The sequence below is a fragment of the Oryza brachyantha genome, chromosome 2 (genome assembly GCF_000231095.2).
Source record: "Oryza brachyantha chromosome 2, ObraRS2, whole genome shotgun sequence".
In the NCBI taxonomy this organism is placed as follows: domain Eukaryota; kingdom Viridiplantae; phylum Streptophyta; class Magnoliopsida; order Poales; family Poaceae; genus Oryza; species Oryza brachyantha.
The window spans coordinates 5,196,925-5,268,597 of NC_023164.2; the positions used below are offsets into that span (position 1 = coordinate 5,196,925).

Here is a 71,673-nt window from a genome sequence, read left to right on the forward strand (position 1 = left end):
TTTGATGGCTACTTTATGGAAACAACTGATATTGTTGAATGAAACTACCCGAATATAATAAAATGATGATTTTCAAAAAATAAATCTTATGACATTGTACAAGATGAAGATCCTTATGGATGATTGGGCAGACAGAAGGGTACACATCAGCCAAACGTACATGTCAACTTTGGAAATAAATGGTCATGTTGTGTTCCTCAGGAACACTAGGCTAAAAGAATGACATGTGGATGAAATTATAAGAAGACAAAATGAGAACAAGACCGTACATTTTTCTGCATCATTTTCAAATAGGATGGCCCTTGATAGGCAACAGTCAAATTTGTCTAATTCATTGTACCCTACCTATGTAATAGTGTACGATTCGCCCTCACGCACAAACACCGTCACGCACACGTGTTTTTAGATGTACGTGTAAAAGTATTTGTCGAGCATTTATAAAAAATTGTTGAACACTCGTTGTGTAGTACAGCAATATAGTCTAGAAGGCTTTGTGTCAGGGTAGGTCGATCAGTGGCTCTTGACAGCAGCAGCACGAGCTTAATTATTTTCACAAGACATATTCAGGGCTGAATTGAAGAGAACAAATGTTGGTCCTGTCAATAGGGACACAAACTTGCTGATCTTCCTTTGCAATCCAGAGCAGCCGCTCCTGTTTGGTGGCGAGAAACTTTTGTGTTATTATTTATTCCCTCCGTTCTATATTATACGACTTTTTAGTATTATCTAGATTCATATGTATATTCATAAATCTAGAAACATATAAAACATATATATTGGTACAAGGATAAATGTAGACAAACTTAAAAAAACCTTATAATACGTAACGGGAGGAATAGTATTATTTATTAAAGGGGAACTTTTATGAGAGAGTATACGGTTAATAACCCTCGAAACAACTGAAAGCAAACGCCATCTCTCCGATCGGTCACACAAGTAATTAATTTGTCACGGCACCATTTCATACATGCATTAGAACACTCCTAATACTAGAAACTACCATGGTTTCTATGCTATAAAACATTACGTCAAGAAACTATCTTTTACGATGTAACTTTTGTATCTTATTATCACATGATCCACTTATGATCATCTCTCTCACATTTAGTCTTGTTTTACGTGAAGACGCTAGTTAACTAGTTTATTCACATGTTTTCTCTCTCTTCAATAAATAACATGCCACATCATCAAATTACTTATGTGGCATAGCAACAAATACGGATAGAAACGACTCCTTGAGTCTGTATGGTGGGTGCCTTTATTATGGTCTATGTATACATACATAGTACGTGCGATGGAAACACCGCCAGCATTATATTGCTGTACACATGTATATATATATATAGTCACATATTAAAGAGTCAAGCAGCCTAGCTAATCTCATCGATCGAGAGACAAAAATAATAAATCAATCGATCAAAAGTCATGGCACATTATTAATATGCATATTGCCGTGGCTTTTTGGTCGACGACTTCTGATCTGGACCGTCCATTCTCTCTCGGCAGCCGACTGGCCGTCCGATCGATCGGCCAGGTGTATATATGCAGCCAGCCGAGATTTTTCGATGAGTCGCCGTCAAGTCCATGCATGCGTAGATGTTTGAATGTAAAAAAGAAAACATTGAAAATCTTTGTAATCTTTTATTTTTCTTTTTCTTTTTTGTGAACACATGACCGTAGGTCATTGAGCAAAATCCAAAATGTTATTTTATTATTAAAAAAACATATCCCTTCGCAGGCTACACTATCCCAAGATCACTGCTAATAACCATTGGTTAGATAATGACACTTAGTGGCAGAGGAAGGGTGGCCAGGGGCCTGCCCCTCCTCCTCTCTTCAAACTAAGTTCGCAATATGTTTCTACTCTAGCATTTATAAAATTTTGAAGTATTAATATTGTTGGCCTCTTTCAATACATAATATTTTGTGATTGTAGCTCCGCACTACCTATGGTGGTAGCGGAAGAGGGGCGAACTCGATGTCGTCAATGCTTAGAAGAAAGTCTAGATGGTGAGAGGACTAGTGTCTAGTGGGCAATAGCAATGGTGGTGCAGCGAGCTGATAGTCGTATTAGGGGTGATTGTTTGACAAACGACATATTCACAAACGAAAATTAATTTGTGAATAAAATTTTTATATCCATATTCTTAGCGATCCAAAAACCAAGGCTGAAAAATAAACTATGATAAAAAAATCTAAAATTTAACCTCAAATTTAAAGTTAAGCATTCAAATTTTGGTTTATATGTATAAGCAAAAGTGTAAAGATGTGGGTTAGATTTTAGGAGGAGACAGTCAACGGGCACAACAGATAACATCACCGACCATGGGTGACCAATAGAGAAGACAGAAACATGCATGGAGCCATTGAGGGATGACCAAAGCTGATGGTGGTGGTGGAGGCCATAATTGGTGTGGCGCACTAACGGCATCTTTTGATGGGTTCTATACTTAGTTTTCTATTCTAAATTTTGGCAAAAATACATTATGCTCAAAGAGAAGGATATACATCAATCACATGTATATATCAACTTTGGAAAGACATGTCATTATGCTCAAAAACACTAGGCTAAGGTACCGTTCGGATCTATTATCTGTGTTTCACGTTATAAGTCTTTTTGATTTTGCTAAAATTCATATATGTCCTGATGAATCTAAACAAATATAAAACACATATATTGATATATGGATGAATCCAGATAAATCTAGAAAATTTTATAATATAAAACGGAGGGAGTACATGTTTTGGCAGATCATGCCTTGTTTTAAATTAGTATGAAGCCAAACGATATATTTACAAATAAAAAATAAGTTATTGATACAATTTTTATATACTTTTTGGAGATCTAAAAGAAATATTGAAAAATAAACTACAATAAAAAATTCTCAAAACCAACTCCAAATCAAAGGTTGAAAAAATAAATCAAAATTTGAATTATAAACAAGAGAGAAAAGATGAAGACGCGTGTTTCTCAAATTGATTAACGGTGTATTTTATAAAAATAAAGTTTCTATATAGAAGTTACTTTAACAAATCAAGTAAATATATTTTTTAAATTTACAATAATTAAAACTCAATTAATCATATACTAATGACTCACTCCGATTTGTTCCTTCTCTTCCATCTCACTCAAACTGAGCCTGAACAATGACATATATACAAAATGAAAACAGGACCGTCCATTTTTTGCATCATCTTCAAAAAGGATAGCTAGCCTTGCTGGACAACAGTCAAATCTGTCCAATTCACGCAGCTTTCGTGTCGCAGGCACGTCATCACGGCATCACAATTCACGCACACACATGTACTACGTGTGGAAGTATTTCTTGAGAATTCACTCATAAAAAAATGTTGAATTTTGATTGGGTTGTACAGCAATATAAGTCTAGAAGGTGTTGTGCAAGTGCAACCATAGTGTAGCACGGTTGGTGGTCGGTGGCTCTTGTCGCCAGGAATAGAGGCTACACAAGTTTAATTATTTTCACATGGACATATATATGTATATTCATGAAAAAGCAAGTGTTGATCCTGTCAATAGGGACGACACACACTGGCCATGGTGCGTGGCTAGTTCAGGCTTGGCGGCCAAGAACTTTTGTGTTGTTGAAATGTTTGATGGGAGCACTTAGTTAATATTACCTCTGTTTCTAAATGTTTGATGCCTAAATGTTTGATGCCGTTATCTTTTTTATATATTTTTGACTATTTATTTTATTCAAAATTTAACATAATTATTAATTATTTTTATATCATTTAATTTATTGTTAAGTATACTTTTATATATATATAGCTTTACATATTTTACAAAAAAAATTTAAATAAGATGAATAGTCAAACGTTTATAAAACAGTTAACGGCATCAAATATTTAGGGATGGGGGAGTACGGTAGATGTATGTCCACTTCCTATTTGTTCAGGCTCAAAATAGTTTGTTTGATCCAACACTGGCACTGTATATATACACCTACGCTATGTGTTTTTTTACGTAGATTATTTTTAGAATTTTTCTTGGCTTTTATACACATGCTTTTCAAACAGGTAAATAGCAGTGTGTTTATTAGTAAAAGGTTTATATATACAAAATCATCATCTCACTTCTATAAGATATATTTTTCAACTAATTTGTATTTAAATGAATTATTTACGTCATTAAATAGCTATAAAAAAAATAAGATACTCTTTCATCCTTCGTCTACACAAGAACACAGTCCTATTGTCCGACTTAAACTAATTGAGTTTATCTTTTTTGGTTTTGCAAACTACACGTATGACAGGCGTATCGTGTGGGTTAATTTTATTCAGGTTTTTTCACGGTTAGCCTATGGACTATATATTAGCCTTATCTTTTTCTTTCTATAAATATAAGCAAATTATCTTATTAACAATTAAAAATAGTTTATAGCTAAAATATTTATATAAGTGTTCTTAGTAATCTAAAAATAAAGTTAAAAATAAACCACGATTAAAAACAACCTCAAATCAACTTTAATTTTAAATTTTAAATTTTAAATTCTGGCACATAAGCATAAATACAAGTTAAAAGACAGACGGCTATGTCCATTATGTAGTCCTAAAATGTTAAACGTTCGAAAATAAATGCCTTGCTCGATGTCTCACTTAATTAATACAGTCTTGGCGTGCATGCGGTACTAGTCGTATACAGTACGTGTGATGCAAACAGTGCCAGCATTATATTGATGTACACCTAATTTATACTAGCATATTATCTATGTGTTACAACGAGATCTTATTAAAAAAAATTATTAGCATGTTATTAAAGTAGAGTTAATAAAATTGTTTGATATATATGTCTAAATTATTTTTTTCAAAAAAAATAAAGGAGTTGGTGGTGAGATAGGTGTCAAATTCACCACCACTGCTCCCTTTTACGGATCGAGCATAAAAGTCAAATTAAGGAGGCTAGCTGCCCATCGATCGAGAACAAAATATATCGATCGATCGGGTCAGGCCAATTTAAGAAGCACACTAAGTGGTGTTTAGATTGAGAAAATTTTAGGAGAAGTGTCACGTCAAATGTTATATTTGACCGGATGTCGGAAAGGGTTTTCGGACACGAATGAAAAAACGAATTTCACGGCTAGCCTAGAAACCATGATACGAATCTTTTGAGCCTAATTAATCCGTCATTAGCATATATTGGTTACTGTAGCACTTATGGCTAATTATGGGCTAATTAGGCTCAAAAGATTCGTCTCAAGATTTCTTCCATAACTGTACAATTAGTTTTTTAGTTCATCTATGTTTAATGCTTTATTTAGGTGTCCAAAAATTCGATGTGATGTTTTTGGAAAAAAATTTGAGAACTAAACAAGGCCTAATATGCATAATAATATTGCCAGAAATTAAACTACGATTAATTTCTGGTAGATCGATCTCCACCGTCCATTAATTCTGCCTCGATCGGTCAAAGCATGTGGGGTTAATTTGCTTTCGGTCAAAGCATATGGATGCAGCTGTTGGTGAAGTAAAAATGGTTGGGCCACATTTGGAATGGGTAAAGCTTTCAGATTATCTACGACAAGTTTTTGAAAATATTTGTGTTCTGTTTGACCCTTATCTTTCGATTTTGATTAGTCTAAGCCAAAACTTAAATTTTTATCCTTAAATTTAGAGTTAATTTTGGAGTTTTTTCATCGTATTTTATTTTTCTTTTATCACTTTTAGATTGCTAAGAACATTTATATAAAAATTTCCTTCATAAATAATTTTTCGTTTATCAATACGTTTTCTGTTTTTTTTTCTAAGAAACATCAGAAGAAGACGAGGCTCGTTGCTTTTATGGCCACTTGCCACAACTCTCTCTAATTAGCCCCTACACCCCCAAGCTATCTCACTGTTGATCACCATTGGTGACCAGGTGGCCGGCAATGGTGGAAGAAAGTTCACCTCAATAGTGACAAATTAAGGCTTCTTCTAGAAGAAAATCAAGATGACACGAGGATTAGTGGGTGCTAGCAATAATGACCTTGCAACGCAGTGAGATGATATTGGCGACAGGAGGAGGAGATGAACAGGAGGCACCATGACACCATCGGCCACGGATGGCCATATAGATTAATTGGGTGATTTGGAAAATGCCAAACGACATATTTGTAATTGAAAAATATTTTTTAATAAAACTTATGCACGTGTTCTTAGCGATTTAAAAACCAAATCTGAAAATAAACTACTAGTAGTAAATCCCCCAAAATCTACTCAAGATTTAAAGTTAAAAATTCAAAATTTTACGGCAACAAGTTAACTTAGCTAGATTTGTGGCCATTTGACATGTTGTAGGCATTCAGAACAACAAGAAACTTCGTCTTTTCGCTTATGATTATACTTATAAGCTAAAATTAAAAATTCAACATTAAATTTGTACTAGATTTTAAGGTTTTTTTTATCATAGTTTATTTGTCAGCCTTAACATTTAGATACGTATATAAAAGTTTTATTACAATTATTTTTTATTTGTAAATATCCGTTTGGCACTGGCCACCGCATTTTTAGTCATGCACCGTGGAATGAACAGTTGGTGATGGAATATATGTAAGCAGAGCTTCTAATTTCAGGGCAAACCCTGCACGAGTCAGATTTCGCTCAATATCAATGAGAAGAAGTTCATTTTTTGTTGACTTGAATATTTATCTATACACTGGTGGAGCAACTGTCTGGTGAATTTTGATCTTATTATAGCAATTGTAAATAGAATTTTGATATGAAATACTCAACATAGTTAGATTTATCCTCATGTTACAATTAAGTCTGGCTGAAATCATCACCTGGCTGTTAACTCGACGTCAATTTTTGCTTCTAGTAGCTTCCACATATACTGTATGCTTCCTGCTTGTTAGGTCCTACTAACCTTGGGCAAATTAATTTGAGGACGATTTTTTCCGACAATTGAATTGTGCCTGAAAACCAAGTCCTTTTTAAATTTGTTATGCTTCTGTCATGAAATGTCCTTGCTGTCTTTAGCTTAAAAATATCATGATTTTCGTGGTTCCAAAACCAACACATACTGTGCTAATCGTCCTAATAGTTAATACAAATTGTAGTGTGGGCACCAACCTAGGAATTGCAGTACAATTTAGCTAGCATGCATCGTAGTGATTTTCACACTCAGTTTCTTAATGACACTAGTGACATATTGTGGTCATTTCACTGTAGTGTAGCCTCCAATATCAATGGAGAGTCTATACCTTTAATTTGCATCTCTCTCCAACTGCAATTTGAATTGATCTTAGTGATTGTTTGGACACAGAGACTTTTTTTTTTGTCCCTTGTCACATCGGAATATTTGGACGTTAATTAAATATAGACTGATAACAAAACTAATTGCATAAATGAAGGCTATTTCGTTAGACAAATTTTTTAAGCCTAATTAAGTCATGATTAGAAAATATTTACTATAACATCATATTCGCTAATCATGGATTAATTAGGCAGATTCGTCTCGCGAAATAGTTCATAGTATGATGTGTGTTTTATTAATAGTCTATATTTAATACTTCTAATTAGTGTTCAAACATTCGATACGATAGTCACTTAAAAAATCAGAGGAAAACAAACGGACCTTAGTTTCTTACGCATTACGCACTACAGTGTTATGCATGTTTGGTTCAGTTAATGCTTGATACAAACAAGTAATTAACCCTGGACCAAAACTGATGTGTCCAAAGTATTATTTCTTCTTTCCAAAGCGAATGTGATTTGTTCCTACCACATGTATCTTCCAGCTGCTCGACAAATCATAGCTTAGGATGGATTAATTAATTAATTAATTCCACTCCACAAGGTTGGGTTGGGATTTTGTAGCTGTCCTCCGATTAACTAATCTGATGATCGCACAAGGAAAAATAATTCTCCAAAATGTTGTCAAAGGTAAGATGTTCATAAATTGATCTCAATCCATGAAAAAGTAAGATGTTCATCTCCCTGGCACGGCAGCTCCCTCAACCCAATGATTTGCATGTTATCAATGTTTGATCTATATATTGTTTGCAGTAACTTTGTTGGCTGTCTTATTGGATTTAGAATTCTCAACTTTAATTTAATACTACCTCGTCCTTGAACATAACGATGAATTTGGTGCCCAGCATCATCCCTTACATTCGGAATACTTAAGGATATACCATTCTTAAATGTGGTGTGTGATAACTTGACACCTTATGCGTCTATATAACATGTGGATCCTAGATTTACATATCATAGATATATGAGTGAAAAGTTATAAACGCTACTATTGTAGCAGTGAAAAAAACTTAATGCACTCTTATATTTAATTTAAAGAGAGAGGTGGTATTATTACTCACGAAATATCTACTCTGGTAGCACAAACAAAAATACTACAGAACAGGATCCCAATGGAATGGGATAGGTCTATGTTAACAACGTCACCTCAACGTTTACGCCAACATAGAACCTAGTGAATATAGCTATCATGTCTGATGCTTGGGTATCATGTCGACACCTACAATAATATTGTGGTACCATAGGTGCCGAATTTTATAACTATGGCACTATATTGACATCGTGCTAATGTCAGTATATAAAGTAATACATGAGATCAATGAAATACCGCTCCTAAGTACTCCTCTCACGTAAGACATATGTTCATAGATGTTTCCCATTCTAATAGAACTTACTATATATGACGCACTTTTTTAGGCATGGTTTGTTACTTATTTCTCAAATTTGAGTTTGGGGGGGGGGGGGGCGGTCATATGTATTTGAGTTTATTTTAGGAAATTTACATATTTGAATTGACCCATCCAGATAACTAACTTAGATTCTCTCGTTTTTTTGCGTGTACGCTTTCCAAACTATTAAACGTCGTGTTTTTTGTTAAAATTTCATATAGATAAGTTGATTTAAACCATAACAATCTATTTTTTAAGTTTATTATAATTAATAATTAATTAATCATATATTGATATGTTGCTATATTTTTCGCACCGGTTAAATATACCCACTAAAGAACAAAGCCTAAAGGATAGTGCAACTAAAATGAAACTTACATGAACTGACAAGCCAATGCAGACAGAATTACAAAAAACAAAAGACTACTTAGGATATATACCAGGGGTTTTGTGGTAGTGTCTCCATGGTTAATTTAATCAACGCCACACTCAAGTCGGTGTGAAATATCACAGTACAGTGACCATCGATGAATCTCAGGTAAAATGTATCTTTTGACAATCTTAATTATAAAATAGGGACCGGAGAAGAATGCATGGCAAAAACAACTCAAAAAGGAGGTCAATCCCTAACAGTTTCCATCAAATTTATCAAGAATTATATATGCTTATATGCTGTCAACGGTAGCAAATTATTCTAGAGTCACAATTGATTAAAGTGCTCTACTTTTTTTTTGTTAAAGAAAAAACGGTCATCAAAAACTGACGAAACGATAAGAGATTAGCTCACTAATCAACCTAATTAGCTAGCTGGTACCTAATTAAAGTGTTGTCACCAACGTAATCACACGTTTTTGTCAACCAAAAATTCGCTGTCACCGTTACGTGTCGGATTATGTGTAGCTATACATACCCAATCAGTTTTGTTTGCTAATGATTCTGTTTAATTACTCTTAATTAATTGTCACCGGCAAGATCACCACACTTGCAGAGGGGTTAGTTAAGCTGACGTGGCCTTGATCAGTAGTTGTTAATTGGCCACTTGGCGGCACGCGATTGGACGGGAGGTGCAGGGTTTTACTTTAGAATGTTATCAACACTGAGGGAGATCAGCATACAGCAGTCAACGCACTCCCTTGACTGATGCAAGACTGCATGCAAATTAATTGTTAGAAGATGGAAATGGTTCTAGAATGGCATGAATTTTATATCCACTGTTCAAACACAAGAATAAATTATGGATTTTTATCTGCAGGATGTATATATCAGAATATGTGTATACCTGGATATTGAGTCCTTTGTATTGATCAAATCAAGTCAACTTTTTTTAGGCACAATCATTGTGCTTCCAACCATCAGAGTTTAAATTATAGTCTACTGAAGTGGACCGCGCGCAATGCGCGCATAACCACTAAAATATGAAATTATTAAATACCGATAAACATATGTGTAGCTCTAATTGAAATATGCAGTTAACTAATTTTATTAATTATATATAGGTCGAGTTTAGGAGATAAAATATATCACAGGAATGTAGTGGGAGAGAAGCAAACTCCGTACACATAGGTGTAACAAAAAAAGAATGAGCTACCTTCGTAGAGTGATAGCCGAAGCACGATACACGCATAACCAGTCGATCTATAAATGTTTGTATAATATTGTCAATTATCTATAAAAGATTAAAAGATTGTTAGTAAATTATAAAATATAAATATGGGTAGCATAAAAATTATAGCAATTTGAGTGAATACCAGTACACATCAAAATATAATAATGGTTGGACCATCAAATAATAATTTGATATTGTTTAGCAAAAAAACGCAAGCAGCAGCTTTATATAGCATTGAATAGTCACAATGAAAAATTCGGAGGAAACTCCATTTCCTGCTATTATACATATTTTAGATAAATATTATGTGTACTTGGGTATACTTTCAATATGAATTGTCTCTTTAAATGTCTGTGGGTATGGGGTATATGCATAGTAGTAGTGTGTATACATGTATGTTGAAGCCAAATAAACTCCAAATTTAGATGTTTTATGCTGGAGTAATTTCACAAAACCACACATGTTATCATCCAAGTTGCACAAAAGCACATCATTAACCAATTTAACATGACACTATAGCAAAATATATAAAAATACTTAATCTTAGCTATTATAACATATGATGTGTGCAAGAATTCATAAATCTAATATGATTTTGCATGTAATTTTATAACTCGTAATGTATGGTGGAGAAAGAATAATTGTTCCACGGTGTGATCTTATACAACTTTAGAACATAATAGCTATGGTTATGTGTCACGTACAAAATAAAACATGTGGTCATGTGAAACTTATCTCATAAAATTTATGTTTTATAAAATTTACTCTTTATGTTTATATATTGTTCCCATTTTCTACTTTAAATATGCATGGCAATTAATGAGAAAATTGATGCTCCATATTTGCATAAAAATGGGTGATTTTGAAAGTTAGGGTTTATCGGCAACTTTTCTTTTAAAAAATAGTGCAAATGGGCTTCCATTTTATTAAATAGGCTTTCTTCTAAATCCCATGCCTTTACTCCGTTCAAATTGAAGATACAAGATACAAATTAAATTTGTCCTGTTTTATTGTGCGAAAAAGTCCCAGATGCTTTGTCTTGGTTTGGAAGTATCAACTTTCCTACTTGGCTACTTTTCAATGAAAGATCGAGTTGCCACTTGCCTACAAGGACAGCTCCATCATCTCTATCCCCTTTGCCATGGATAGAGAGCAACATCAATAGCCAACCCCATCTCCACCGCACGATGTGTAAGCAACGGCCAGGATCATTTCAGCCCACGGGGCAACCTAACTTGTTTGACATGGAAACCGCACCATCTACTAGCCGACAACGGCTAATCAGCGATTGACAAATCAGAGCACAAGAGAATTAGCTTCTGCAGGTATGTGACGCAAAATTTAATTCTCTGCGCGTGACATTCTTCGTGGATTAACCAATCATATAGGATGGATTGTTTCAGCTCAAATACTAATATGACTAGTTCTAAACTCGTCGACGACTCGTTGCTTGTATTTTCGTTAGACCATGGCTTAGGAAGTCTTTGAGCAGTGGGCTCACATGGGTATCTGTTAAGCTTTTTTTCTATTTTTGCAATGAAGATTAGAGGAATAAATAGGGATCCCTGGTTCCTAAGTAGATCTTCAATAAGCATAGTTTATTCCAAAAGTACGAAATTCAATCCCCATACCATTAATTATATTCAAAATTGGCTAGTTTCATATATAACCATTCTATACTTGTTTTTGGATTATGCAAAATTAAAATCATTGGTTTGAGCCTCTCGATCTTATTGCAAATCAAGGGTAGAGTAAGTGGCATCATCGAGTCAAGGCAATGATCTGTTAGTGATCGGCCATTTTTTTCACTTGTGGTGTCATGGCAGGACAGCAAAAACACTGGCGGTATCTGTGGCTATTACAACTATGGTAAAATCCGAACTTATCGAGCTAGTCCCTCTATTTTTAAATATAATTATTTTTAAGATGTGAAACTTATATCAATAACCAGTTTTTTTTCAATCAAACCTTAGTCTCTGCTAAACAATATAGAAATAGTTATCGTCTTCATCTTTTGGCTTTTTTATGCTTATATATAAGCCAAAAATTATATTTTTAACCTTAACTTTGGGATTGATTTTGAGTTTTTTTTATTGTAGTTTATTTTATAAATTTGGCTTTTAGAACACTATAAACACGTATATAAAAGTTTTATTCATAAATTATTCCGTTTGTAAATATGTTGTCTTTTTTTCTCCTTTTAAAACCCAAAAAGTTACCGAGGGAGACGTAGATTGTAACTCCATGCATGCGACATGGAACCGGCTCCTCTAACTTACGTCGTGGTGGCTGACATGTGAGCCTATAGACGGCGGGGCCATTGTCAGCCACCCACGTTCCTCTGACTTTAAAAACGCGTCCCATGCGACATTGTCAATTTCTTAAAATTAGAGCTTGGTCGACCGTACAATCCGGATAACCTCACTCCTGAGCTGAAGGACATGTCTGGTGGCCATTGGCTTCCCAGAAAGCTGGAAAAGGAACACAACAAAATTAATTAAAGAGACCGAAATTTAAGAGAGATATCGACCGGTGCTGCACAATTGTACAAAAAACATTGCAACTCATTGATCGCTTGATCCGTCAATTAGCAGGAGGTTAATTCAGAGTTTAGGCCACAAGATGCAAACTTCTCTCCATCGAGTTTCACTTTCAACCGGAGAAAAACGTTGCACACTCTCTAGTAGCTACTTCAGCTAGGACAGTGGCTGCAGTGTGGGCCCGGAGAGGAATAGTTAACTCTGACCCTGACTGGTGGGCCCGGCCAATCAGGAGCTGCCAAGTCAGAGGAGGCCCACAGAGTGATTGCTGGGTGGTTCTTGGGTCAACTTCCATGGCTGGCTGTTGTTCATGAGCCAAGTGATCAGATCAGCTGAGGTCTAGGGTTCAAATTTTAAAAGCCTATATGGGGTCCTTTCTAGAGTGCGGAAATTTTATACAATTTCACATGATTTAATTCAATTTCTAGGAAAGTTCATTAAAAATGTTAATTGGATCATACCATTACAAATCCATCATATTGAGAAAATGTCATTACTATTTATCAACCTGATTTTGTGCCACCGATATTCTGTAAAATTCGAAACATATCCTTAGTTACGTATCAGGTGTTTGTGAACCTTTTGTGCATACCATATTTCCATTAGGACCAAAATGCTCGTACCTCTTATCTACTTCTTCCCCAACCTCATCTATCTTCTTAAGCACGATTAGGCTAATAACGGCCATGTAGACATCACCAACTCGACGGCACCCACCACTAGTTTCATCCCATCCGCAAAGTTTGTAGGGACAAGTCAGTCAAGAAAGCACTCCTCGATAGGTAAGAGCTTAGGGCTCACCTCAGTTGTAGCGTGTCTATCATGATTCACCGTGCACATGACCTCCTCTCTGGCCATGACATCATCATCATGTCATTCCCTAACCACAGCCGCCAAAAAACACTGGCTGAGGGGATCCTAGCCCCGTGCCCCTCGAGAGGGAGGCAACCATCCTCTACCGACGGTACCACCACCATGTAGTGTGCGCCTTTGCAAGAAATTTGCCAACGATAAAAAAGTTCAGTTCACCATCGACGTCGCCGCTGGCCATATGCTATTCCAATATGAGTCGATGATGTTTGTGGATGCAGAGCAAAGATCCATAATGACGATCCTAGATCTAAGGAACATAGCCCTAATTTTTTCTACTACTCTGGCCCGTGAAGGCTACCTATGATTGTAGCCTCAAGTCGACAAATGTATCAGCAGTGAAGGTTGTGATGAAGACCAGTGAGGTCACCATTCGCTCCCTGGCCAAGGCTGATTGCTACGCTTGAGCTCGTCGTTGCAATCACAAGAGGGATTCACCATCGTCATTAGTGGGAAGGGATTGCCGACATCAAGAGAGATGCTAGGGGAGAAGAAGGATAAGTGTTACCGGCATTTTGGTTCAAATCAAAATATGGTGTGTAACAAACCAGTCTTAGGGCTTTCGAATTTTACAAATACCAGTGGCAGATAGCTATTTAACAAACAGTAATGGCATTTTTTATTAGAATAAATTTATAATGTTATCGATCCAATTAACCAAAGAAAAGGCTCCATTCCAAATGAGTAATACATGTAGAGGCACAGAAATCCATAAATATATCCATTTATATAAATTCAGAAATTGCATCATCAAAAATACGTCCACATGATTTTTGCAAGAGCTACCTAGAGTACCATTATTGTTCCAAAAATATCTCTATTAATTAATTGTATACCAACTAGTTTAAAAATAATAATTGCATACCAACTCCATGGAAGAAACAAAATCAAAATACAGCATCATGCAAACAAGGTACCACAAGACTGGGTTGTGCAATCCACCAAATTTCAGATCAGATTTTTCATGTGGAGATTAACCTAGAACACAGCCAGTGCTGTCAACCACCTACGCGGAAATTAAAAACCCATAAGCTGCAATAGTTTTTCAAAGATTTTTTTCTCATCAGATGAGAAAGAGTACTCAAAATGTCACTGCGAATCGATGCAGGTACGTTGTATAGTACTCCCAGGACCTTTTTGGCCAGCCAGCCGTCACACTCGTACGCAGATTATTTACGCAATGACGGCAGGATCCGACGGCTGACAAGACGTGTTTTCTTTGCTAAGGCGCTGTTTAGCTCCCAAAACCAAATATTTTCACGCCGTTCTATCGAATGTTTGAACATACGTATAAAGTATTAAATATAAAAAAAAACCAGTTACATAAATTACGTGTGAATTATAAGACGAATATTTTAAACCTAATTATGTCATAATTTGATAATATGGTGTTACAGTAAACATTTGCTAGTGACGGATTAATTAGGCTTAATAAATTTATCTCGTAGTTTCTTGAAGGAATATGTAATTTGTTTTGTTATTAAACTACTTTACTCCGTATATCCGAGATGACAAGTAAACCCAAAAGTTTTCCCCGATTACACCAGGCCTAAATCTCATGACGGATGGCCGAAGCCCGAAAGCCTCAACCACTTTGGTGCTTCTCTTTTTTTTACATTTTTCTCCTACCAGTGACAACAAAACGCTGATGCAAAAATATATACTCATAGTGAACATGTCTTTTTCTCTGAGGTACTTTATCATATGATGTGGTCAGATTCGTAGGTCACGTCTCTTGTGTCGGAGCCCATGTATTAGTGACTACATTAGAGGAAAGTAGCGTCGGACGATCTTAATTCTTCTGGTTACACACTTTTCGCCTTCTTCTTATAAGCGGTGACATGCCCGGAGCATAGCTAGAGAGTGGTTGCTGATGAAATAAATTTTTAAGTTTAAATTTAGAATTCTTCCGAGCCATTATTGGCCAAAGATTAATTTTTTGTATTTACTTATTTTTCTTGTGGAATATCTAATGTAGAATGGTCCGGTTGCGGTATTCTTTTTATTACATAAGATGTATACACTCACTCACAAGCCCACGAATGTATCATCTAATATATCTTTAAAGCGAGGAAGGTAAATCTCAATGTTTCTGGGAAAACCGATATTCCAAAACTTATGTTTGATCATCCAAGATAGTATTGTATGGCTCAAACCAATCCAAGTAAAATATTAAAAAGTTTATATAATTTATTTGGAATTGAACTCGATTGGTGATTAAAAAACATCTTTAATTTCTCCATGATGTACCGAAATATTTAAGCCAGAATAACATATTCCTCTAAAAGACAGTTTCTCTTTACGTAACTTCATATAAACATGAATCAATGACATGTACTATCTGTTTTATAATGTAAATTGTTTGATTTTTTTGGTTGCAACGTTTGACCATTTGTCTTATTCAAAAATTTAGTACAGATATAAAAAATAACAAGTCATGCTTAAAGTTTTTTATAATAAAGTAAGTCATAAGCAAAATAAATAATATTTTCATATTTTTTAAATAAGACAAATGATTAAACATAAAAAAAAGTCAAACATTATATTATGAAACGGAGGGAATAGGAACAAACTCGTAGACAATTAAAAACATGTGCCATACGGTAGAGGAGACTCGGAGATACTTATATTGGTATATTTCTTTTCACCTTGGATAAAAATAAAACAAAAGTCAGACCCATGGCACGGAAAGAAAAGATAAAAACTTGCTCATGGTCATGGCACATCTCCTCCTCTGGCATCCATTATTGAGTTTGTTAAATCCTCCGGCCATTTAAGAGCCCCTCAAGAAGGCTCTTGCTGGCGTTTGCTTTGGTGCTGCTGACCTGACCCAGCTCTCCTCTCCTCTCCTCTCCTCTCCATCCCTTGCAAGTTGCAGTTTCCAGCCTCCTCCTCCTCCTCCTCCTCCTCTTCTTGGTTTATATACCCTGTCCAAGCAGCAGCAGCCACAGCAGCACAGCTTGAGCTCCTCTCCTCTCCTCTCTTCTTTGGCTCAGCAGACAGGGAAGATTCAGAATCTTGGGGGATCTTTGATGGGGCTGTGTGCATCTTCAGAGCACCTGGAGCAGGTGCAGGAGGCAGATGAGAGCATTGTGTATGTGAAGGATGAGCAAGGAGGAGGAGGAGGTAGGGGGCTGGAGTGTGGGGCCAGGAAGGTGGCCTCCCTCTTCTCCCAGAGGGGCAAGAAAGGCCCCAACCAGGATTCTGTCATCCTCTGCCAGGTATTCATCTTCAGTTCTCTAACTCTGAATCTCTGCTTGATGTGGCTCAGATCAATTTGCCTCTTGTTGAGGCTGCTCATGTCAATTGTTTGGTTCTGTACTCAAAAGAGTTCAGGTTCTTGGCTCCTGCTTGTGTAGCTAGTTCAGGACTTTAAGGTGTTCTTCAGTCCATAATTTGAGCTTCCATGAGCTAGCTTTGATTTTGGTCAGCAGACAGTTAGTAGAGAGGGAATGAGAAATATATTTTCTTTGTCATGCCAAATTAAAGCTTGTTTTTTTTCCCCTTCATATGGTAGAATTAGTGCCTTTCCTGTTGAATTTTAGTAGTTGTGAACTTGTGATGTGTGGTGTGCAGTAATTGCCTCTTGTTGGGGGTGTTGTTCATTCTGGCTTCAGAATTCTGTAGCTCTCAGCTTTGTTTTCCTGCAACTTTTTTTCCCCATTTCTTGAAAGTTCTGTTGGCTGTCTACAGTACAGGGTTAGATATTTGGTCCAACAGTGGGATGGATTCGTCCTTGAGAGTTAAATTATTGCGTTTAACTTTCTTTTATTCAATGTATAATCATGAATATTATCCTTGACAAGTTAAAAAATGTAGTTTTGATTGGTTTTGGCCAAGTCTTAGCCCCTTGGTTACCTTATTGACTTTAATCATATCAAAATATTCCCATGGAAAATTTTCATGTTTGTTGTTTCACACTGTGACAACATATTTCCTCTCCATGTTGTTACAACCAATCATTAACCTAAAAAATTTGTTTAGAAGTTGACCAACTGTTTCTTCTCAAAAACTGAAGCTGGCAAACTGTTCCAATTTTACTTCTTTTCAAGCGAGATGGAAAAGGAAAACTCTCAGAAGGTCAAGGGGGGATAATCAGATAGCTTCAGATCATATCATGAACAGTGATTACTCCCTAGATCATGCTAATCTGCTAATAATAGATGTGATCTGCCAAAGGACTGCTTTACACTTAAAAAGGTGTAATCACTTGACACTTACTACTCCTTTATCTCCTCAATGATTGTACCTTGTGTGTCCCAATCTTGAGGCACACCATGATGCTCCCTAATCTTCTCCAAAAAGTTTTCTTTTTTTAACAAACACCACTAATTTCACCTACCTAGCATCTTGGTTTGTTTACAGCATCATCGAACTCAAGATATTCTCTGTGATCATCTCCAAAAATTGCATTTTTTTTTAGTGGTTTGGGTGATCAAACCTCACATGCAAAGATGCAATGTGGTGTGAAGTCTGAAGCTGATCGTTCGTTGGATTAATTTGGTTTAGGGGTTCGGCATGGAGGACGGCGTGTTCGTCGGCGCGTTCGACGGCCATGGCCGGTGCGGGCAGGTCATCAGCAAGCTGGTGAGGGACTACCTGCCGTTCATGATTCTGAGCCACCGGAACGCGCTGTTCCTGGCCGGCGACGACGGCGACGACCTGGCGTTCAGCGACGCGTCGCCGCCGCCGTCGTCCACGGACAGCAGCGGCAGGTCGTCGCCGCAGGCGGCGTCGGCGCAGGTGCTGGAGGAGTGGAGGGAGGCGTGCACGAACGCGTTCGCCGCCATGGACGGCGAGCTGAAGCTCCAGGCCAACCTGGACTGCTCCTTCAGCGGCACCACCGCCGTGTGCGCCATCAAGCAAGGGAAGGACCTCGTCGTCGCCAACCTCGGCGACTCCCGCGCCGTGCTCGCCACAATGTCGGAGACCGGGTACCTCCAGGCGGTGCAGCTCACCGTGGACCACAAGCCCAGCGTGCCCGAGGAGGCGGCGCGGATCAAGCGCAGCGAGGGGAGGGTGTTCGGGCTCAAGGACGAGCCCGGGGTGATGCGGGTGTGGCTGCCGGCGGAGAACTCGCCGGGGCTGGCCATGGCGAGGTCGCTGGGCGACTTCCGGCTGAAGCGGCACGGCGTGATCTCGACGCCCGAGGTGACGTCGCGGCGGGTGTCCGCCGCCGACCTGTTCATCGTCCTCGCCACCGACGGCGTGTGGGACGTGCTCAGCAACGAGGAGGTGGTGTCCATCGTCTGCGCCACGCCGCGCAAGCAGCACGCGTCCAAGGCCGTCGTCGAGGCCGCCGTGCAGCGCTGGCGGTCCAAGTTCCCGACCTCCCGGGTGGACGACTGCTCCGCCGTCTGCCTCTTCCTCCGCGACCAGGCCACCTGGGCCACCGCCGCCGCCGCCGCCAGGAAGTCGCGCAGGGCCGCCACGACGCCGGCGCCTCTCTGAGAGGAGACCAAGAAAGCAAATGTTGCAGTTTTTGTTTGCTCTTCTTTGTGCTGCAAATACAAATAGACAAATAGTCTATTGTAACATAGTTTAGATGATTAAAAAAAAAGGCAATTTGGCAAAAAAAAAAATGCAAATGTTGCCAAGAAAAAGAGAGGGAAAAAAGAAGCTTTTTTTTTCTTTTACTTTTTTTTTTTTTACTTTTGATGATCATAGTGAGGGAGATATTGTAATGGCTGGTCGGAATGGCAATCTGTCAATCTGATGCTGTTTGTGAGATTCCATTTGCTTGTTGGCAATTTGGAGCTTTGGAATGACATTGTAAATACCTCGCAAAAAATTGTAAATAGCTGGTCATGGGGCGTCTATACTTTTTTTACTCAACTGTGTTCATTTTCTTTTCATTTTTTGACACTGTTTTATTTTCATCTTTAGTTGTTTTTTGGCCCTAATTTTTATGATTGCCGATAAACTTAGGACCCAGACGACAAATTAGGGCACTACTAAACCCTATATAAAACCACAAATGACGACCTAGGGTTTAGGACACAAAACCATACACTTTCTTGAGCTGTCTATTTCAGGCTTTGCTTAGAATTAAGAATTTCGCACAAACATCCCAATCAAGAAATTAAGGCGGTCATCTTTTTTTTTTTTGCTTTTTACAAGTATAGACGAAACACTCATTAACGATTAAAAATAATTTACATGTATTAATTTTATATAAGTGTTTTTAGTGATCTAAAAGCAAAATTTGAAAAATAAACTACGATAAAAAAAACTTCAATATCAACTCCAAATTTAAATTTTAAAATTCAATTGTTGCCTTATAAGCATAAGATGAAGAATGGGTGCAAAATAACAAATATACCATTTCCATTCCAGAATATAAGCATTATTAGGATTTAAAATTTGAATCATAATATAAACATACATGCGCTAATTCCATGGTTTACCTGATTCAAATGATTTTACAACTAATCAGATGTTTGTAAAGGAATATATCGTAATGATTCAAAATTTGACTAATAAAGTAACTATAAGAAAATCTTTTGACTAAACCTTACTATTTGCTAAAGTTAAGACAAGATTTCCAAAGCCAGCATACGGACTTACAACCAATCTTAAGTGCAATCTCATGCTGGCAGCAAAGCATGTAACGAAGAAACTGTTAAGGCATATAACAATTCGTACAATAAGAAACTACATGTGCATATTTATTTTAATTTTTTTTTTTATTTTACAGGGAGCATCTATACGATTTTTTCACGAGGAACAGATGATGTAACTGAAAAAAGCAAAACTAAAGACTGAATTTGAAGACCCAAATTAGCACATGAGCAAATTTTTAGCCAAACAAAGATCCACCACAAAATGGAACTAACGCTTCTGCATCACGAAATTCAGTCGAGACGGCTGCATATGCATCTCGAAATTTCAATCGAGGCGGCTGGCTGCATCTCCGATTCTCCATCGAATTCCCTACTTTTCAACGATGCAATGGCCGTACGGCGTACGGTTATAACTCAAGGCGTTGTCAGCCAACTAAAAAACAGCCCAGTGGGACCCACCGGTCATACACTCAAGAAACAGGGGACCCATTTGCTACCTATGAAAGATTTTAGGGTTGTTTGATTATCCGTAACACTTTTCTATAGTCTAGTTTGCTTGAAGAGAATTTTGTCACAATTGTGATGACAACCAAACAACTTCCAAATTTGCCTAATCTTAGAGACGGTAAGCTGTAGCAAAGTGTGTCGGCCAATCAAAAACTCCATCTTATCTTCGCAGTATGCTTTTCAGATTTTTATTGTATTTTGTAAATAAGTTATATAAAACAGTTTTCCTGTAATCATTCTAGAGAAAAATTTTCAACTTTATAATAAATTAATTCAGTCATTTATAGTATCACATAACTACAGTAAAATCAAATAATCCACTTAACCAAAAAAATCTTACGAGAAAAGAACGGAGCCAAGGGGAGACTGGGTCAGGTCACAGAACACCCAGGGTTCAGGAATCTAGGGGCGCCTCGACGGAGAAGCCGGGTTGGTTCTTTGGCAAATTCCAAGTAGCTGCTGTTTTGAATTGAATTTAATTTAATTCAGGGACCCCCCAAAAACGCCGTGTGAATGATCAATAGTCAGATGCACTAGAAACAGTGGATTTGGATGCTGCCGTACCGATTTGACGACGTGATGTGGACTGTTTGAATGTCGATGGAACCGTTTAGAGGATGGAAAAAAAAAAAGACAAATAACGTATTTACAAACGAAAAATAATTTATAATTTTTTTATGTGTCCTTCACGATATAAAAGCAAAGGGTGAAAAATAAAATACGATGAGAAAACCCTCAAATTCAACTCTAAATTTAAAGTTAAAAATTTAAATTTTAACTTATAAACCTAAGCAGATCCAAAAAGACGAGCGTGTCAATTTAGCGGGAAGCAAATGGTTACCGGTTTATTACTACTACCCTAAGTACAATTTATGATGCAATGTATAGGATTATGCAGTACTAATCGGCGTAAGCTTTTTGACGTTTGAGGCACCAAAATTTGTCATGTCCATGTCTTGGGAGATGTACATGCAGCACATTCTCTACGCCATTAATTACGTAGAGCCACTTGTATAGGTGGAGCGTTGGGAGGAAATTTGACGCCATCGAATTGTGGGGCAGCAGCACACCAGCAGAGGCCAGAGGGCCAACTTGGCAGGGGTTGACAAGTTCGATTTTCAATACAAATTCTTTGGGCAATTGCTAGTGTTGGGGTTATGAGTGCTCAAGTTCCATCGCTCCCTCTTGTATGTTTGAAGATCCGTGCTCCAAATTCGTCTCATCGCCACTGAATTTGGTAATCATTAATATCGATAGATAGGGTTCGAGAAAGATGGAAAAAGTCACAATGGTTTGCCAAAACCACGGGCAAAGAAGAATGACGGCGGAGAAAACAAAAGGCAATCAAGTTAGCAAATGGTGGGCGATGGTTACGACGGAGAGGAGGAGGAGGAGGGGGTTTCCACGAGGGAGCCTCACAAAGATAAGGAAAATGACAGCCGCGATGGTGGCTCGGATGAGGTGGCGCGGGGAAGTTACACGTCGGTAGCGATGACCTGGCAGTAGCAGCGGGCGGTGTTATTGGCGACAAAACCAGCAACCACTTGACAGTGAGGGTGCAACACCGACTTGCCTCTCTAGGGTTTGGGTAGAAGAAGATGACACCTGACGCCAGTGTGCACCATGAAGACCGAGCCTCACGACCTCCGCGACAAACGTGTTAACTGGAAATCACATGCAGTAAAGATAAGCCCGGTTGAAAAAACGGGCCAAAATGTGTCGAGGTCACACGCTCTTGCGTTCAAACACGGTGTGCCGTCGAGATCAAGGATTAATTTAATGGGACCCAGATCCAAAAAAAGAAAATTACAAGCAAACAAAAAACATTGGATTGATCCGAATTCCCAGCTCGCAAAGTCGCATACATGCAAACGAAGAAAGCACGGTTAAAGTGTAAACGTAACCCAACTTGCACGGAGGCTCCAGTGAGGTGACAGCAGCTGGGGTTGAAAAAGTGCAGGCAAAATAAACCAAACACTGTGAAAGAGAAAACTGCTTGCTCCAGGAAGGAGGAGTCAGGAACAGCACACGCGGAGTAGACAAGCTCACCTTCCATGGCACCAACCAACCTTCCTCGGGTGAAGGCTAAACAAGAGGTTAGAACCAAGTTTCTGGGCAAGACCGGTTAATGATAAAACCATGTTCTGGAAGTCAATAATGTCCATAAAGGATAGAAGGATTATTACTTCAGCTAACAGAATCAAAAGTATGTTATGCACATTTCAGTTTAGGGGAAAGTCAACAGGCCACAAATTTTGGTCATGTATAGGGTAGCAAAGAATAGCTACAATAACTGTAATAAAATTTTATGTTCAAAGATTTGGATGTTCATGACAACAGATGGTTAGCCCTGGCTAGGTGGCATTCCATGTGAAGAAAAGAAACGAAAAGAAAAATTCTTACAGCCCTGTTAAGCAAATACATTCCTGTGACCTTCGATGAAATTAGCATCAGCATTGTCTATCTTCTGCTTTATCTTTCAACTGCTGATTCTGGTTACAAGGCAGCTACAATCATATCTTGGGACCAAAAATGTTGATATGATTAGATTATATTTCACATTTACTAAAGAATCAGATGGGGGCAGCCTGCTATGGTCGCAAGTAGCATCGGAAGTGGTCTCGTGGAAACCGACTGCCTCTTTTGGCCCCAATCATGGAATTGACACAACAATGTCCTTGCACCATCTCCCTGGTTGCATGTGAGCGTAGAATGCTTTCACGTCAACCAAACCAAAAACATTTCTCTAGCATGTTACCTATGCATAGTACATGTACAAGCTATTTGCAGCAGCACACGCAATGGAATTCTCAGTTGGGTGCCATGCAAGATGGAGCAACTTTGTTGAAAGGTCATAAGAATTTCCATTACCATCAACTCCCGGATTTTCCCCACCTGTTTCATATGAGGTAATGTGATGAGGAAAGGACGGTAAAAGCTGAACCAGAACTAGGTCAGTCCTAATCCATGAATGTGGCTGAAACAACAAATCTAAAGACAGTAGTCACATACCTCTCCTCACGGCACGGGTCAGAGAGGTCAGGGTCCGTGCAGGCCTTGTTGGATTAGCAACCTGGCGCCTATGGTTTTCGATTCCACCAAACCAATAGAAAAAGTTTAGCAAGGTTTTCAGGGGAAAAAAAAGTCTCCATTTGAGTGTGTGTTGGGTTGTTGTCGACATGATGTGTTTATGCCTACTACTAAATAGCCACTGGTCAGCTATGTTGAATGATTGGCAATCCAACCAACTTTGACAAAGCAAACTCAAATAAAATATTGTTTTTTCTTCTTTGTAGGAACCGCCAAAATTAGAGGAAAAATTAGGCAGCAGCATTGAGCTAACTTAGACAGGAAATCATGGAGAATTGCCAAACAGTAGACGGCTGATACAGAGGGATAGTGCATATCTAGGTAGAGTATAAATAACGCCCACTCACAATTAAACAATAATACCAACAAGATGAGACATACATCATGGGATTTCTGCTTGCCTCCAAGGTGGTTGCCTCCGCGCTTCCAGGAGTACAACCAAAAACACGAAATAAATTACTGCAGTTGAAGGCACCACAAGGAGAGTTAACATATAGAAGTTCCAAATAAAATAACAATTAGCTGCACTATCAACTCATAATGAGAACCACCAGAGATACCTGTAAGAGCCAGTTGCAACACGAAGCCCATCCCCACTCAGACAACATTCAAATTTGTCAAATATTGAATCATTTTCATATAGATCACAGAGCTGCAAAGATGACATTAACATGGTATTAGATTGTGGACATTGCTATTTTTGCTATCATTCAGTATAGAACTTCACCTTAGGTCTTAAATATTCATGAACTTGGAAGGTTGCAACTGGACCTGAATCCATGTTTAGATCCCATAACTGAAGAAAGAAAACAAAGAACGAATTATTGAAATTGCAAGCAGTAAACCACTCAGATCTATATACAAAGTGGAGTGTTAGAATCAGCTGCAGAATACATACAAGTTTTAGCAAGAAGTTCACTATGTATTAAAAAATCTAAGCTCTTAAGATTCATTTTTGTTCAAATGTCATTTCTGGTAAAACCAGACAAGAGAAAAATGATGTCCATGATTGTAAGGACTAAGTGAAAGTATTCCTAAAGGTAATATTTCTTTCTGGCCAATACTTTAGTTGTGATTAAAATTACCATGGGACACTGTTAGGTATTGTAGAGGCCAAGGAAAAGGTTTGATCAAATGTACTTGAAGATAGTGAAAAAACTGGGGTTGCAGAACACGAGAAACCCTATGCATATGTACTGAATACAGTTAATTTACAAGTTATAGCATCATAAATGAATTTGATATCAAACATGCATCATAACAGAAGACAAATGCAAGACAAACACATTAACATAACTTTTAGATCAGACCGGCGCTGACTTGTCAATCTATACAGAAAGCAAAAGCATAAGAAGCTCAACAAATAGGACAGCTTGATAAGATCAAGTTGCAGACCTTGAGAGTCATATAATCACGACTAAGAATGTGTCTTCCATCCCTCGCAAACTTTACGTCCGAAACTGATGCAATTATCTCTGTAAAGAAGGATCTCGATCCAGGTGCTTCATGCTCCTCAAATCTGTACAAAATGTTCGCTTTAATTTAGAGAACAGCTAGCGAAAAAATTATCCATAAAGATTAACTTCAAACATTTGCAGCTTTTCAATTCCATTAGACATTGCCTTCTAAAGAATGATAAATGTTCCAGAAGTGCAAGGGGATTACTAACAGCTTAGCATGGTTGTCACACAGTGCTGATTGCCGCAGGTCAATAAGCCTGATAGAGCCCTTCGAGCTACTATAGGCTAATGTATGACAATGAGTGGGGTGGAACTCCGCACATGTGATCACCTCTGAAATTTCACAGAATTTATAATTGCCACAGAGAATAGAACCAACAGGAATTGTTTCGGAAGATAAAAATTTTACAGCAATAGCCAAAGGAGCTGCAGTATCAGCAGATCAACAAATAAATTGGGGATCACAAATGCAAGTGGCATTGGTTTTGTAGTCGACCAACAATGGATTGTACAAATTATCCATTTATGTTTATTTTGACTGCCTCCATTTGCCAAAAAAAAAAGCAGCAACTATTCTGATTTGGTATTTCACAATCTTGTGTGGAAGTCGCCAGATATTGATTGTCAATATTGAGCTACAAAGTGTACACGTTCACAAAGAATTGCTAGCTAGCATACCAACATATAGTTGCAGAGTGATGATTCATCTGGAATCTGCTTTCCTTCCAATCTCCCTTAACCATAGTTGAGCATAGACAATTTTTTTCATCCCATCCGAATGGGTGGGTGGGTGGGTGGGTGGGTGGGAGCTAACAATTAATATGCATGTTGCCATTCCAACAATAGGGCCATCCACATGGGAAATGCAATTAGTAATTATGAAAATCAAGAGAATTTGTACCCTGAATACTAGAGAATATCATGTGGAACATCTCATTATTGGGCTGTGGACTGGCCAGTCAGGTAGTATTCATGTGTGTAATATTTAACACTAACCCGGGAGGGGGGGGGCAAATGGACACGTGCCTAGTTATCTCAGACAGAAAAATTTACCAGTTAGATCCTCCATGTTTGCAGGCTTCACATCAACAATATTAAAGCTCTGGTTGCTAATTTCCAGATTCCAAAGATTTATTCGCAGATCATCTACTGATACGAATGTCTCTCCATCACTGGGAGTAACACAACATGAGAACATGATGTCAGCATAATGTTCATGATTTGAAGAACAAACAAAGTAGGTGGTAATATAGGTCACAGCACAGAAGGCACAAATTAGTAAGGAAACACAGAGTAAAATAACATGAGAACTCGGGTCAGCATAATGCTCATGATTTGAAAAAACGAAGCAGGTAATATTATAGGTTACACAGCAAACAAGCACAAATCAGTAAAGAAACACAGATACACACATAAACAAATGCAAAATGCAGATAAATAAGAAGTGTAAAAGTTTGGAGAAAATAAAACAACTGAACAACAATTGAGATTACAAAAGTACAAGCCAGATCAGGTATCCATAATATCAGGAAGGTGGCTAACCTATTATTCGAAATGGAATTAATATGGTAATCATGAGCATGTGCATATACACGCCGGCATCTTGCTACAAGGTTCAAATCTTGGCCAGTAACCTGCACATGTAGTGAACGAAAATATATACTCATCATATATTGTAATCATACGAGCAGTTCGTCAGAAGAGGAAAATCTATCTATATGTATTCATGCCAAAAAGAGACTTATTTTACATGCAAACATCAGATTTGATGCATGTATAGAACACATGATTACAGGTGAGATAACGAATAAAGTGGGATAAGTACAACTACCACAGGCAGACGCAACGAAGAACATCCTCCAGGAGGAAATGATAGGTCGTTATTTGTGCAGTTGTATAACTTCTCTGAGCATCCACCATTTGGAAGAAGGGCTCTAGAATTGCTACTACTTGAACTGGAAGCTGTACCATTGTAGTCTGAACTTTGAGAAGTATCTAAATTCATCACTGAAATTCGTTTTACTTTCTTCTCTTGCACCTGTAGAGATAGTAAAGTGGTAAACATCAATACTATGGCCACATTAGGCAACCTCTTCTTTCCGACCTATATTCTCTCTTTTTCACATGCACACTTCCCAAACTGCTAGACGGTGTGAACTATAGGAAAGTTGTTTTAAAAAATCATATCAATCCATTTTTTTCAAGTTTTTAATAGATAATAATTAATTAATCATATGCTAATCCACTGCTATGTTTTTCCGCATCGGCTCCCAACCCCAACAAAGAACGCTGCCTACATAGATTAAGTAACAAGAGCTGACTAAAGAAAGAAAGAAATAGCATGGCAAAACAATGAAAATGTGAAGCAATTGTATGGTTCGATGAAAAGCACGTGTTCCCTGATAAAATCAACCTGTGTAGAAACATCCTGTTTGTGCTAGGAGTTTATTGTAAACTAAATATCAGATAAAAGCTTCTGGCGTGACAGAGCTAGGGAATCATTATTATAGGCAAGTGATCATGATCATAAGAAATGAAATGAGGATAAAAGCCTTATGATGCAACTGTACCTTCCAATACTTGATTGTTTTATCATTTGTCGATAAGAGAAAGAGGGCATTGTTGGCTGTTTGGCACCACTTGATCTTGTTGATCTTCTCCTCTATTTCCAAACTTTTTAGGTAGTCGAACTACATGGGTTACATATAAATCAGAAAAACAAATTGACAGATTCAAGGATAGTTTCTAACATGCAGTGCATATGATTTGCAGACTTGCACTGCCATTTTGCTGGTAAGATAGTCCTGGAACCTGCAACTGAAGCAACAGAAATGTTTTGCCTGAACATGACTCTCTGCCCCTATATGTACTTACAGACTTGGTACAGTCATTGGTTTACAGGTTTCATGATATAACTGTTAGTATAGACTCTCAAACTGTCTCCACTGTACAGCTTTTACAATAAATTTCATGTTAATAATACATTAGTACTCCCTTTGTCCCCAAAATGTAGCTATTTCTGGCTATGAATCTGGACAAGCACTTGTCCAGGTTGCATTCAGAAATAGCTACATTTTAGGATGGAGGGAGTATAAGTTAAAGATGCTATAACATCATAAAAACACTTTTTGCAACAAATGTTCTACAATCACTACCATGTGGATTGTGTAAGGTTGAAAGTGTACATTTCACAAAAAAACAGAAATTCATGGATGAAGGGTACTACCACATTACACCAAAGTGGATGATTTTTACCTGCCATTGTATGAACTGTCAAAATTGACAATTCCGCATGCTTATGTTGCAAATTATGATGTGATTTTCTCTGACTTACAAATTTTATTATTAACTTTCAAGCTGAAGTAGCTGACTTGACTCAAGGTTCTTAAGAAATTTACACAAACAAAAACATGTGGTGAGGTCAGATATTTTCATTACTTTGAAAATCTTATCAAAATTATGTAGTCTGACTGGGAAAGATATACATGTCACGCTAGTTCATGGATAAAGGGAGATACCATAATTATAGCCATTTTAAGATTCCCATACCTCAGGTTCATGACTCTGAAATTCAGTTTTGTAACGGAATTCAGGATGCCTGGCAATTGGGTAATCTTGTCTCTCAAGTTCACTCCGAGTGGCGCTCTGCATATAAATTTACTTCCATGAGGACGATAGATTTATGTAAGAAACCAATATAACTTAGATAGTTTCGTACTTACATCCCTGGAGTCGGTTCTTTCAAATAAAACTACGCGTCCACCTCTATCTCCAGTGGCAAGATGGTCACCGATTTTGTCAAACTCAATTGAAGAGATGATGTCAACTGAAACAAGAAACGCATATAATTAATATGCCTATCATGATATCAAATTTGGCTTGTGAAAAAGAAGTCATGCTCAAGTTATTTGGCACAAGCATCAACCAAAATGTATTAAACCACAAGCATCACTGATCAGTCCATATACTAAACAGGTTTGCGTGGACCATAACAATCTCTAAAAAAAGATAGAAAAAGAGAAGAAGAAAGCATTACTTCTGTTTGGATAAATTTGAGCTTGCTCATTTAGTTTTGTCAACTGCACGCAATCATTGATTGGCAATAATTGATTTTTTTTCTATCACTAAACAGCAGTGGGGTGCAATTTCCCTTTACAAAAAGGATGATGGAACAATATTAGTAGGATCTTAAATCATGTTAAATATGCGACAAGTGGCAGAACTAGGTTTGATGGAGCTATAATTTGCAGGCGTTTTTCAGCTTTATGCTCCACATTGATATAAGAAGAGGCAATACTTTTCTTACCCTAAACTGCACTATACACCATCAATGTTTTTTTATTACAGAATAGCATTACATACTGAAGACAAGTAGACAACTAGAAGGTCCTGAAGTCCTGAAGGTAAGCTAATCATGGAACACTATGGTTGAAACAAGAAAAAGATGTGATGCTAATATGAGCAAGTCGAAAACCGAAAACAAGCATAAAAGCACAGGCAAGTCATATGTGTATATTTAGGAGAAGAGATAATAAGTAACATGTCATTACTCATCGAGTAACTGTTATCAACCAACACATTTAACCACAGAACCAGGACAGATCAAAAATCATCTAAGAAGCAATGTATCACATAATCCACGCATGTCTATTGAAAGTAAGGAAAGAAAGTAAGAAGCAACTGTGTTCCTGAAATAATTACATACCCTCATAAGCACATTACAAAATCCTCAACGGGGACATCTAGAAGGCAAACAGTACCCTCAGCAGCTCTGCGAGTACGTTTAGTTTTGCTAACTCACTTCATACACCAAAGCTCATGAATATATAGCAAAACCATGTCAGGGCAAACCTTATTCAATGCACAATTCCCACTCATCGTCACACAAAAGAATCAAACTTTTAACAGCCCACTGGTGTGCCGTGCTGTAACGCATGAGGCATTATTTCCAGGAGATCCACCTCTACTTTCCTCCTATCCATGCAAACCTCTCTAAGGACCCAAAACATCTCGGTTCACCAACAAATAACAATAGTCATAACTACCAGCTCAAAAGTCTCCCTCAAATGGCATAGCGCTCCTACTAATCCAGTGCACAAAGCCTACCAGCATGTAAGTAAATTAATTCCCACACCTGGAACCCCAAGCGAAGAAGGGGGTGCCATCTACGCAGTGAGCCCATCCTAGATCGCTGTGTTGGAAACATGAGCGCCTGACCTCCGCCCACGCGACGAGCCAATCGTCCCCACGGAACCCTAAATCAGCAGCGAAACCGCCTCGATTCGCCACCGCCTCACACGCACCACCCCGAATCCCCCACAGAGGAATGCGCGGGTCACCCGCCCCCGGACCGAGCAGATCTCACGAAACCAACGCGACACACACGGCAAGCAGACGAAAGGGACGCCCCCCCCCCCGGGTGCCCACCCTCGCCTCTCTCTCTATCTCTCACCTTCCTGCACGTCCTCGCCCGCCGCGCGCTCGCCGAAGACCTGCGCGAACCGCCACTCGAGCGGCTGCGGGCGCGTCGCCTCTGCCTCGGAGCGGTCGTCGTGGTCGGGGGACTTGGAGGAGGAGGAGGGGTCCATGTCGTGCGCCACCACCGCCCGCGGCCCGTCACGACACCATGGCGCGGAGGGGAGGGAGGGATCGGGAGGTTCTCGAAGGTTCTCGAAGAATGGGCGGCGACGGAGAGGGGGAGAGAGAGGTGGGGTGAGAATGATGCGGGGTTGGGGGTATCGATCGCTCGCGCTTTTCTTCCTCTTCTGATGATTTCCCGAGGAGTGATGGGAATGGGAGGATGGCTGCGTGTGTCTGCGGGAAGGGGACAATTGTCAGTTGGTCCTCTTGGAAGGTACCAATTTGCATTAAATTCTAGGGCTAGTTTAGTTCTCGAAACAGAAAAATTTCACGTTATCACGTTAAATGTTTAGATACATATAGAGTATTAAATATAGATAAAAAATAATTACACATATTATATGTAAATTACGAGACGAATCTTTTAAGCCTAGTTGCGCCATGATTTAATAATGTGGTGGTATAATAAATGTTTGTTAAGGACGGATTAATTAGGTTTAATAAATTCGTCTAGCAGTTTTCTATCAGAATATGTAATTTATTTTGTTATGTTTAAAACTTCAAATGTGTGTTCATATAGCTGATGTGATAACCAAATTCAAAAAATTTCTCGAACTAAACACACCTTCATGTAAAGGATTTCCATCCGTATAATAAAGTGGTCATGTGGATCAAAAGGATTTATTTAGAAGTTTTGTATAATTCAAGGCCTATGAAAACAAATATTTGTGGTTCTTTCAAATAAAGAATTGGAGTTTTGAAAATCATGCAAGTCCCTAATGAATGGCACGATGCTCCAGCATCTTTGATAATTTTCTTAGTCTATTCCTCTCACGTGCTTTTCCTACTTGTCTAGCCAAATGATCATTCATATACCTTTTTATTATGTTTTGTAATCATCTATTTACAATTATATAATCCTACTAAACGACATATTGTTTCCTATTCTTCCTTTTTTTTTTCAATTCAACCTTTTAAAGGAGCCTGAAATTTGTAGGAAAGGAATTTTTCTTATGGAGCCTTTGGTTTGAATGGTTTTGATAAAACATTTCCATATAAATCCTTCCGTTCCTCCACTTTCTTTCAAGGTTTTCAACACATGAGTTCAAACCTCATGGTTTTGATCTACGCTACAGTACATCACCACAAAAAGACTCATGACTCATAGAGCGGTCAAAATTATCTCCCGAACAATCGAGATCGCCTCCACCTTCTCTCCCACCATTGATCTCACATCTACCCAAGAAAACATACAGATTCCTTTAATTGCTAAATATCAATTAGGGGAAAAGCTAAATAGGGTAAATGATTTATATAAATAAGGAATATATATTCACATGTAATAGATACATATGTTTTCCTCTAATTGCTAAAAATAATAATTACTAAAACTAAATATGAAAAAACATGAGCTAAATATGGTGAATGGTTGATATAAATAAGGAATATACATTAACAGATATGCACACTTTGCTTTAATTGGTAAAAATAAATGATTGATATATTTGCATGTAATATATAAGTTTTGTTATTTTCTTTGCCTACCGTATACGTGATAAATATGTTTGTTGTCAACGATAAGGGAACCAAGGTCCCTACACCTGACGGGAGGTAGCCTCAATTGAAAAGGAACCCCTTAATGATCCTTGGAGATATGAGGCATCGGGTTAGCCCGACCCCTGATACTGCTGAACAAGAAAAGGGGGCGTCGGGACGACTCACCGCCCAACGCCTATCAACACTTGTCTCATTTAAGAAAAAGTTGTAGACAATCAACTGCCCTTGTGCCTGGTGTCAAAATGACACAACATGAGCTACTATATGCCCCTATCAGGACATTTAAGGAGCATGTGAGTTCATCGTCAAAAGGGGGTCTGGCATGCGCACACTCCCATCGATCGCATCTATCATGTCAATCTCATCATCATCATTACTCATCAACATTAAGGTGACTCCCAAATCATTTAGGTGTGTGACGGTATGAAGTCGTTCGGCCTTGTGTTTTGCTTTGACCACCTAGAGCTCGGAGAGGTAAGGGAATGTTAGATAGAACGCGGGCGGCTTAGCATTGTATGTCTGCAGGGATGGTGTGTCCTCATTAAATCGCTCCCATGAAGCCATAAAAAAACATTTATTGTTTTCATGTAGCCTTCCCTTCCATAGGCACTATGGTATCCATTTGCAATGTTAAAAGAAGGGTCTTGCCTCAGAAGGAATGGAGATATTGATTCACTCATTTTCTCATACCAACATCACGTGAGTAGAGTGTTATGCCTGCACATAGCCCGAACCTATATACTTCTTGGTCTTACTTCTTGTGCACCTCCATCCGATTCAATTGAAATCCCTCTCGACTCTCTTGATCACATCCACTAGGCCAAACCCACAAAGAGAGGTCTCTCATGATCCCTCGCTCAAAGGGTTTTCCTTCAACATCCGTGATCAAATATATGTGTTAACAGAACGTGTTGTTGTTTTGGCCTAGAATATATATGTGATCAATACCGCAAGCAACAGTCGTCACAGAGCACCATCATCAAGGAGAGCCGCATGCGGCATGCCCTCGTACTCGAGAGAAACAGTTGCGATGTCATAGACTATCACTAGATGATCCTACTACGGTGCCACAAAAATGTTAGGAAGCCTAACTATCGATATCCCAGCACCAAAGATCAACGGGATCACGTCAGCACCCACCACTCAAAGTCCACCATACTCTAGCCATGCCTCGCTAGTAATTCAACCATTATCGAACGGGTGACCTATCACAACCCATGTTCCCTAGGTCAAATCTCAATAAAAAAAAGTAATAAAGAAATTTTTATTGCTTAAGTTAAGAGTTAATTAAATAAAAAATAATTCATTAAATAAAAATATTAAAAGTCCACAAATATTTTTGTTGTATTCCTTGTGCCAAAAATTGATTAATATGATTTTTAACAGAATTTTTAGATCAATCGGAATAAGTGTCAACAATTAGAATTCGTCTAAAGTGAATTGAATAAAAGGCAACACTTTACTCTTCTTTTCTTTTCTTTTCTTTTTCCTTTTTTCCGGTCATGGACCCTACTTGCGCATGCATGTGTTGTGCCGTTGCCGCTAGCCATGCACGGAATCCCTTCTTGACTAACTCCTCTCCTAGTCCTCACCCGTGATCTATCTCCTCCTCTTTCTCTTTTTTCTTTCCTAATCATTTTCTTAATAGAGTTTCCTTAGGACTCTATTTTTGTGGCCACACCGGAGTTCCAATCTAATCCGTTATTTGGTGGTATAAAAGAAGACCCCAAGATCTCGTTTCCCCTCAAAACTATTGGCATCTCCTTGCTCACACTAGCGCATGCGTCATCGTCAGCCGCTGTCATCACTGCTACTCCCCTGCCCATGCCAAGCTATCATAGCCGCTGCTTCTCGTTGCCCCTTCAGCCGGCCGAACTCATATTTCTTGTGCGATTTTGTGGTTGCTCGTTGCAGCTGTTTGTCACATATTATCACTATGTGAATCCAGTGTTCGTGCATGGTTCTGGCAATCGACTGTCGTCAAGCTGTTGTTGGTCGTTATGTCTTTGTCGTCGAGATTCGTTCAACAATAGCCGCAAGTCATTTTTCTTGGAAGAGTCATTAACTTCTCGTCTCGTTAGTGTAAGTTTTATTTTTCTTTCCCTTTTCCTTCTTTTGTTTAGTAGTTGTCACGTCTGTGGTCGTGTTTACGATCTCATGTTTCGTTCATCATCACTGGTTAATAAGTTATTAAATTGGTTCTAAGGTTTAGCTAGAAAACAATATAACTTTTAAAGATGATAACTAATTCATCCGAAGCATGTTTAAGCCCATTCAAATTTTAGTGGCTCAATAAATTTGTCAAGAGTCCATTAAAATAGTTTATTTTTCTATTTGTACTGTCCAATGTGTTGTTTTGAGTGATTTTACCTTTGTGTTCAGATTTCGTTGTTTTCGACACTCCCGTTTATTACGAAGTCATAGCCCATGCTAGTTTAGAGCCTCAAGGCAAGTCATACTATCTCCTTTGATCATGGTGTACACTATTCTAAAATTATGCATTGTTTTTCAATTACGTGAATTATGTGTTAATCCTATGCTCACGCTATTAAGCCATATTGTTGTATTACATTATACCCTGTCACTTTGGCTTAAGTTATATGATGAATAATTTTTTCTTAGCCATACTTTCTTAATCTAACTCATTTGATTTGGAGGAAACACTATCTACTTATTCACACTTGTGAGTTGTAAGTTCATAATGAAAGTACTTGATGGATAGTGTTTTACTAAATCAACTAAAATGTGACTGAATGGTGGATCTTGGGGGTACGGTTTGGCAAGTCGTGTCCATGGTAGTTAAGTACTAATTCATAGGAAATCTTTGTGAGAATAACCGTACTTATTGCAAGCCAACGTGGACAATGATTAGACTTAAACTATAGCGTGCTCCTCTTCTAGGCACCAAGGTGAGGGTAGGAGGGATGGAGTTGGGTCGGCTCGGGGAAGGATCGATCAGCCATCGGTTCTACTATGGTGCAAGGGGGTACTTTGCCTAGCGGGGGTTTATCTGTAAAAAGTGCAACCTCAGCAAAGTGTTAATGGTTAGCAGTGAGTTATGTGGATGCTTCTATCACAACCTCTCATAGGGATGTTGTGATGGCATACTAGCGTATGGGTACATACATTGGGGTTATGTCTTGGAGGTGAAGTTGTGTGCCTTTGATCAAAGTAAAACTGTTTAAATAGTCGTGTCCGTTGTTATGGGCAACGACCTATCTTCGTTGTGATTGGTCTTATATTTTTCATAATAAATGAATAGGAGTAATAATTTGTTAGCATAGATAAGTGAAGCTAATACTGTGTGGTTTAACACTGTATTAATGGATGGTTGAACCTGACGCAGTGTGGTGTAACGCTGACCAATGATTGGTTTATTTTTTATTAATAATTATCAATGTTTTCCTTTTGCTAAATAAAATATTTTGAAAATGTTATTGTATGCAAAATATCCATAAGCAATTCTAGTGTACTCCTATGCATATATATTGTATTTGTCGGTGTGACTTGTTAAGTACGTTTTGGGTGGTACTTAGTCTTGCGTTTTTTCCATCTTTCCCCAAAAGCTCGCTACAATTCAGATAATGTCATTTCAGAAGGTTAAGGAATTTTCTTCGCTCAGGGATGCATGTTGGTGACTGCCATGAGTATTAGTTAGTTTAGTTTCGTTGCATTTTGTAAGACTCGGTTATTTTAATTGCTTTGTAAGACGGTGACTATTGTTATTCACATGTCATAGTGTGTACAACAAAGGAAAACAAGTTACCGCACAAGGAAAAATCTTGTTCTAAGCAAAAGAACTTAGGCGATGATGAAAACATTAAGACAGATGTTAGTTTATCCTAACATGGCTCACGTAATATATTTAATGAAACCAATAAAACTGCTAGTTCCGTGCATTATTTCTTTACGAGCACTTCTTAATTAAAGATAAGATTAGTATAAAAAAGAACACCTTTAATTTGTACTTCGCAATATGATAATAAATTTCAGCTATACTCCCAGGATTGAAGTGGATGCCTATTTGTAATTTGCTTTAGGATATATATTTTCCTAAACAACATATATATGACATGATGCTCAAACAATACTTGCATGAAACATTCCTACTAAGGTCATGTTTTTATTGGAGAGATGAAAGATGAAATATGGAAGATTATATGATTTTTTTGATAACTATTAATAGTGAAACAAAGAAATTAAGTACTATAAAGTTAAAAATCTACTATAGAAAGACGAGATGATGAACTTCGTTTTTCCCAAAACATAGACCATTTGGTAGTTTGGAAAATATGTGTGCAAAAACTAAGAAATAATCTGACAATAATAAAGTAAATGAACGCAGCCTAAGTCAGAAGCTAACATATAAGTTCTTCGATGGACATTTTTTGCAGATGATTATTTAAATGGTTAATTAGATCTATGTCATTATAAATTTGTCAGTTTTGAAATATACCATTACTATTTGACTAATTGTAAGGATGCCATTATAATTTTAGAACTATTTAAGATATGCTATTATAAAAAAATTTTGGACCAAAATGCCCTTTGCACTTACAAAGGCTGTAGTGAACATTAGAGGGGCAATTTGGTCCAATTTTTAAAAAAAACACACTGAAAGGGTATAGAGTAGCACATTTCAAATAACTCTAAAATTATAATGTCATCCTTACAATTAGTTGAATAGTAATGACATATTTCAAAACTGATAAATTTATAATGACATGAATCTAATTAACCCTTATTTAAACTACTCTAAAAGCAAAAAAAAATTAATATTAAGTACTAAGTTTGCTATCCATGTTGGTCATGTATGCATATGCTCTACCAATATATAGGATGAGATAAAACTGAATCATGGCACCGTAAACATACGATTAACATGTAAAAATTGTGTGTTCCTACAAACGAGTTCAACGATTAATATTTGTTATGTCATCACTTCACGAAAGAGATTTTTAAAACTAATGCAACACTAATATTCTTGAAATTATCCCACCATAAAGGGTCGGCGACAGTGCCTTGTCAGTGGGGATCGCTACTGAGACCGTTAGCCATTGGTTGCAGTTGCATCCATGTGTTGTACTTGTACAACAACTCTCCTAGCATTTTTCAGTATCTTTCTAATGCATTCCTTGCATTTGTGCAAGTAAACCTTTCTCACAATATTGTCACCTTTGCTCGACGGGCAATTTCCAATGAGCTACTTGTCATTAATCTCATCAATGCATGACCGGAGGAAGGCTTGAAGCTCTTCCTCCATCGATGGTATGTGTCAACTGGCCATTATACAACGACGTCAAGGAAACACCTAGGTCTGAAAGTAAGCCACGGGGGATAAATGTATTACCTTCGTTAGTTTGCCGGCCCCAATGATGCCCTAATCTATGAAACAGCTGATAGCCAATAGTGTAAGTCGTCGGACGATGGTGCAGGCAAGTTCTGGCAACTTGTTTGATGACCTATGTGAGGGCTTCGGCGACGATTAGCTCCTCGTTGACGTCATCTCCTTGGCTATAGCCATATGATCATAGTGAGTTGCAAGAGCCGTTTGCCTTCGACAAGGTCAACAGGGACCTTAGTTGCTTCAGGGGTTGGTAACAAGGAGCTGGAGTTTGCCTTTAAATTGAGGGTTGTCGAAAAGGGTCGTCCAATCAGACAAGCGAGAGTGTTGACTACTACTTCTACCGCAAGGGGGAGAGTAGGGGTAGCGCCTATGACCTCCTTAAGAGGCTCAGATACTCTTGCTGCGGGCACTCCTGGTCAGGAGTCAGGTCACCCACACTACCTCAAGCCTCCTTTTCTTACGAGATGTATCGGCCATGGATCCAGTGCGAGGACCTAGTTATAGGTGGTGGTAGGTGTTTCATTGTCCACTCGTCAATCGGGCATCATGAGCCGTGAAGCCACTTTTGCACACAGGAGCTTTGTTCAAATCCTAGGCACAGAGGAGCAAAGGACCATAAATGGAGTACTCATCCTTTATTAGATAGTGCAGACCATGTGTGCAATACGGGAGGGGCTCCACACTGGTATGCATTGCACATCTTGGTTGTCATGGGGAAGACACTATTGTGGCTCTCTACCTAAATTGAGCATCGTGAGCGACAGATTCAACTTTCATCACCCTATACATCCAGGAAGTTTCCTGTAGTGACCGGTCGTTGTTTGCCTGGTAAGTGTGGCCTCCATGTTGCTTCCGACATGGTAGAAGATGATAATTACGACGATGATTTTTAGGACATGGCGAACAGATGGAGCAATGACCTAGGATGTAGCTTTACGACCAAAGGACAACGACCAAGATATTTTTGCATGCGCGTGGTACTGGTCGAACATACGGAACCTTAACACCGTCACCGACACTCCCACCTTTCGACGATGCCAGTATTGAAAACTCGATACCTACAGTCCGCGTTCGATTCGGCCTATAGCTTGCGGGCTAATTTCGTTAGGCCAGATGGGCAGGTCAGAACGCTGCCACCGAGGTTCTCGCTCAACATTGTCGTTGGCCATGGTGAGTGGTTACCTTAGAGCAAACTCGCCAGATCATCTATCCTATTATCCATCCTGAAAATAGATGATGTAGGGGAAAAATGGTTCAAGCAGATCATACATCCCATCATCCAAAAATAGAGCATCATCCATATATTAGAAAGAACTCTCCTTCATCCATATCTAAACATCCAATCATAAAAAGGAAGAACAATATCAACATAAGAGGAGATGGTTATAAAATATTAATAAAATATATATGGATGTGCAATATGGATGTTCTATTAGAGTGATGCATGATATAAATAGAGAATCTATTTTAAATGGTCATCGAAATGACAATACGAATGATGAAATTTGGATGAACTATTAATAATGCTCTTAAGAGCAAGTATAATAGCAGGCTAAAAGCCGGCTAAACGCTTAGTTGGAGGAGAGATGAGAGGAGAGAGAGGAGAAATAGGCTGTAAGAGCAAGTGTAATTAATATAACCAATAAGCCAGTTATAAGAATCTTTGTAGTCTTATCTCAGTCCACTCATATAGTAGTTAGTTATTTATAAATTAATATATGACACGCTTGTCTCTCTCATAGAGTTTCTTGATTCTTATGCCAAAACTAACTATAAGGTTATAACCCACTTTTCATCTCTCGTCCAAATCTCTCATCCACCTCAGCATTTAGCCGACTTATAGCCTGCTATTATACTTGCTCTAAGCTTACAGTCGGTTTAGGCATATGAACCAAAGAATTCTATGAGAGAGGCAAATGAGTCATGTATTAAAAATAAAGAGCTAACTACTATATGAGAGGGCTAAGAAAGTCTTACAGCCGACCTGTTAGCTATATTATTAACCTTGATCTAAGGGCATTCACAGTGGAGGTACTCTCCCATAATCACATAGATGAAATCACTTCAGAAACCACACCTTTTATAGTGAAAATCACTTTAAATGAGACTCACGATTGCTTTAAATAGGACCCACCATCCTCTCTCCCCCACCGTTCTCTCTCCCCGCCGCTCCCTCTTCTCTCTCCCCACCGGTCTCCCTCCGCCGCTCCTCCTCGTCGACCTCTCCGTGCGAACGACGACGATGCCAGTGGTGGAATCAGAAAATTTTAAAGAGTAGAGCTAAACTAATGTAATATTAACAGCTTTTAAAATTTATATGCTAAATTTATATAATTTTAAAGGATTGTGGACCTAGGCCTAGGGCTCCACCATAGCTGTTCTAGGCCTCATACCACCCCTGGACGACGCTAAGCCGACGACGATGCCGACACCGCTGGTGCGGATCTAGTGGCCCTCACGACGACGATGCTAGCACGGATCCCATGGCCCTCACGACGACGAGACATACTGCGTAGAGATGAGGTCGTTCGATGCACACCCCTAGCGGCTCCCTCGCCAAGCTCAAAGGTGAGGTGCACGTCTCTCTGCCAAGGCGACTGTGCAAGGCTAGCATTCTCTTTCCTCGATGGCGGGCCGAGGCTGTACGCCAGATCAGTGTTCTGTGAATGGCCTAGGGGCACACGGGTGGAGAGGCTGGAAACGGAGGCCCATCCACACACGAGCGATTCGCGAGGCAGAGGCGCCGCGCGGGGCAGAAATGAACGAGACAGCCGCGCTAGTAGCTGCCGCCTCGAAAACTATTGGAGAAAAAAGAATTTCAGAAAGCCTGAACGAAAGAAGGGCCAACGCTATAAATTAGTGCCCCCGCGGTCCGCTAGGGTTTTCCGTCTTCTTATCTTTTCGCTCCCCCCTCGCCTCAACGCGGTCGTCGCCGCGCCGCCGCCGCCGCCCCCGCCCCCGACGCCGAAACCCTAGCTCCCCGCTTTCCGCCATGGCCGACGACCACTACTCCTCCAAGCGCAAGTACGACGACCCCTCCCCGCCCCCCCGGCGCACGGGCTTCTCCTCGGGCCCTCCCACCGCCTCCCCTCCCTCGGGCGGCGGCGCGCCGGCGTCGTACAACAGCGTGCCGCCGCCCCCCACCGACGAGATCCAGCTCGCCAAGCAGCGCGCGCAGGCGATCGCGGCGAGGATCTTCAACGCCGCCGAGGCGAAGCGCCCCCGCGTGGACAGCGGCGGCGTGGACGACGACGACGCGGGCCCCGGGGTCGGTTCCCTGGGCGGCAGCGGCCGCGCGTCCGGCCTCGGGTTCTCGTCCTCTGCTGGTGGCGGTGAGTGCCTCCTCCTTCGCTATCTCGTTAAACCCTTGGGTTGGATCGGGGGATCTGGCTTCTGCCCTCGTGGTCAGTCACTGGCAGCGGCTGCGATATCGATTTAGTTTTTTCCCGTTACTTGAGTTACCCTTCGATTTGTCTGTTGAATTAGAAGATCTCTCAGCCTGAGACGTTACCACTTCGATTTCAACCTTAAGATTACGCAGACGGGGAAGTATGGTGCAGTCTGTAAATTAAATTACTAAGCTGCAATTACTTGCGCAAAATCCCTGTGGTCTACAGTTCAGCAGTAGCACCATGCCAGGACGTGTCGTGTGGATGAGGACTAGCATAGACCTTACTACGAGTACCTGCATACAGTTAATAAAGCAATTCAATATTATTATGTGTTAAATTGTTATTACTCCTATTTTTTTGTTGATATGCATGCTATCTGTCCTGCCGCCATTGTCCTCTGGCACCTTTTCATTGTTTGAGCTTGACGGTGTTTTCTATCAGTAACCATTTTATGATTGTATTACCTTTATGATATTGAAGATACCCCTATTATTATTGTCTTTCTTGTTCATTTAAACTTTATGTTACTTCTCTTATTTGATTGTATCCCTTGCTTGATGGCATTTTCTATCAGTAAATATTTTATGATTGTATTACCTTTTTGATATTGAAGATACCCCTATTATTATTGTCTTTGTTCTTGTCCATTTAAACTTTTTGTTACTTGTTCATGAATCTAAGTACATGCTTGCTCCATATATCATTAATACATCCTTTTCAGGGCATGGTTCTGCTATCCCATCGTTATCTTCTCATGGAAGCACACCTCAGTATTCCTCATATGGTGGATACCAGGGTACCAGCAAAAAAATTGAAATCCCAAATGGAAGGGTATGTTTTCCTAGGTTTAACTGTTCCAATCGCTGATTTTTTGTGGTGGAAGTAATTTCACCTGAATTGGTTTTGCTAACAATTGTAATGATCTAATACAGGTGGGTGTTATCATTGGAAAGTCCGGAGAAACTATAAAGAATCTCCAACTTCAGTCAGGAGCTAAGATTCAAGTAACTAGAGACCTGGATGCTGAGCCTGGCTCACAGACAAGACCTGTTGAACTTTCAGGCACTCCTGATCAGATAAGCAGAGCTGAGCAATTGATCAATGAAGTCTTGGCAGAGGTATCAAATGTTATACTCATGGCTTCTCTTTTAACTTTTGTAAGGATGATTTGCCATTAGTCACACTTGTTTCAACCATATCCATCCAACCTTCTGCAGGCTGATGCTGCTTCATCTGGCAATATCTCTGGCCGAAAGTACAGTGCACCTCAACCAGGTGCTGAACAATTCCAAATGCAAATTGCTAACAATAAGGTAATCCACTTTTCTGGAATTAACTTAGCTTCATGCTATTGAAAAAATCACAATTATGCCAAAAGTACTGTAAGGCTGAGGGTTTTCTTGATGGCTCTCCACATCTGACCTAATTTCATTTAATTAGGTTGGTCTGGTTATCGGAAAGGGTGGTGAGACTATAAAATCCATGCAGGCCAAATCCGGTGCTCGTATACAGGTATGTGGTCTTGTTCTGGCAATTTGCACCTTATACAAGCGTGCACATCACATGGCATTGCATCTTCTTGTAACTTATTTCTGTATTTCATTGATTTCAGATCTTAGTTGTCTTATTCCCTCTCTTGAGTTTATACCAAATGCACCACCAGTATTTGCCAGTTTGCATATGAAATATCTGAAACACTTTACCATATGAACCACTTTCTACCAATCTATGCATACCTGATGGGTCCTTGGATTTTCCCTTTGACGTACTATCAATGTGTTTTGTTTTGCTATCCATGTTCACGTTTGTACTTTTTCAGGTTGTCCCTTTGCATTTACCCCCTGGCGATCCTGCTACTGAAAGAACAGTTTATATTGATGGTACACAAGAGCAAATCGAAATGGCAAAACAATTGGTGATTGAGGTTACCAGTGAGGTCCGCCTTTTGCCCTTGTCATATCTGTTGCCTGGTTTCATGTTTGCTATGCCTATTTGTGACTTATCTCTGGTGTTAAAACAATTCTGCCTTCTCATTCTTTATCATTTTTTAATGTTAACTGTTGGTCATACTTATTTTATCTTCCCCCTAATCGGCCTTACCATTTAAAAAACAATTTGCTTTATTTTTTGCTTCTGTGATGATCTATGATTCTCAGCCAATAATGTTAAGATAAGTCTTATGAACATATATTGGTCGTGGACTCAGTTCATGCGATCAACATGCTCCTGCACATATGGGGGTGCCATACTATCTTTCTAATATATGCATCCCCTTGGCTTTCAATATTTGATACACTAACTGATTTATAAATTGTTTTTATAAGTCTTAATAGCCTTATGAATTCACTTTTTAAATATGTACAGTTAATCTTTTCTTCTAACTGTTGATGCAATTATCTCTGTTATACTACTATGTTAGTATTCTTGGAATGATCTGTTCATGTGCCTTATCATGCATGTGCATGTGCTTGGCGCTGTCTATTCAACTCTTAACTATACTTTTTTATTGATTCTCTTAACATAATATTGTCCATATCCAACTATATTTTATACTGATTCTCCTAACTTAATACTGTTAATACCGTCCATACCTTGGTATGTGGCACACACATCTATCCTGGAGACCAGGTTCGTTATGGAAAAATTTTATTACACAAGATCAGGCTTTGTAGAAGATTAACTTTGAACCAATAGCTTGGATATATCTTTTGTGATCTAACATGAATACCTGGTCTCGAATACATAAATTTTCATTGGCTCGTCCCTTATCTCTGTGGATGGCTTGTATACATTATTCAAGTGTTTTTATACCTGGGTGGTAATGTACAGTATGATTGCAGGTTGTGCAATTTAGGTGCAGGTATTTAGGCTACAGATTTGCTTTGCTGTTGCCTTTAACTCATTTTTGATTCCTAATTCTCAATAGGGATTGGTCACTCCGTGGGTACATGTCAACCACCCTAGTTCAGTGGATCAACGGGTACCCACATAGTGACCCATGCCCATCCCATATCTCAGTCCATGATATTTGCTCTTCCTGTTGGGAGTTGCATGTACCGATTGAGCTTAATGTTGCATAGCACACTGGATCCTTATTTGTTTGTTCCCCCTCTATATTTTCTCCTGTGACTTTGCAGGTTACCATATCTAAGCTGCTAGAAAACTGCAAAACATATCATTTGTTCAGTAGTTTATTCTACATTGTTGGAGGAGACCATGAACAAAAGGACTTATTGTTGTTCATCTGTTTTGATTATCAATGAAATAGACCTTTCACTTAGTTAAGTAGTGTTATCACTTAGTCAATTATTTTTGCCTGTCAACATATATAAACTGCATGGCACTCTTCTATTGCTATTCAATATATATATGTTCGTCTAGATGTCCAATCTTCTTTAGCCCCATAGTTTTGCAAATGGGAGACGATAGATGGGCATCATCAATGTTGCTTGAGAATCTTGATCGGTGAGTTTTGCTCCCTCTATTTTCTTGGTGGTTCTGGAATTTCTTTATATTACTTTGCTTTGGATTTGTATATGTTTGTCTTGTCTTTTGCACTGCTGTTCTGCATGGATTATTGTATGTTCTTCTGTTATATATACATATACAGATGTGCAAACTATATTTTTGCAGAATCGTGCTAGAAACCCAATGTCAGGTGGCTATTCTCAGCAGGGCTATCGCCCTCCTCGTCCTCAGTCGAATTGGGGTCCACCTGGTGGGGCACCGATGCAACAGCCTGGTTATGGTTACATGCAGCCTGGAGCTTATCCTGGGGCACCCCCACAGTATGGCGCTCCTCAGCAACCTTATGGTAGCTACCCTCCCACATCTGGTGGTTATCAGACTGGATGGGATCAATCGTCAAATCAGCAATCTCAGCAGGCTCCCCCTGGCACGGGCTATGATTATTACAACCAACAGCAGCAACCTCAACAGCAACAAGGTACCCCTGGTACTGCTGCACCTGGTGATGCTACCAGCTACAATTCCAGCCAACCTCCCGCGTATGCTTCCCAAGGTTATGATTCTACCTACTCTCAGCAGAGTGGCGGGCAGCAGGCATATGGACATGATTATTCTAGTTACTATCAGGCCCAAGGGCAGCAGCAGGGCTACTCTCAGCAGACTGGATATGATCAGCAGGGCTATGGTGCTTCTGGCTATGGTTCAGCTGCTAATTCAACTCAGGATGTGTCTGCACCTAGCTATGGTGGTCAAGGTGGGGCAAGTCAAACATCGCCTGGACAGCAAACTTCAACTCCTGCTGGAAGCCACCCTGGTTATTCCAGCCAACCACCTACTAGTGCTGCATCAAGCTACCCTGTGCATGGGTCTGCTGCTCAATCTGGATATGGGGCTCCCCCACCACAGCCTGGCTATGGTACCCAGCCCCAACAACAGGGAGGATATGGTCAAGGCACTTATGGTCAGCCTCCGCAGGGACAGAAGGCTCCTAATTCTTCTTATGGGCAGGCGCCACCTCCTGGATCAGCTCCTAGTGGTTATGGTCAGTATGGTTATGGCCAGCAAGGATATGGAGCGCCACCACCGTACCCTGGTGCGCCCGCTGCAGGCTATGGTCAGCAGCAATCTTATGGTGATCCTTATGGCACTGGAAGCTACGGTCAACCTGCAACTTATTCTACTGAAGCTACTACTGCTGCCTCCCAGGACCAATCTGTGCCTGCGCCTGGGGGTGCTCCTGCGACTACTGCTCCTGCAACTGCTCCTGAAAACAGTGGAAACCAAAGCCCTCCTAGCTAATCTTGTTTAGAGGTTTCTGGATTTATGTGCTGAGGAAATTGTTTTTCTTGTTCCTTAATCTTGACTCGTTTTAAATATAGACTGTTATTATTGTTTAGTAATATGCGTTATGTTTTTCTTATTTTTGATGCGTATGCATTGACTGTATTTAGGCGTGACACTGCTTAACGCGCCTATGTGGTTACTGCTTTGTATCCGTTTGCTACCTGAGACCTACATTGCTATCGTTGTCTGGATTAATGTTTTTATTGCCATTTGGGGCTCTTGCAGTCGATTGGACATTTGTTCTGGCAATTTTACCGTAGAATTCTACAGTGAGTAAATGCAAGGAATACCGTTGATGAACACCCTAAGTTCAAAAATTGCTATATACGAGTATTGAGTTTTGTGAAATGCTATTGTACTGATGATGCTGTTAGGATGGCCTATCTTCTGTTAAATGCACTGTAGCTCTTACCGCACTTAACAACATTGTTGATGAAACCCTAACTGGTATTTTTGGATTAAGTCGATCCCAACTAACATGCAGTTAAATACAGGGTTGCTCATACCATACATCGTTAATGGAACTCTGATGGTGATGATATTTTTGTAAATACGGTTGCTCTTACAACACCTAACACAGGGTTGTTGATGATATCATAATGGTGATGGTATTTTTAGGATAAAGTTGTTTGTATGATGATATTTTATAAATCTTGTACTAATTGATGATATTTCTTGGATTTTCTCAATTCTAAATCTGCTCTAGTCTAAATTTTGTGCGGCATTGAGGTACCGGTGTAGAATTGAAACCTGAAAAGGCGACAAAAACCATGACAAAGCGACTTCAGGTTGTATTTAATCTATTACTAAGAGCATCACCAATACAAGTTCAATCTCGATTCCAATCCTAATTTTAAATAGAAGTCCAATATTGATCCTACTTTTAAATTTTGGATTTGTGGGTGAAAAGTTGGTTCTAATTTAAAATTTTGGATTTCTAGGCTTTCCAATAATCACTAAATAACTCTCCAAACACTATAGATCTCGCTCTCAACACGTTTCCTAACTCCGAAGAATAAACATTGTGAATCTAGGTGGACGCTGAGTTGACTAGTTTAGCTTATTGGAACGACGAGTTAGAAGCTAATCTTGACTCGTTAGCCAGCTTGAGTTGGCTTGCGAACCCCTCAATACATCACTAGGTCAATGGGGAGAGGGACAAACAATGATAAGCTATGGCTAGACCTGTTACCTCGCTTATGCTAGACTAAGTGCTCGTGGCGTGATGCTATGGTGAGTTGGCGTGGCAGTAAGCCAACAATTGATGATACAATACAATGACAATATGTCGTCAATCATCTTAAGCTCATAACAACTCAGTACAGATAGCGAGGTGACAACGTTGTGATACGAGGCGCCACTATTCCTAGGCCCTTGTCAATGTAAGCGATCACTTACTGCGTGCATTATGGTCGTTCACCACTGGTCAGCATAAGGAGGCTAGACAAAGCTCGAGGAAAGTCTTAGCGACCGTATCCTACCATGCTTTTACCTACATCATCATTGATGCCGATTTCTCCTCACAACCATCACTTTCTCCATTTTTTGTCAGCCAAGCTGATGGATCACTAGACTTGATGGCCACGAGCTTGATGCCGCCTGATTCGATGGCCTCAGGCTCATGGCCACCTGATCCCATTGCTCCAATTGTGAGGAACATTAACAAATGATGACCGACAATGGATCTGAGAGCGAACTTCAGCAAGAGCGAGGCCTCTTTTTGTTTCTTTTCCTTTTTAATTTGTTTTCCTTTTTGCCCAAGCTTCAACCATCGTGAAGATACATTCATTGGAGGTTAGGACTTGGGAGCAAGGATGCTTAGACGTTGCCTAGTTTGGCTGGGTGGCTAGCATCTTGGGTTGGTGGCCCGATGTTGTCTTGAATCTTTTTGGTTTATGAGTAGCGAGCTAGCTCGTTATAGCTACCGAGTTGAAACCAAAAAAATTAGAAAAATAGGTCTCCAATCGTGGTGTTACACAAGCCGAGTGAGCTATCAAGCCATAAGTTTTTTTTAGTTCAGCCTTCGGCATAAGGGAGGAGGGAGCTATGCGTGGATGAGAAAGTGATTTTTTGTTTATATTTCCATTGGTAGATTGTGTGGGAATCTACTATTTTTATTTATTGGGAGTTAATTTATAGTTACTTACCGGAAGATCAATATATCTCACAACTAATCTGATTGGAGAATTGAAAGAAGAGTTTTAGGAATGAATTTTCGATTCATGCTCTCATATGACTAATTGAAACTGGGCGGACAAACGCGTAATGCTAACTTACGCTGTCCTATAATATAATAGGAAGCATGTTCCTCGTTATTCCATTCTATACAACACATATTATTTGTCATAATATTATTTTATAAAACACATTATTTTACTCCCCCAACATAATTAATTAGACCACTTAGGGTATAATATACAGTGCAAATAAGGAAAAAGGTTCAGTTACCCCTTTCCCTGCGAACTATTTCATTGGAGCACCTAGCCCATAAACTATTTTTTTGGCTTGTTTTATACCCCAAACTATTGAAAATGGTTATCTTTACCCTCTAACATTACTTCTATTTTTTTTCTATATTGGGAATGGCTCGTTTACACTAAAGTTTAGTTAAGATGACAGATACATTATAACTTAAGTCTTGCCTTTTTTTTTAGATTTCTCAAACTGTTTACATAAGTTGAAAGCACCTTAGGTTGATTTCAACATTAATATTTTAAAGTTCAAGCAAATATTCATGAAAAAGTAATTTTTTAAACTTTGATAATATTGTCATCTATGACTCTAGAAAATTCAGCTTATAATACAACTTGTTACTTCTATTACCAATAGCAACAAAGAGAAATGCTATTACGCGGTGAGGTGAACTATTTTCAACAATTTAGAAGATAAAATGAGCCAAAAGACAATAGTTTAATCTGTTTAGTATATGTCAATTTGTATATTACTTACTTCTAGATTGTACTATATGGCACAAATTATGCGAAGTACAAGAACCATCCTCGTTTCCTATTGCATCTCCACATTCAAATCCGTCTCCAAATGGATGAATTGTATTCGAATTTGATTTTTTATTTCTACTCCTTACCGCCTTCCCAGCCCATCTATATAGGAGCTAGCTATTTATAATTAATACAAAATTCACTTATTTGATAAGTTTATTGCTAGAGCTTACGGTCCATTTTTTTTCTCTTTATCTTATCTCATATACCTTAGCGTTTAGCTTAGATATAGCCTGCTATTATACTGCCTCTAACTGGATCCCCTATTTTTCTTCTGAAATCGAAGTCGCCCTCGTAAATATAAGCAGCGAAAACGTCCGAAAGCGTAGCGATTCTGAACTCCCCTCGCGTCTCCGGCGGCAATGGCGGCGCCGTCGCCGCCGCCCTCCTCCTCCTCGCGTGCGCCCCCCGAGGTGCCCATGGAGCTGCACGCCGGCAACCGCGACCGCCTCGTCGACGCGCTCCGCGCCCACCTCTCCCCCTCCGGCCGGCCCCTCCACGGCCTCGTCCTCCTCCAGGTCGTCCCCCACGCCTCGCTGTCGCAGTCTCCGCTTCGCTCGCTCGCTCCTTGCCCCCCCTGAGGAGGAGGGGGTTTCTCCGATCCCAGCGATCGTTTAACTCTCTTCGGTGTGTGTGTGTGTGTGTTTTTTTTGGTTCTTCTTGTTTTTCTCCAGGGCGGGGAGGAGCAGACGCGGTACTGCACCGATCACCTCGAGCTCTTCAGGTAGCTGTTCTGAACTCAAATAAGTAGGCGTTCTTCCTGCGTTGTTTCTGAATTTATGGGGCAATCAGATTGAGAGGCTGAGTGGAAATCCGGGATTTCTTCTTCTTTTTTTTTTCAGGCAGGAGAGCTACTTTGCTTATCTCTTCGGAGTGCGAGAGCCAGGATTCTATGGCGCAGTCGTGAGTTTTTTTTTTTCCTTGTGCTATTGTTGCGTAGGCTAAGTTTTTCTTTTTATCTTCAATTATTTGGTCCTGATCAATATGACAATATATACATGCATTGTATCAGCATGGTGTGTGTGGGTGATCAATATATTCTTGCGTATATAAGATATGAATATATATGTAGCCACTGAGCAGTTACCTAATTTAATTAGGTATGTATGGCCGTATGGGGCTAATGGCTAGTGGTTTCTTCACTTTCTGCATATTAGTTAGAGGCTAGAGCCGAGGAAAAATGTTAGGATGGATTGTTGGGTTGGTTGAACTCAGTTCACTTGTCTCTCTGCACAATCATGCTTATAAGGGAAAGAGATCTGTGGCAACTACTTTTGGATCCTTCTGTGTTAAGAGCTTTTTTGACTGTGGCAAAAAACCCTGCTACTGCAGGTTATCTTGCACAGTTTTATGATACTGGTTATTTCATATGGCATATCCTAACCCAGCCTTTTTGTTGTTCTGAAAGGACATTGTCTCTGGAGAGTCGATTTTATTCGCTCCAAGGTTGCCAGCTGACTATGCTGTGTGGATGGGTGAAATTAAGCCATTGCCTTATTTTAAGGTATTTGATCTTCTAAATACTGCATTTTACATTTTCTGCTAAACTTTGTAGTTTGAACTAACCTGATGTTTCCATGAATCTGTACAGGATAGATACAAGGTCAACATGGTGTTCTATGTTGATGAGATTGCACAAGTTTTGCAGGATCGTTTCAGTGGTCATGGAAAGCCACTTCTGTTTGTCTTATACGGAAAGAATACAGACAGTGGAAATTATTCAAAGCCTGCTAGTTTTGAGGTACTTAAAAATATCAATATATGGATCGTTGTGAGCATTAATTTTATGTATGTCTCAAACAAGATCAAGATCCATTTGTGTATTATGATATATGTACTCTGTAAAGACTAAAGACACCGAATTTCTCTCACATTGTGAGTTCAGGTTTCAATGTTGTTTTTCCCTTTTTTGCCAGGGAATGGAGAAATTTGATTCTGATTTAAGCACGCTTCACCCTATTTTAACTGAATGCCGTGTTATCAAATCTGACATGGAGCTTGACCTTATTCAGTATGCTAATGATGTGAGCTCTGAAGCTCACATTGAGGTAACTAGTGTTCTTCCACTGGAATTATAGCTCATGCAAATAATTGTTTTCATCTTCATGAATGTTTTATATGTCTTTTAATCCCTGCCATAACGAAATTACGCTTTCTCCTTTTTGGGTTTGTAGCTCCAGTTTGAGAGATATTGTTGGTATAATTTGACTATTTTGATTGGATTTTGGTAGTGTTTGATGTGAATAATAAGCAGCTTTGTTGTGCATGCGCATATGCTTGCAGATGGTTTCTGGTGCTGCATGTGTGGCTTATTGGCAACCTCTGAAATACTTTGCATGGTCATTTCCTCAGTGTGTGAGAGTACGAATCTAGCTCATTTTGGTTCTGGAATTATTCGGTGATAGCATGTAATTCCTTTGGACCAAGTCATAGAAACCTAATCTGCTGCTTTTAGTCACCAAAGCAGGGTCCTATAGCTGGTAGGGACTATGGTTAACACTTGATGTATTTTTTTCTTTTTGTTTAAAAGGAACCATTATAGAAGCATAAATTCTTGTAAGGTTACAAAAGTTAAAGGAGATGAACATGATATGCATCATTCTATTGTACTGCAGCTGGTCCTCCTAATGTATCGAGCAAATGCAATGCTTATAGTCATAATACCAGGAACAACTATTTTATCCAATTCGTAAACAAGATATGTTTGCATTTAGGTATTACATTTAATTATTGAGATGCAAATTAAATAGATGCACTTATTTACTTCCATTTTACAAGGTCATGAGACGAGCAAGACCAGGCATGAAGGAATACCAGTTAGAAAGCATCTTTCTTCATCATGCTTATATGTATGGAGGCTGTCGACATTGCTCTTATACATGTATATGTGCTACTGGAGAGAATAGGTGAGTATGCATATAATTCTGTTGAAAAGCAAATGCCCATATATGAACCGACTGATATCTTAAAACGGCAATATGTATAAGCCACGAACAGGAAAGGAAGGATGATAAAATCCTAGATTAGTATCTGTTGTTTTGCACACTGTTTCCATTCAAACTTGCAGCAGTATGTATACAGCACTCTGACATGAACTCGTGAAGTGTCACTAGGGTCTGTCTTTTAGATCACTTATTTACTTGCAATAGAGCAACCTTAGTTCTAGAAATGAGATCACTCACTCGAACACTGAAGTTTCACTAGGGTCTCTCTTTTAGCATTCATGATCAAAGCAGGCTAATCCTATTTAGAATTATTTCATTACAAATGACTATGTAAACATATATCACTCTTTTAGTTGGAAATGGCAGGCCCAAATGTGGCATTATTGAATATGCCCTAAATTTATTAATCTGTCCTACGTTTCCATCTCAGATATTTATAGTGGCATAGTTTTGCTATCAAGATTCAAACAACAGGTGAAATGAAACACTATTATGTTTTAGTTTGTTGAACTATTTAGTGATATAACACTTCTGCTTGTTGTGCAGTTCTGTTCTTCATTATGGACATGCTGCTGCACCAAATGACCGGGTACTCTTTTACGAAATATTGTGACTTCGGTTAATGCCTGCGCTTTATTTATTTATCTCTTATACGCACCAACACCAAGTGCTCAGCCACTCAAACCTCTTATACTCACACTGCGAGCTAATTGAAAAAGGGGATGGTTTGGTTCAATTTTAAGGCAGTTTAGTTCACCTACCTTTCTCTTCACCAGCTACAATTTATTTTGTACCATAGGGCATAGGATCTCAATTCCTAGCTGATGTCTATTTGTGGAAAATTTGAGGGTAATGATCTAATCAAAGCAACTATAAGAGGACAAGTTGTTCTGGTGTTTTACGTGATCTGTAACTTATTACTGACTAGGTAGCATACCAGTCTGAGTGTCTGCTATGCTACCTCTTTATAGCAAGTTAGCAAAAAGTTGAATGCCCATCATCAATGAATCTTTTAAATGTGAATATGTGGTAGAGTAGTCCTACTGGGACACTGGGTGAACGAAACACTTCTGAATGTGAAATGTCAAATGTCAATTATGAGAGACCATAAAGTCAATGATTTAATCTATATTGCAGGTCATCATTACTAGCTAGCAGGAAAACACTGCAACTTAAATTATCATTGTTTTACAGACCCTGAATGATGGAGACATGGCATTAATGGACATGGGAGCTGAATACAATTACTATGGATCTGATATAACATGCTCATACCCTGTAAGTTTTTCGGAATATCCAGACATCTACTTTGGTAGACATAGTGTTCTAACTTCCTCTGTCTTAGAACTGCTTCATTGTTATTTATTGTTGAAAGTCTGACAACACTGTACTTGTGCTAGAAACATGTACCGATAGACGTCAACTGTAATTATACAGGATGCTAACATCCGAATCATATTGTTCTTATTAAATTGCTGGCAACTGAAAGAGTTCCTTTCTTAGTCCTATATATAGTGCCAGCAAAGGATCACTCTTGGATTCTATCCAAAGCAATTTTTTTTTTCAAGAATAATTTTAGGTAAACTTTTTAGCTGTCTTCTTGGTAGTCATGAAAAGGTAGCTTGGCAGTAAAAGTAATTGAGAAAACCCTAAAGATAATTTTAATCAAATTCTCAAAAATATAATATGAAGATCAGCCAATCAGGCATGTTTATCTTTTTCTTTATCATGCACTATTTCTTCCTTAATTGCCATCATGTATATCTGACTTTGGCCGATTAGCCTATAACTGACAGTGGGATCACCGCATCGCATTGTATGTGGCATTACCCTAGAATTTTGATTGATACATTACATTTTAGCATAATGTCGATAAAAAACAAAGCAATTGTCTCTTTCTATTATTGTTCTGTCTATTAATATGATCTGAATCTATATATTTTCAGATAAATGGGAAATTCAACAGGAACCAGGCAATAGTATACAATGTGAGTACTGATAAGAACTATTCCCCTCTTCCTGATCTATTTCTTGCCTGTGTGTTTTTAGCTTTTACAGTCCTCATAAGGCTACTATCCTCATAGAAATAGTTCATCATGTAAACTGAACTTATATGCATAGGTCACCATCTTTATATGAGATGATCTGTGTTTTACAGGCTGTCCTTAAGGCTCATAATGCTGTCATAGCACACATGAGGCCTGGAGTAAATTGGATGGATATGCACAAGTAAGAATTCACTGTCACACTTTAAAAAGGCATGCATTTTAACGCATTCTTTGTGAAGTTCTGATAGAGAGTGAATTCATTTTTATGATGCAACTTCCAATGCACGGAACTTTATTCCATCCATCTAATCCAGGAATATTCTTAGTTGAATTATGTAATTTATCATACTGATTTATGCAAAATCACATTTCTCCCCTGTTTATTCAAGTGTAATTTGATGGTATTGCAGACTTGCAGAGCAGACTATACTTGAGTCTCTTAAGAATGAAGGAATTGTCCATGGGTGTGTATATTTGCAATCGTTGTACTGAATTACTGATTGAACATCAACCTGCCAAGCTGTGATTCTGATTTTTCTGGTGTTTTGTCCTTGGTCATCATTTGTTCAGGGATGTCACTGATATGATGGCTCAAAGGTTGGGTGCTGTTTTCATGCCTCATGGTCTTGGACACTTGCTTGGTATTGACACGCATGATCCTGGGGGCTATCCTGAGGTTGGTTTAATACATATTTTACACCATGACTTATCTTTGAACATAGTTATAATTCTAGATTTCTCCCTTTAATAACTGACGTGGATGTCCTTTTTCCTTGACTTCAGGGCTTAGAGAGGCCAAAAGAGCCAGGGCTGAGCTCCTTGCGAACCACCAGAGAACTTAAAGAAGGCATGGTTAGTAGTTGTTTATCTGATTATTTTCTGAAGACTTAGCAAAATCTTTTGTTTTTTCTGTTAACTGTATGTGCTTTCTCATGCATGTGGAATGGCACTGTTCTCACATTAATCAATTTAGTTCTTTGACTGTTTAAAACTACCTTTCCTTTTTATGCACTCTTCGTTCTTTCTTTTTCAGCCTTTGAGAATTTCAGGCTGATTCTTTTCATTGTCCCATTTATATGTCTGATTACCCATGACTAGTTTATTTGTGTTGTTATCTATAGAATTCTGCAATATCAGGAACTTGTCCCCACTTCATTTCTTGCCAATTCGTTATAAGCAAGCTAATTTATTGTATACATCAAGCTCCTGGGACTCATTGTTGTCCTTGTCTGCCTGTCAATGATACGATATAATGACCTTAATGGGTGCTTGTAAATAATAAGATTTTAGTGCAAACTGTTTAGAGTTTTTCAGTATATCTCTTATCTGGCATCTTAAGATGGAACTTAGACCCCCTTTTAGGCTCATTCATTTTGGAGGAAAAACAAAGGATTCGGATTTATAATCCATACATCATTCGGTTTGTAGGAATGAACTATAGGAAAAGCAAAGGAAGTTTTCCTACAAGTTGCAGAGAGGAAACAAAAGAAACTTTACATCCACTTCAACCCCTTGGAAAAATTCCTGTGGATTGGTCTATGGATTCCTATTCCCTCACCTTTTCTGTTTCTATATGTTAAAATTCCTCCAAACCGAATGAGCCCTTAATCACTAGAACTGCGGAGAGAAATGAAGGGAAAAATTATTTGTGTAAAAACAGTACCACACTGCCATCCTCTATCGACAGCAACAGTAAACGCTTGAGCTCTTTATGGTCTGTGTTGCAGGTTATTACAGTTGAGCCAGGCTGCTACTTCATTGATGCTTTGCTGATACCAGCCAGGGATGATCCAGTTTCCTCGAAGTTCTTCAACTGGGACGAGATCGAAAAGTACAAAAGCTTTGGTGGTGTTCGCATTGAGAGTGACGTGGTATGTCTATGTTTCCATGTTCTGTTACATATTTAAACTATTTTAGAAAGGATTATACAAGCATGCTCTCTTTAATGCCAACGCTAGTGCTTGGTGCAACTCTACCTTGTAACAAGTACTATATTCATCGTAATATATAAGCATTTCTAGTTCGTTTAGTAGAGATTAAGGTTAGAAAAAAAGACTATAGTGTCCCTTAATAAATGAGGAATAGATGGCGTGGGAGGGTAGGTGGGGATAAAATAAGAATTTTGAATGAGAAGAGATTAATGAGACAAGTAGTATTGTGAACAGTATCAGAAATACTTATATTTTGGTACAAGATTCAAACCACATAAATAAATGCTTACATTTTGAAGTGGAGGGAGTAGTTACTAAATGTCAGTTGGAAATCTTTATTACGGTTTACAAGTAACACAATGGATTGAATGTATTCTGGTAGCCTCCTTGATGAGGCAATCTGTCTTGCATGAGCTCATCAACATATTTGCCACGGCATGGATGTCATATAGAAGGGAAAAGATACTAGATATTTAGTTGAAGACTAAATACATATTTGGCTGTCACAGTGGCCAAGAGGTTCTATTTATGTATCAGTAATTTGCATTAGTGACCCTTTCTCAATCACAATGATGTTTCCAGTGTAATAGCTTCTTGGCAACAACCGTACCTAACTTGAATAACTAGGGTTAGCTCTAGGAAGCTAAGAATTCTCTGCTGATTATGCCAACAGCTTGCATAAGATGTAATTCTGATTGCAATGCATTCTAGATTTTTGTTTAACTAGTTTTTGGTCAGTATTGTTCAAGCTTTTAGACTTAAATTGAAGATTTTGTTACAACTTGTTGAAGATTTTCTACTTTTCATAGTTAAGCTAGACATGCTGACATGCTCCATCACCTTTACAGCTATCTTATTATTCCTTGTTAACTTCAAGGAATTCGATAAGCAATATTAGATAATAGTGACCCTTCTCCTGCCAAGTCTAAGTAGATAACGACACGAGTTCTACAAATCTTATTCACAGTGAAACACAAGGAAATCAATAATCATATTTGATTTATGTCTACAATAGTGGCACCTCCCTTGTAAAGTCTGAATAGACGTTGGCATAAATTCCTGTAATCTTGTTTCCTACTAAATCAACCATATCTCAAAAGCAGCACAAATTCCTGCTCCAATGCTTTTGATACTCTATTGGTGTTGACTACCACCTCTCTCTCTAGTAAGAAATTCGGGAATCGAATTTATCATTTTATTATGTAGTCCTTTTTAGTACATTACACATTTACACTTAACCTTGACCACTAACACTATATCTTTGTTGTTCTAGTATGTGACTGCGCATGGATGCAAGAACCTGACGAACTGCCCCCGAGAGACCTGGGAAATCGAAGCTGTAATGGCTGGTGAGCCATGGCCTCTGCGTTCTTCCACTGCACTGGCGACAAATAATGGCCTATCCTAAGCTTCTTAGAAGCTAAGACCTTGCCTCAGTTTTCAGTGCTCCTCCTGTCCAAGCAGATACCTACATATGAAGATAAAAATAGGTGAACCTCCCGGGGTTGTTGGTCTGATGTTCATCGGTCATTTCATATGTTAAGCTGTAGGATTTGTTGAAGACGGTCCCGTCAAAGGTACAATAAAAGGGTCAGCTGGAGAAGAAAAAGATGCTGTTCAATTTGGCTCACAATTAGTTGAAACGTCTCTGTTTCATAACCATCAACTCTATTGGCATGAGAACAGCATGAGGTGCATAATCATGCAACATTTGTTTTTTTGCTGCAATCACAGGACTAATGTGGTATGGCGAAATCGTCTTGCTTCATGCTACAATCTAGTTAGTTTCTCCTTTATTTATGTTATATCTATAATTTTCGTCCATGTGTGTTCCTTTTAAAGATATATTTTTTTTGGGTTTGTTTAGCCAGACGTACATCAAATTGTCAATGACTTAAATGAAGCTTTGTTATGTTTGGTAATGGGCCATGCTAATCTATAAATACCACATTTGAAGAATTTGGCTAATAAATGAGCACTAACCCTTCACCTACCTTAGAGTTGGTGAGTTGGCATTTTTGCTGCTTATTGGGCACTAACCTGCTAATAATATCTTCAAAAAATTATGCTAACTATGCGCAAGATGCTCAACTAGCCTTATTTTGTCGAGCAGTTAACATCATCATGGTTGGGTTTAAATGTAGATTTTTTCCTGCACACTATTCTGTACAGGTTTTTGGTATAGTCTGATTAGTATTATACGGCAGTTTGGACAATTTAACTCGCTTTCAGTTGCATACAATACAAGAAACTTCTCCTGAATTTTGTTCTTTCTGGTATCATGCTCTCCATATTTGTTTTTGTCCAACGACTTCCATTGAAGCTGCATACATGCACTCACGAAAATTGAAACGTTGCGCTTAGGCCAAACCGGACATTGGACAATTTTTTTTTGACCTCCTACACGTGCAAGGAAACTTAAGCTTAAAACGGCAAACATTATATACAAGTTGAAAAACCGGCAAATCTGAAGACGCTTCTCAAACAGGGTAACAAATGGATAAATGGATTTCTGTTCCAGACAAACTGAGCTATCTACCTATTGCATATTTACTGCTTGCTCCATTTTTTCATGTGACACTACTGACTTTTGTATCACCGTTTGTCTTATATAATTTTTTTTCCAAATATTCAAAATTATAAGTCACACTCAAAATTCTTATAATAATAAATCAAATTATAATAAAAATTAATAATTATAAAATATTTTTAAATAAAACGAATGGTCTAACATGAACCTAAAAATCAACGGGGCATCACGTGAAAAAATGGAGGGAGTACTAATACACACGAACAACCGCATACTTTAGCTTATGTATATTTATACTTATTTGTATTGCTTATTAGCAAATAAATACATGTTTGGAGTGATTTAAAAGCAAATATCATAAAGGAGCCATGATAGAAAAACAAAAATCAACATCAAGATCAGATTTTAAAACTCTAATATTATCTTAGAAGTAGAATAAACACAATCACACCGCAAGAAAAGAACATTGCACATCGCAACTCTCCAATCGGTCAACAATTTTGGGGGCAGTGCCAGCTGACATGATGGGTGTGTTTTCTTGAGAGCAAAGACAATTTTTTTTTTCCAGTACGTTGTCTGCATTTGGCTGCAAAAGAACTGGGTTGAAGACGGAACTGAAAAAGCTCAGCCTCAGACAGTAGGAAGGATAGCTTGTATTGTTGTGCACAATTCCTGCATCATGTGGGCTTCCATGAAAGCAGCCATGACTGTCTACAGGTTGCTTGTATTATTAATTAGCACGGGGTTTCTCTTCTGCTTCGGCGGCTACATGTTGCTGAACTTTTAACCGATTTCAATGCTTAAGAAAATTTTATGGCCTCGTTTGAAACGCAAACTTTTGTCCTATCTCTGTCCCCCGAAAACTCCATTTTTCTATTTCTTTATTCAAAGTTGGACCATCCATTTTATTTAAAAAATTTCTAAAAAGATTTAAAAAATTAGTCACGCATAAAGTGCTATTCATCAATAACAATAAAAATATTAATCACGAAAAATTTCAAATAAGAATAATCAAACATTATATCTAAAAACTGAAAAATAAACTTAATTTAGGACGGAGAAAGTACGAAATTTCATGGAAATTAGTTCAATTCTCGTGGGAATCTTCCGAAAACCTTATGTTCTAAGTGAGTCCTATACACATTTAGAAATTCATATAAACTTTTTCTTTTTACAAACAATGATATTGCACGTTGTGGTTGTATCTTGATTTTCCATAACTACCAAATACTTAACCTAAAATGGTTTAGAGTTTTATTTGTAAGAGTTCTGTACGAAAAATTAGTAGGCAAAACTGATATTTTCAAAGTATCATTAGGTCGTATTATTGGGAGCTAATTATAGATATTTTATTAGCCTTAAGCTCCATTTGTCATTTGTATCATTGGAAAGTAGTGTTGGGAGGCTAACCTCTAGTTAGGAGCCATTATTTATACACACAGTGTAGTTATTTAATACTACACCACCAGATAAGTTGAGAAATCTCATCAATTTATCATGTACATGCAATTATTATGGCTAATTACACGTTCGTGCATCTACATCAAGGAGAGGTACATTTACAAGGACAGGATTAATAATGCAGATTCAGCAAGCTCTTCTCCAGTTCTCCTCTCCAGCTGTCCATTTGGCCCCTAGTGATCAGGTTTCTCAAACTCTATATGCCTCCATGGTTGAAACTGCTTTGTATTTTAGTGTGGTTTTCTCCTACTTAAGTTCTCTAACTAACCTCTCCTTTTCACACAAGTGGCCAAACTCCATGCTGCTAACTCCCTTCCCAAGAATGGGGCCCCTTGGGGAGGGAATATTCATTGGCAGGTGTTCCAATACCTGTTTGACCACACATGATTATTGCATGTCAAATTTAAGGGCTACATTAAAAATGCTAGAATATTAATGGATTTTATAAGTGGTAGCTTATGTCCAACTTGAGTCGGGAGAAATTTCTGCGTCCCAAAGAAGCCCTAAGCAGTAACCACGGTCATAAATTTGAGATATTTTAGTGGGAAATGTGGTGGTTTATAATAGCAAGTCCATTTCTCGCCGCAGATTACGCTTTTGAAAGTCCTTTTCGTTAGAAGTTTTTTTATTTAAATGTTCTTAGGGTTCTATGTGCTGAGCGATTAGTGGAGTAAACATCAGTTGAAGTGGACTAATATCTTACTTATTTTAGTTAGGAAGGGATAAATCTTATTGGTTCCACATCAGTTAGGTCATAGAAGAAACTAAGTGTTCAATAGAAATTATGGTGAGGCTGTCTAAAATCCAATATCTTCACTTCCTTGTTCTATATTTTGATTGCGACATGACATGGATGTTTTAACTTGTAGTAGGTAATGCTGAATTGTAGAGACAAGCTTAACGTCCATTGTTTATAATTTTTTTATATCTAATACCGTTTCAACTAGGCCTAAAGTATGTTATTTTGTTGGTTGCTAACTTGATGCATATGTCAAATTGAACTGTGTTATCCACTTGATGGATAATTTTCCTAAAACAAAAGCAAATTAGCAAGGAATCATTTAGCCATTTCTTTTTTATTTTTACTACTTGCCAAACTGTGCTGCAAATTCATGGGAATATTCAATTTGACTTTTCCAAAATATTTGCATTTTAGGCATGCCAGTTTAAGACAGGCTGGCAAGTGGACTAAGTTGTTATACTGCAAGCAGAATTAAGTGAGACATCACTGTTGAATACTTGTGTATTAGCACGCTATGTTGACATATGCGTTGTACAAACTAACATCGCTTCATTGACATATTTTGTACATAACTACTCCTTAAATGAAAAAAAAACAAGTTCTATGTTTTATTTAAGGATTTTATTCCTTAGTTTTTTTGTATTATTTTCAATATGGAACAAATAAATTAATCTTTCTATTGTCTTCTCAGGAATTAAAAATTTTCCTTATGGAAGTATTATAGTAATTTCGCTGACAAAGATGAGAGGAAAATAAGAGATCAGGTCAGTTTTCATGGACAAATAAGGATTTTTATCCATAAATATAAATCATTAATTGCTTGACATTGCTAAAAACAAATTAATGCGAGCTCTTTATGATTGCACACGTTGGTTGCAACATTGTTAGTTGATACTTGCAGGGCTTGACAATTTGACATAATTCTAACCACAAGAATTAGCCTTTTTTTACTTGATTTTTTACTTGAATACAACATAGGAGTCATCCGTAGTTAATATAATAAGATAAAAAATATTTAAGTACAAGTGTTAGCTTTACTACTCCCTCCGTTTCACATTATAAGAAATTTTAGCTATTTCTAGATACATCTATTGATCAATGTATAGTAGTTATATATATGTCTAGATTCATTAGCATCCATATGAATATAGACAATGCTAGAAAGTCTTACGCTGTGAAATGGAGGTAGTGTATATATATATATATAGATATATATATATATATGGTAAAATTTGCTACAGGGCATCGAAAAAACATGTAATTAGCTGGTGGACACCGTAAGATCATGAATTTGCTACATGGCACCATAAAAATGTGGTAATTAGCTATAGGGCACTCTGGCCAATTTTTTATTATTTTCGGAGTGAAAAATTCTAAAAATGATGAGATTGTCCTTGGTGGCCAACCCGTTGTGCGCCCTTATCGCCGTTGGGTCGCCGCTGTCGCCGCCTGCTCACTTGCCCTGTACGCTAGTGTTCGGGTGTGGTGTAGCGCCGAGACCAACTGGATCTATATATATATATATATATATATACACACACACACGTCATCTTAGACCTTTTTATCTTAATATTTTTTTAGTAAAAAACCATTTTATATATGGTATGACCCAGTGTATAACAGTGGAGGACTTCAAAGGACGTTTCTTTTAGAGTACAAATAATTGAAAATCCACTTCCTACTCTTGTGAATGTCAGCACCTTAAATATTTTTGGTGGTGCCATGATACTTGCCTATTATATCCAATACAACTAAAAATTTGCTAGTTGTTGTTATATCATCCTCATCTTTTCGCTTAAATTTATGCTTATAAGTCAAAATTTAAATTTTCTACCTTAAATTTAGACTTGATTTTAGTTTTTTCATCGTAGTTTATTTTTAGTCTTTGCTTGTAGATCCTAATAAAGTTCTACTCATAATTTTTTTATTTGCAAATATGTTATTTGACTTTTTCTAGTAAAAACGAAGCAATAACCCCCTATATAGACCAGAAAAATATTCTAAAAACGGTATAACAAATTTCTGTGGAACTCTTGCATAAAAAACACACGCTAATTATGCATACAAACCAAATTGAATTGCAAATTAAATGGAACCCATTTCATCTGCCTTTCCATTAGATACATCGTACTGGCCCTATACACAAATACACGTGAAAGCAACATTTGGTTTTCCCTCCTTTTTCCCTTTCTGAAAGAAAAGTGCGACAGTAACACTGAAAGAGATTGCCTCACCTAAAAGAAAAAAAAAAGAGGTCATGAGAGAAGCAAAAAAAATATGAAACCAAAAATAAATAAATAAATTGAGTACTGAGATGGTGACTAAAGTACACAAGGGTTGCCCTCTCCTGTGCCAACCAACCAATCCAGCTACCTCATCCTTGTACATCCCAATGATTAGTTTTGCAGCCCATGCTTTTTATTACATGATTAAAAATAGCTCTTTTGCTGTGTATATAAATGGTATGGTACTATGATACCGTACTGATTATATAATACAACATATATACACGATGTGACATGGATAAGAGAGTTTCTTTTTCTCACATGAAAAACGCGGGCATGACAATGTTTGGGATATAGAGCATAGGCGAATGCATGCATGTTACTGTTACAGCTTATAAAACATAGTGGATATGTTGTAGAACAACATATAAAGCACCTGTCCTGTAATATAATATTAAAAATCTAGTAAAATGCAATTTTTTTTAAAAAAATAATAGTATTTTAAAGGAAAATTGCATAAATATGGGCCTGTAGTAGAAAATTGTAAAAGCGAACGTCTGTCGAACAAACACCTGGTGCTACCGGCTATACTGACTGAGGTCCTATCAACCTTCTTTGAACCGACAGGAGTCATGTTGTTCACGAGCTGTTTGACAGGTGCCTATTGGCATGTCCTAGGCAAATAGGGCTTCATAAGTCAGAAAAATAAAATATTTGGCTAGTCCAAATATTTTTCGTCGATTGGATCCGAAATTAATGGAAGGCTACCTATTGAACACTCACATACCGACATGTTTCACCATCAGCTGGACGCAGAGCGATTTGGTCCTATTGTTCTGCCCCCGTTCGATAGGGTCCGATGACGGGCCTAGGAGGGATCCTATTGAACACCTTTGAACAACCCTAGGTTAACCGTAGCACGTAATTAATTAAGGATAAGCTAATATAATTATACATACATATTCTACATAAGTACATAGTATTTATATAGTTTATAAATGAGATGCATCCATTTGATCCGAATTGATGGAAGCTAGCTGGAATTCGACACATGTGGCTCACGTAGGAGGAGCCTAAGCCTAGCCTAGCTCTGGGATCGTTGGAGAAGATACACAATTAGCGTTAATTCGACGTGCAGCTCCATTGATCCTTCCCTATCATCTCAACGATGCTGAGGAATAAAGGAAGCCTGCACTTTGCTTGGCCCACACCTGTCTACTCTACACCACACGGCTGTGATTTGATTTCATTTTGGTCTAAGGGGTGATTGTATATTTGCAAACAAAAACTAATTCGTGAATACAACTTTTGTATAGTGCTAAAAGCTAAGGTTGAAAAATAAAATTCAGTGATAAAAACCCTCCAAAATCAACCCTAAATTTAAGGTTAAAAAATATAAATATTGGTTTATAAGTATAAGTAGAAGCGAACAAATAAGACGTAATACTTATTCTTGACATAATTATTTACATATTTTTAATAAAAACTAGGCAACCAAGTTGATCTCATTGGTTAAACACATACTACCTACGCCTCGTAGAAAAAAGCACAGTTTATTTTCTTTTCAGGAAAAAGACGAAAAAGATATTACGAAGGCACAAAATCATAGTCTATGCATCTTCTAAGTTCTAACCATATAATCGAACAACTGTCCGTTCTTCACTGCTGAATTATTATAAACGGAGCATATAAAGGATGGTAAGATAGACAATTACTTTAAAAGTACTTAGGGGCCGTGGGTTTTTAGCCATTTCACATTCTTAAAAAAAAGTATCATTTGATGATATTATCAGGTTATAGTAATGTGAGCTTTTGATTATAATTAATAAACTGTAACAATACTGTAATAATTTGTTTTAGATTATTTATGTAATCCATAGCACTTTAATCCCAACCTAAAACAAATATGGGCTTAGTCAATGACCAACAACGCTATTAGTTACTTGGGTTTGACATTATTGTTGGCTCCACCATTGCATATTTAGTTCTAGGAGCGAGAAACACTAAGTATTACTCTCTCCATTTCACAATGTAATTTTTTTAGCATTTCTTAGATTCGTATACATGCTAATAAATCTAGATATATAAATAAATCATATACATTTATTAATTGATAAATTTAGACAAGATTAAAAAAATTTATAATATAAAACACGGAGGTAGCAGTAGGGAATCAACAACGTAGCGTGCACTTTTAACCATTTGTGGTTTTGTAGAACTTCTAACTCATCGTTACCGAAGAATCCAAGTCTAAGCAGGTGGCACTCGTCTTAAGACCTACTCCGAAACAAATTCTCGAATAATTAAGAATCCGCGCACTCAAAATACATTGATACTCAGGGTTGGTTAAAATTTGATGTATAAATTTCTATGACTAAAAGGCGTATTTTTTCGCTTTTACATATGCTTATAAGCCAATATTTAAATTTTTAATCTTAACTTTTAAATTGATTTCGATTTTTTTATTATAGTTTATTTTTTAGTCTTTGCTTTTAGATTATTAAGAACACCATATAAAAATTTAATTTAATTTATAAATTATTATTTTTTTGCAAATATGACTATTCTTTTTATGGACGAAGATGGAGATGAAAAAATTTCTGACTTTTGTGATACCCATTTAATGGTATAAATAATACAAATTAACTTCTAGAAAATTAAAATTTCACTTTAGAAAATACGATGATGAACTTATATATATTTTTAAAACACAGTTTAGTATTTCGGTAAGCGCAAGTGCAAAAGTGGAAAAATATGAATGAAATTCACAGAAATGGCCTAAATGAAGTAATACCAACAACACAGAGATCCCTGTTCCGGAACCTGTTCATCCGGTAAGCATGAATGCATGATCCTCTCTCTAATCTCACACCCTAATATGCCCTGCATTGCTCGATGTAGCCAACACCCCATTTTTTGTTTTTACTTATATTTATAATTCAAAATTTAAATTTTATATCTAAAATTAAAGTTGATTTTAAGATTTTTTACCAAATTTTTTATTTAAATTTTATTCATATATTATTTTTTATTTATAAATATCTCGTTTATTTCTTATCAGCCTAAGCAACTTTCTACCAACACCAGCTTACAGAAAATTTGATCTCGTTTGCGACGCTTGACATGACACCTTCATGAACTCATACGGTGATACTGGTCTCCGTTTCACCGTTTCACGTAGTAAGACTTTTAAGCTTTGTTTAAATTTATTCGTTGATAAATATATATAATTTTTATATATGTCTAAATTTATTAGCATCTAAGGATATGAATCAGAGGAAATAGTAATTAATTACCGTGAGCCCAACACTAAACCCGCCCAATTTTTACTGTTCCCGGAGAATATTCCCAGGGTTCCGTTCTCCTCTCCGCACCGTAAATTACCGCTTTGCCCCCCTCGCATCCACGTCTGCACGCGACGTGGGCCCCCACGAGGAGCCTGGCACGCGTACACACCCCCCTCCCGCGTCCTGAGACAGACAGGCGGGCCCCACCTCCGCGGCAGGCGCGGCCCACGTGTCGCAGCGGCCGCTGGTCGCTGCCGACACCTGGGGAGCGGCGGGGCCGTGGGGGCCACGCGGCGACGTGAGCAGGGCCAATGGGAGGCCGCCACGTGGGCCGGAGGAGCCAACGGTCACCTGGTGGGGCCCGCCGCGCGAGGCGCCGGCTCGATGACACGTGGGGCCTCGTCGGAAGAGGCCGCCCCGCGGGAGGGGGAGGGTGACGTGGATGATCTTGAGCCGTCCGATCGGGCGGACCCAACGGTGGGGATTGATTGGATGGCTGTGGCCGCCGGCGTGGGCGTCGGTGGCCGGTGAACGGAGCATTCTTTTCTTTCCCAGTTTCCCACATAGGCCCTTGTGGATCTCCAAAATTACTACTACATTTATAACGTAGGGATGGATCATTTTGTTTGTATATTTGGTGGAATATAAATCACTTTAATTTAACTTACAAACTCTCGCCCTCATCTTTTCGTTTTTTTATCATAAGTTTAAATTTAAATTTTTAACCTTAAATTTAGAGTTGATTTTTGGTTTTCTCTCGTTATAGTTTATTTTTTAGTCTGATCTTTTATATCGCTAATAACATGTATACAAAAGTTTTATTTAAAACTATTTTTTGTTTGCAATATATTGTTTGACTTTTTCTTGAAAAAACCAAACAATCACGCCCTCTCTAAATCCAACATAGATTAGACGTAGAGCTGAGATAAACATGTCGTTATTCGCACTGTCAAATCTCTAGTTGCATGCTTTGCACCGTAACAAACTTGTAAGTCACATTACTATATTTTTCTAGAAACATTTGAACATTAGGTATTCAATCGTTATAGGAGTGATATCACCTACGATGAAGTTTTGTCTCTAGACAAGTAAGTTACATTTTGCATCGAATTTGCTAGTTACCTTTCTGTACACCATAGGATATATAAAAACTTTACCTTAGTTATCACCTACTAATCCACTTTATTACTTTTTGGTCCACATGGTTTGATAGATAAAAATGTGATGCTACCCAGGTATAAAGCGTATTTGGAGGGGCTCAGAGTGACGGATTTACCCTTGGATGACGATTATATTTCTTTCTATAAATAGCGAGCAGGACTATCTCGAACATAATACTAATATTTTGTTATATAAAATTTATATTGGATTTTATCTTAAAAATATTGGACATAAAAATTACACACTCCTCCAACTGAAATCTAAAATGAATAACTTGTATTAGCGTCCCATACTTTTGTCCAAAATTTAGGATACAACTGAGGTAATTTTAGTCATGAGTAAACATTAAGAATGTATTTGTTAACCCGTTAGAGATATATTTTCTAGTCTAATTTTTAAAATTTAGTTTTAGATATCTATTGTAGAAGCTCTAAGAGAGAGCCGAGGGAAGGGCGGGGGCGGGGGAGCAGGACAAAAATAATTATAAAAATAGATCTTTAATTGTAGTGTTTCGTAGATTTGTCATTGAGACTCACGTATCATAAACTCCGAGTGTCAAATTTACCAACACCACCTGTTTGGGCTTCATTTTTGCAAATCTCTCGCCGGGACTGGGATGCAATAATAGGAAATCGCAAGAATGGCGCAGCGAATATAGGCCTCGTCAAGCGAAGGAAAGGAAGAAGACGACGACGACGACGGCGAAGACGAGAGAGAGAGAGCTGGTGGTGCTTCGTTTATAAGCGACGCCAAGACTACAGGCGAGGAAGCAGGGGTGGGTGGAGAGAGAGAGAGAAAGAGAGAGATTGGGAGGACATTTATAGGAGGAGGAGGAAGAGAGAGGGAGGGAGGGAGGGAGCAGGCGAGGCGCACGTGCGGCGTCGAGGAGGCGTCGGCGCGGCGCGGCGGGGCAGGGGGGTGGATGGGGGACTCCGGCGGCTCCGTCGTGTCGATCGACGTCGAGCGCATCTCCTTCGGCGGCAAAGTCCGTGCTGTTTCTCTCGCCGTGCTCGTTCTGTTTCTTTTGTGGCATTGGGGGGAGGTTCTTGGCCGCCGAGAAAGACGCGAACTTTGGCGGCGCTTGCGCCCGTGTCTGCGGGAGATTCCGTTGGATTTCGTGGTTGTTGCATTGCTGCTGTTGCTGCTGCTCCTAGTCGTTCGTCGGTTCTTGATTTCTTCTCGCGTTTTGATTTGCCCCCCCCCCCCTCCTGTTTCGCCTACTATGGAGGAGTCCAAATTTCTTCCCCCCAAAAAAGGGAGCTGTTTTATGCCGCGTATTTCTCGCTGCCAATCTGCGATTCTGCATGCTGCATTCCTCCGTCACCTGCTCAAAGCAAACCTTAGCCGTGTTAGTAGCTGCATGATGGCGAATCTCTCGCCGCCGCCGCGTCGTCGTCGGCGTCTCATGGCGTCGTCTTCAGCCTACGTATGCCAAGAAATTCCACCTGCAGGAGTGCAGCCTGCTGCTGTTCTTCCCTGTCTCGCGTAGAAAATCAAGCTAATTTAGCCCTCGTCAGTCGCCTGCGTATGCGCTTAAGTTTTGCAATTTTTGGCGCAGAGGGAGTCGGGGTTGGATGGACTGCCCCTTGCGTGCTGCTTGCTTCGTTGTCCTAACCACCGCTTTTGTTGCAGCGATTGTTTCTTTAATTGCTCAGTTCTTTCTTTGCTTGGATGGGTTTCTTGGCCATAAATTTCCACCTGTTACTAGTAATCTAGTATTTAGTGGGCGAATTCCTTTTCGTCCGTGTGTACGGGAAAATTTACAATTGCAAAATTAGGTTTGTTTGTATTTTTATGTTATGGCTACTGATTATCTGCTCTGTAGAATCTTCTTCCCTGGTTGACCGTGGACTAGTGTTTGAGTAAGCTGGTAAAAAATATTTGAGTGTAGTTTACAGGTCCCTTTCATGTGAATTTTCTCTAGTTTTTACTAATAGGATGCTTGTGATGTGGCTCCAAAACCATTCCTCTTTACAGAATAACCACTCTTCCTGTGTTAGAGAAAAGTGTACTAGTAGTAATTTGTGTTTGTCACTGGCCTTTTGCTTCTGTGATGGTGAAGGGATCGCTTGTGGTTCGTATTATGTTGTGTAGTACTTGCCTTTGTCCTACAAGAGATGGTTGTGGAATCATAGCTTTAGTTCCACTCATCATAATGAAACTAATTGTTATATATTCCCCCTTTCTTTTGTTAGCATCTTGTCAGCTTTTAGTATAATATGCAGAAAACAAAGATCCTTCCATCATCAAGTCATCCCCTTTGCGTCATTTTGGAGAAATTCTTTCCTTCAAGCGTCAGGGGAGGACTGCCACCTTTTCTCACCTGATGAAAAAAAAATAGTAGGAGATAAATCTCTTGCTTGACCAGGTTTAAAGGACCGTTTCTCTTTGTATGGGTGTTTCTGGGTGTACCACGCTGGCTGCTGACAACTTAGTTGTAGTATGGTCACAGGAAGCGCATGAATGCTTAGTTGTTAAGCATTCTGTAGATGCAGATATATATTTACTTTGATTGGAACAGTTATGTTATACTCGTTTGTATAAACTTTGTGGGACTTAAACATTGTCATAGTGTTTCCACTTGAGTGCTGCCATATGGTGCGTTCGCTTATCTCGAATAATAGTTGATTTTGGTATAGTCTAGATTGAAATGTCGTCCATTGATTTTCCTCCTTTTATACTGTTTGTGTTTTAACCTTATAGGGTTGTCGAACTGAAAGCTATATCGATTTGAAGGGTTAGCTTGATTCTAATTAGAATATTCATCTAGCTCAGGATGTAGACATGTTGGTGGTTTCTCTAGTCCTCTGGATTCCATACCTATCCTCTGGATTCCATGCCTATCTATTTTGGACAGACAAGGCTAATTTGGCATATCTATCTTGTATTCTAGTTAGGATTGAGTTTCATGATGATGCTTCGCGTTAAGAGTAATACTTTGTTCTTAGCTGATTTGTGGCACACTTTTAAACTTCTCATATCCACAGAACATTTTATGTGGCTGCAAAATATGGACTTTCTGTTATATAAATTCATGGAGCTTCAGCAGATGCATCCCTGCCACTGTAGATTCTTTTATGTGCAAAAATATTTTTTTCTGTTAGATGCTATTTTGATAATTAAAAATGTTCTCATTGTTTTCCACCCTCTTGTTTCCTCAGGAACATCATATACATACAAATCATGGACCCGTATCTGTTGCAGTGTATGGTGACCATGACAAGCCTGCTCTTGTTACTTATCCAGATATTGCTTTAAATCGTAAGTACCACACAATAGTTTAAAGTGCAGAAGTGTTCTCTGCAAATTTTTATTCCAGCAATCCAACATATATTAACCTCTCTGGTTCTACTGTTCAGATATGTCCTGCTTCCAAGGATTGCTCTTCTGCCCTGAAGTTGCTTCATTGCTGCTTCACAATTTTTGCATTTACCATATCAGCCCCCCAGGACATGAGGTCACTATTATGCATTCTCTTAGCGTCAAAATCTGCATTTCTCATAAATTTGACAAACTATGTATCCACATTCTATGTTCTCATTATTGCCGTTTTATGCTCTAATTTGAGAATAATGCAGTTGGGGGCAGCTCCAATTTCGCCAAGTGCTCCTATACCATCTGTTGATGATTTGGCTGATCAGGTTGCAGATGTTCTCGATTTCTTTGGGTAATACTGAAAACTAATAACTATCAAGTAGCCATACCCAGTTTTCATGTGTAATTTTTTTGTTCTCTGATCAAATTTTCTCTTTCCAGGTTAGGTTCTGTTATGTGCTTAGGTGTCACTGCGGGTGCTTACATTCTTACTCTCTTCGCAGTAAGTGTTTCTTCTTACCAGTATTTTATCTACTGCTTTTTAATCAAAACTTATTATTGAATTATGGGTTCTTTGTTGCAGGCGAAGTATAGGGATCGTGTACTAGGTCTTATTCTTGTTTCTCCCCTATGTAAAGCTCCCACTTGGACTGAGTGGTTCTATAATAAGGTAGCTAATTGGTAAATAATCTACCAAGTTAATTTCAAAATAGGGTTGTACTTATAAATTCTTTTTAGGTGGCATCCAATTTGTTATATTACTATGGGATGTGTGGGGTGGTGGTGGAGGGCTTACTGCAGCGGTACTTCAGCAAGGTATCTAAAATTCGTTTCGTTTATTCCAGTTTCCATGACATTTCCTTTGCTACACTTGTGCCTTTTCTTATTGTATCCTCTTAACTCTTAGGAAGTGCGGGGGTGCTCTGATTTACCTGAATCTGACATAGTGCAGGCTTGTAGAAGTGTAAGTACCACCTTTTTTTTTCTTTCCTTTCTTGATTATTTACTCGGCTGTTCTTTAGATCTAAATGTTAACTCTCTTTATATACATTCTCTAGTTGCT

At 38.6% G+C, this 71,673-nt stretch overlaps 5 protein-coding genes across 6 annotated transcripts in view; 4 read left to right on the forward strand and 1 right to left on the reverse strand.

The window, feature by feature from the left end:
- The first annotated feature begins 16,576 nt into the window (after positions 1 to 16,576).
- Positions 16,577 to 19,488, forward strand: LOC102721137 (probable protein phosphatase 2C 12). Its single transcript, XM_040521309.1, has 2 exons — positions 16,577 to 16,879; positions 18,168 to 19,488. Exons 1-2 carry the CDS (start codon positions 16,691 to 16,693, stop codon positions 19,107 to 19,109), a joined length of 1,131 nt encoding a protein of 376 aa, XP_040377243.1. The 5' UTR covers positions 16,577 to 16,690; the 3' UTR covers positions 19,110 to 19,488.
- A 3,534-nt stretch (positions 19,489 to 23,022) lies between these two features.
- Positions 23,023 to 31,018, reverse strand: LOC102721423 (serine/threonine protein phosphatase 2A 55 kDa regulatory subunit B beta isoform). Of its 2 annotated transcripts, none has more exons than XM_040520781.1 (14): positions 30,731 to 31,018; positions 29,001 to 29,104; positions 28,828 to 28,923; positions 27,849 to 27,968; positions 27,110 to 27,316; positions 26,821 to 26,912; positions 26,332 to 26,450; positions 25,488 to 25,611; positions 25,214 to 25,337; positions 24,546 to 24,614; positions 24,379 to 24,470; positions 24,200 to 24,277; positions 23,741 to 23,808; positions 23,023 to 23,623 (listed from the first exon to the last, which is right to left on the reverse strand). In XM_040520781.1, exons 1-14 carry the CDS (start codon positions 30,864 to 30,866, stop codon positions 23,487 to 23,489), a joined length of 1,566 nt encoding a protein of 521 aa, XP_040376715.1. In that variant the 5' UTR covers positions 30,867 to 31,018; the 3' UTR covers positions 23,023 to 23,486. The 2 variants fall into 2 exon arrangements, with proteins under 2 accessions (XP_040376715.1, XP_015689537.2); XM_015834051.2 differs by having other exon boundaries at positions 27,107 to 27,316.
- Positions 31,019 to 40,654: 9,636 nt separating this feature from the next.
- LOC102709905 (far upstream element-binding protein 2) lies at positions 40,655 to 46,135 on the forward strand. The gene is made up of 7 exons (XM_006648406.3): positions 40,655 to 41,094; positions 41,876 to 41,985; positions 42,087 to 42,272; positions 42,372 to 42,467; positions 42,595 to 42,666; positions 42,974 to 43,090; positions 44,788 to 46,135. Exons 1-7 carry the CDS (start codon positions 40,755 to 40,757, stop codon positions 45,919 to 45,921), a joined length of 2,055 nt encoding a protein of 684 aa, XP_006648469.2. The 5' UTR covers positions 40,655 to 40,754; the 3' UTR covers positions 45,922 to 46,135.
- A 3,118-nt stretch (positions 46,136 to 49,253) lies between these two features.
- On the forward strand, positions 49,254 to 57,711 carry LOC102710183 (xaa-Pro dipeptidase). The gene is made up of 16 exons (XM_006648407.3): positions 49,254 to 49,483; positions 49,640 to 49,689; positions 49,808 to 49,868; positions 50,374 to 50,469; positions 50,557 to 50,706; positions 50,882 to 51,013; positions 51,744 to 51,871; positions 52,457 to 52,499; positions 53,105 to 53,188; positions 53,857 to 53,898; positions 54,069 to 54,139; positions 54,369 to 54,422; positions 54,529 to 54,634; positions 54,742 to 54,810; positions 55,686 to 55,829; positions 57,163 to 57,711. The coding sequence occupies exons 1-16, from the start codon at positions 49,328 to 49,330 to the stop codon at positions 57,295 to 57,297; spliced, it is 1,521 nt and encodes a 506-aa protein (XP_006648470.1). The 5' UTR covers positions 49,254 to 49,327; the 3' UTR covers positions 57,298 to 57,711.
- Positions 57,712 to 67,960: 10,249 nt separating this feature from the next.
- LOC102721705 (protein NDL1-like) overlaps positions 67,961 to 71,673 on the forward strand; it is a 4,586-nt gene continuing 873 nt past the window's right edge. Inside the window, exons 1-9 of the mRNA XM_006647017.3 lie at positions 67,961 to 68,280; positions 70,457 to 70,556; positions 70,655 to 70,752; positions 70,874 to 70,962; positions 71,052 to 71,112; positions 71,194 to 71,280; positions 71,349 to 71,426; positions 71,518 to 71,574; positions 71,669 to 71,673. The exon at positions 71,669 to 71,673 is cut by the window's right edge and continues 51 nt beyond it. Coding sequence (XP_006647080.1) covers positions 68,218 to 68,280; positions 70,457 to 70,556; positions 70,655 to 70,752; positions 70,874 to 70,962; positions 71,052 to 71,112; positions 71,194 to 71,280; positions 71,349 to 71,426; positions 71,518 to 71,574; positions 71,669 to 71,673 — 638 coding nt within the window. The 5' untranslated portion in view covers positions 67,961 to 68,217. The remainder of the gene's footprint in view (positions 68,281 to 70,456; positions 70,557 to 70,654; positions 70,753 to 70,873; positions 70,963 to 71,051; positions 71,113 to 71,193; positions 71,281 to 71,348; positions 71,427 to 71,517; positions 71,575 to 71,668) is intronic.

Bases quoted from the DNA above. Each gene is read 5' to 3' on its own strand.
- LOC102710183 (XM_006648407.3), top strand. From the start codon at position 49,328: ATGGCGGCGCCGTCGCCGCCGCCCTCCTCCTCCTCGCGTGCGCCCCCC. The intron at 52,500-53,104 runs GTACTCTTTTAC...ATTGTTTTACAG, and splicing joins CTGCTGCACCAAATGACCGG to ACCCTGAATGATGGAGACAT. The intron at 55,830-57,162 runs GTATGTCTATGT...TTGTTGTTCTAG, and splicing joins TTCGCATTGAGAGTGACGTG to TATGTGACTGCGCATGGATG.
- LOC102721423 (XM_015834051.2), bottom strand. From the start codon at position 30,866: ATGGACCCCTCCTCCTCCTCCAAGTCCCCCGACCACGACGACCGCTCC. The intron at 25,338-25,487 runs GTTAGTAATCCC...CATTTTGTACAG, and splicing joins TGTGACAACCATGCTAAGCT to ATTTGAGGAGCATGAAGCAC. The intron at 23,809-24,199 runs GTATGTCTCATC...CGAAAACCATAG, and splicing joins GCAAGCAGAAATCCCATGAT to GCGCCAGGTTGCTAATCCAA.
- LOC102721137 (XM_040521309.1), top strand. From the start codon at position 16,691: ATGGGGCTGTGTGCATCTTCAGAGCACCTGGAGCAGGTGCAGGAGGCA. The intron at 16,880-18,167 runs GTATTCATCTTC...AATTTGGTTTAG, and splicing joins ATTCTGTCATCCTCTGCCAG to GGGTTCGGCATGGAGGACGG.
- LOC102709905 (XM_006648406.3), top strand. From the start codon at position 40,755: ATGGCCGACGACCACTACTCCTCCAAGCGCAAGTACGACGACCCCTCC. The intron at 41,095-41,875 runs GTGAGTGCCTCC...CATCCTTTTCAG, and splicing joins CTCGTCCTCTGCTGGTGGCG to GGCATGGTTCTGCTATCCCA. The intron at 41,986-42,086 runs GTATGTTTTCCT...GATCTAATACAG, and splicing joins TTGAAATCCCAAATGGAAGG to GTGGGTGTTATCATTGGAAA.